Source organism: Rhinatrema bivittatum, chromosome 2 (assembly GCF_901001135.1).
Source record: "Rhinatrema bivittatum chromosome 2, aRhiBiv1.1, whole genome shotgun sequence".
In the NCBI taxonomy this organism is placed as follows: domain Eukaryota; kingdom Metazoa; phylum Chordata; class Amphibia; order Gymnophiona; family Rhinatrematidae; genus Rhinatrema; species Rhinatrema bivittatum.
In genome coordinates this window covers 18,555,433-18,610,905 of record NC_042616.1, presented here as the reverse complement: position 1 = coordinate 18,610,905, position 55,473 = coordinate 18,555,433, and the positions used below count along the sequence as shown (strand labels likewise).

General features: G+C 45.9%; 1 protein-coding gene across 1 annotated transcript; it reads left to right on the top strand.

Moving 5' to 3' along the window:
* Nucleotides 1-11,921: 11,921 nt before the first annotated feature.
* On the top strand, nucleotides 11,922-54,258 carry LOC115083621 (zinc finger protein 420-like). The gene is made up of 4 exons (XM_029587542.1): nucleotides 11,922-12,245; nucleotides 21,229-21,355; nucleotides 28,570-28,689; nucleotides 49,863-54,258. Exons 1-4 carry the CDS (start codon nucleotides 12,000-12,002, stop codon nucleotides 52,409-52,411), a joined length of 3,042 nt encoding a protein of 1,013 aa, XP_029443402.1. The 5' UTR covers nucleotides 11,922-11,999; the 3' UTR covers nucleotides 52,412-54,258.
* Nucleotides 54,259-55,473: the final 1,215 nt, after the last annotated feature.

Genomic DNA, 55,473 nt, shown 5'->3' with positions numbered 1-55,473 from the left:
CAATTTTATTGAAATATCAGTATTTAGATAACTATCACGCCCATTTTGTGAACGTTAATATATGAAAGGCAACGTTTGTATATTAACAGCCTCTGATTAGTTTAATATGCTTATTTCATTGAAGAAGTTTTTCATGTACCGCAGTGCACAGTCCGAAAAAAGTGTAAGAATCGGGACACCAACCACGCCCCCTTTGTGATTGACATGTTTCGAATAGATACTAACCACGCCCCCTTTGTGATATTTTTTCGGCGCCAAAAGTGACACTTTAAAAATGGCTACCGAAAGACAGCTCACATTAGCTGCATAGCAGAGACTGCGGTTTACACACAAATCTGTGTTTGGACCCATCGTTGTGAAGGTAATTTTAAAATAGTTTATGCTACATGTTGCAATATTTGATGTTTTATATATTATTGATAGTCAATTACTAACAGCTATTGACTCTAGCAGTAGTTTTTAATTATATATTTTGTTGTTTAGACACTATCTGATTCTTCGAATTTGGTGCTTTAAATTATTTATTGAGACAAGGCTTGCAATTGTTGCACAGCAGAGATCATACTTTGGAATATAATTCTGGATCTAAAGATAACATGAACATGGTTTCTGCAACCGCAACGCCGACAAACACAGCCATCACTAGTTCGCACTAGAGAGGATTCCGATAACACTAATTCCTTAGACCGCAGTGCATAATTTTAGTGAAGTGTAAAAATCGATATATTAACTATTCCTTTGCTATTTTAAATTCAAATTCATACTATCTATAGAGTTTTTTCCATATAATTGAGAACTTACTTAGCTTTGGTTTGTCAAGATTGTTAAGAATTTTTGGCGCCAAAATTAGCATTTGAAAATGGCTACCAAAGCGCGGTTTATACTAGTTAAATAGCGAAGATTGTGGTTCATATGCAAAATTGAGCTTAGACACATTTTTAAACATCAATATTTCTAAGTTTTTTGTATCATTGATAGTTAGCCTCTATTATAATTAATAGCTTATTACGTTTTTTATTTTTAGCGGTAGCTTATCATTAAGTGAGTATCTTATACATCATTAGCAGTTCGCTGTTATATATTCTGTTTTTAGTCAGAACATCCTCTGATGTTAGAAACACTCTCTAGCTGAATTTTTATTGTATTTTTATATAATAATTTTTATATAATAGATTTTTGTATGACAGATTTTTATATAATTAATTAATTTTTTACAATAGTTTTACTATTTGGTGTGCTGGTTTATTTTAATATCATATTTTCAGATATGCATATGTGGTAATTTGTTGTTTGAAATATATTAAGTTTTTTGTGAAACTGACACATATTGCAATGGTGGTTATTTCTCTTCTAGTTGTTTTATCATCGTTGGCACATTATCTGATTTGAGTGGATCAAACATTATTAATGATTTGAATTTTGGAGGTAAAGTATTGTCTAAAGGTTATTGTCTAACGTCACTGTTATTTATTTATGTATTTATTTCTATGTGTATTTATGTATTTTAACTTTTTTATTGAAATTCATTAGTCTGATTTTAAATTTAGATCTTTATAATGTTTAAAAAAGATGTTTATTGATTTATATAAATTTCTTTTTAATATTTATAAGATCTTAATAATATATCTATTGTGAGATATTTATTTGCTCAATATCTATTGTGAGATATTCATTTGCTCAAAACTGATTGTTTATTTGTAGCCCCTGAGGCAGCGGCTAGAAGGCCGCGAAACTCGGCCAGAGTCGGGCTATTTATCTGGAACGTCTCTGCATCAATAAAGTATTTGGAAAAGATAACGGCATAAAATCCTTATTCACCAGGTCCCCCAGCTGTCCTCCTAGATCTTTCTCCACGCCTAGACCCCTAACCTCCTCCACTCGAGGCAACTCACCACCTCCAACGGGGTCCAGTGGATTCAACGCTGTTGCTCCTGGTGCTTCCGGATTCTCAGATGGCTTCGCTTTTACTGGGCCTTGCCTCACCGTTTCGGCTCCCTCCAAAATGCCTGCAGTACTCTTTGGTTCCTCTTCCAGCGTTGTCGTTGCGGTGAGGTTTAAGGGTCCTGGTGCCACTGGGTTCCGTAGATCTGGGAGGGCTAAGAGAGGTTTCCCCAGATGCAAAAGACGCTCCCAACGTCGCTCCATCAGCGGGGATATTAGCGTCCCCTCCTTTCTGGTAAGCCACGGCTGGCTCCGGGATGGTTTGCTGTCTTGCCAGAGCTGATGGTATAGAGGGAAATACCCTCACTCGGCCCTTACGTTTAGGAGGCATTCTTTTCTTTTAATTCGAAAAGCAGGTTAAAGGCAATAAGAACAGCACCGTGCTGCCGCTGCATGCTTGCCACCATCTTAGCTCCTCCCCCACTTAAATTTACTTTTAATAATCTTTCCCTCCCCAAGACCCCAGCATACCTGTCCCCCTCTGGGTAAACCAGGAGTTCAACTGCGACTTCTTCAATCTCCTGTTTCCTTTCTTCCTCCCAACCCCCCAATCTGTCCCACTCCATCCCCATTCCCCAGGGACTCCCTGCCAGTTGTCTCCCCCTCCAGATGCTCAGATACTTCCTCTGGTCCTTACTTGTTTGGGTGCCTCATTCTTCTTCTTGTTCTTCTTCCTGGCTTGTTTTCCTCTGGCCTTTGGTAAATCTAAAATCTTTCATGGATTGACTATGGAGAAAGGTTCTTACCTGCTAATTTTGTTTCCATTAGTCCTGCTACACCAGTCCAGCCATTAGAAGTGGGAGGGATGAGATAGCGGTGAATCATGTTACCATCATGAGCAGCGCATTCACTGTGGCCCCTGAAAAAAAAAAGTTTTTTTCTCTTTTTTCTTTACTGCCCAGCCAGTGGAAGGGTCTACAGTATCTGCAGGAACTGTACTCCCATCAGGGCTGCTTCAGGGGACTCGCCCTCTGCCATAGACAACTCCTCCACCACAGGCTGCAGGGGGAAGGCAGAAGTGCACTACGGTTTCCCCCTACTAATGGAGTCCTATTCCGGACTTCTCTTGAGGCTATGACAGTTCCAGTCAGAAGCAAGAGAGCACCTGCTCTTTGAGGCAGGCCATCTCGTCTCAGTGAAAGAAAAGGATCATTGAGTGATCCTCCAGGCCCGTGGATCTCCCCTTCCTCCAAGAAGGTGTTTCCATGGTCATCTGCCCTCCAGGGGATACCCCCAAGAAAAGCCACAGAGCATCAATAGCTTCCCATGATTTCTTAGGAGGACCCTGGGGGGGGAAGGGAGGGAGAAGAACCTTTGGTGCCCTACCCTATGCTGCATGGCGAGCCTCTCCAGAAAGCAAGAAAGGCAAACAATGCCTGGTGCAGGACCCAAAATAATTCAAGCTAGAATTTCCCCATGGGTCTCTGGAAGCGGCTGTGTGTGGGGACCTGCTGAAACAATAGGCGGCATTAGGGGATTAAGCGTGACAGAGATCCTGCAGGCCCCTGCTAGTTTCTGAAAATACAAGGGCTGCCCGAGTGGGAGTAGTCTCCAAAGTGGCCGCCAATGCTGAAGACGACGTGGCTGATTGCATGTCCGGGCCCTCCAAATGCTGCAGAGTCAGCCGACTGCTATGTGTGGGAGAGGAGGGAGCAGATCCAGTGACTGAGGACTCATCAGAGTATCCCGCAGGCTTTCTATCACTTCGTGCTGCGGGCAGACCGCTCCAACATGGCTGCCACATGCTTTTCTCCGAGCGCGACAGAGGCCCCTCCTCCAGACAGTCCCCACACATACAACCCCCTTCTGAGCTGTGATTTCTTCCCCACCTCAGAGAGCCAGTTTAGACTCACTGCTCTGTAGAAATCTTGCCTTCTTTTCTCCTTGCCTTTATTTTTTAAACGATCCTCATACAAAAAAGCAGCAGAGGCAGATAAAGGCTAGCAGGGGGTGAGGGGGAGAAACCAGAGGGGGAGGAAAGTCTCAGCAAACTTCCCCTCAGAACTTTCTTTTTCTACATCGCTCCCACTTCTTAAAGGCTGGACTGGTGTGGCAAGACGAGGTGGAAAAGAAAGTTTTTGATCGCATCCCACACTCCTGGATAATAAACTGCCTTGCAATATACAAAGTGAATCCTGCATTGATCGAGTACATTAAGTTCACCTTGAAAATGTGGCAGACCTCGCTCTACTTGAAATATGAAGGTGGACAATCTATCATTCCTAGCGCTAAGGTCCGGTGAGGAATATTTGAGGGAGATTCCCTGTCACCACTCTTGTTTTGTCTGGCATTAAAGCAGCTGAGCATGCTTGGGTTATGGAATTAGCCTGAATCCTAGAGCGATCAATACCCAACAAATGACATTTCACCGACCATTTGTTGATGACTTGAAAATCTACAGATCCTGTGATGGTAATTTAGAAGAACACCTCCTGGTTGTGAAGAGTTTCTCAGATGACCTCAGGATAACATTTGGTTTGAACAAATGTGCTAAGGTGACTTTCCTTAAAGGAAAATTGAGCAAAACTGAAAACATCTCCCAGACTGAAGATTGCAATGAACAGGAACTGGAGCAGGAAGGCACATATAAATATTTAGGAGTAGAGGAAGGTGAATGAAATTTGGTATAAAGTACTGAGAGAAAAATCAGCAAAGAATACTAAAGGAGACTGAAATTAATATTGAAAAGTGCTTTCACAGTACGGAATAAGATACAAACTATCAGCTAGCTTCCAATTCTCGCACTCTCCTATAGTTTTGTAGTAGTGGACTAGACTGGTAAGACCTGAAAGAGTTGGATATAAGAACAATAAAACTTCCTCATGTGCATCGTGTAATCTATAAGAACGAGTGTGTGCTGAGATTGTATATCCCAAGAGCTGAAATACAGACCTGCTCTTATAGGCTCTCAAGCTTACTTAACAGCATCAACAGATCCTAATACTCAGAAATTACTGAAGTACAAAAGTAAACGGCCACAATCGGTCTTCATCTTTAAGCTTGAACGATTGTTTCAGGAACTGGTGGGGTTAGGATGGGGGAGAAAACAATCCATGTAGTTGTGGTTGGAAAAGGAACCCACAGGAAAAGTATTTGCAAATCTCTGCTGGATTTTTCCTGTTAATTTTTAAAATGAGAGCTTGTGTGTACTTTCCCTTTGAAAATTGGTACAAACAGCACAGGTAGAAAGTCCCCAGGGGCTGAGCAGCAAGATTGCCCATTACAGGATGGTGAGATCCCAGCTGGGAGAGTTTTTAGCATTTACAGATGTTACTAGAGAGAATGTAGTTATTCTCTCCCAGGGAGAGTTGTTAGTTATTCCTTCTTATATTTTGTGCATGAGCAGCAGCCCTGAAGGGACTTGTGTTGGAAGGAGAAGATGTAAACCACGGGGAGGGGAGAGAGGTAAATCCGTTGAGATGCACCTGGGCAGCAGAGATAGGGAACACAAGGGGGGGGGGGAGGGGGAGTGAGGTGAATGGATGAGATGTGCCTGGGCAGCATAGATGGGAACCATGGAGAGGAGGAGAGAGGTGAATGGGATGAGATGTGCTGGGCAGCAGAGATGTGAACCATGGGAAGGGGGAGAGAGGTAAATCCGATGAGATGCACCTGGGCAGCAGAGATAGGGAACACGAGGGGGGGAGGGGGAGAGAGGTGAATGGGATGAGATGTGCCTGGGCAGCAGAGATGTGAACCATGGGAAGGGGGAGAGAGGTGAATGGGGTGAGATGTGCCTGGGCAGCAGAGATGTGAACCATGGGAAGGGGGAGAGAGGTGAATCGGATGACATGTTCCTGGGAAGTTTTGATGTGAAATGAGATGTAATTTAAGAGCTAGGTTAAGTTGAATTGGCTGCAGTCACTTGGTAATTTGGGAGGAATGTGGCCAGATAGTGTGCGGTAAATGTTTGGTTTGTGACAATGTTTTGCCTATCGAACATTTTTCTCATAGGGGTCTATATCAACTATATTATTTATTGGGTCATTTTTCCTGCAGAACATCGTTTCATATACACTATTGGATGTCCATTCTCGTATGTATATATTGGCCAGACAAAGTGGGAGGTCAGGTTGAAAATTATTGAACATAAAAGCAGCATTCGGACATTGAAAGAGAATGTTCCATTAGTGTCTCATTGGATATCATTAACCCATAAGTTAGAGGATGTGGCGTTTTTTGTTATCAAGCAATTAACTAACACTGGAGGAGGAGATATTTCAGGTAGATTAAGAGAACATGAGCAGAGATTCATTTACAAGTGGAGCGCATTAACAACTGAAGGTTTGAATAACGAGATGGAATGGGCAGCGTTTATGTGAATTGAGTCTTTTTTTTATTGCAAGTGAATGCGTAATTAAGTGCGCCATGACGTATTTGCGTAGATCTGTTGACATGAGCTTGTTTGAAGAGGAAGTAGTAAGATGTAAGAAGCGGTTAACCTTGTACTTCGTCTGTATATATATTTCATAGCTCTTGTATTTTGGTAATGAGATACGATTAAGACTTGATATAATATATTAAAAATGTATAAGGAGTGCTTCCTTTTCAGGTGTTATTGGTTGAGGAATGTATTAGAGATGGATTTGAATACATTTTGCTTAAACATTGATATCCATATTGTTGGTGTATGGTGAGGGTATTTAGGGGCATATGAAGATTAGTATCTTGAGAATTTTGTTGAGTGGTAGAAAGCATGGTGGTTTTATTTTACATTTTTTTCACATGCCATAGGAATTTTACCCCCTGAAGAAGCCTGATAAGGTGACACGAGGGTCACTTGTCAGGGATTTTTTTTGTTTCTTTGAAACTGGTTTTGAAAGGAAAGCTGTGGAGAATGTTCGTATGAGCAGTATTGACTTTAGAGAATCACCGATGGAAAAAGAAGAAATTTATAACATCGTTCAAGGACCTCTGACATATTGAAGTTTATTGGTGACATTGACTTTGAGAGACATATGTTGAGTGAGGAATGATTTTAGGTGGATGCATGTGTATGAATGGTGAGTATGGATATTGGATGAATGAGTTTTTTTATAATTGGTATATGGTGGGTACACTATGTATTCATTTTTATGTTATTAGAGAAGATGTATGTATATGAGATATCGTGTATGTAATGATTATAAAAAGTGTTGTGACTGCATTATTGTATTCATTGTTATATCTTGTATTGTATTTATACAAAAATCTTGTGACTGAGGAAACTTAAAGATTAAAGTTTGTACATCTGTTATTGGAAAGTGTGAAGCTTATGATACGCACTAATCTCATTTGTTTGATAATTAAGTATTGAGGGTATTTATGTATATCCAAGCATTGATGTGAACCATGGGGTGGGGGGACAGGTGAATCGGATGAGATGTGAACCATGGGGAGGGGGAGAGAGATGAATCGGATGAGACGTCAGGCACAACAGAGATGTGAGCCATGTGGGGAAGGGGGAGAGAGGTGAATTGGAGGAGATGTGAGTCACGGAGAGGGAGGAGAGAGGTGAATTGGATGAGATGTGCCTGGGCAGCAGAGATGGGTTCCCAGGGAGACACTGCTGTGGGGAAAGAAAGGGAGGAAGCATCAAAAGGGCTGAAAATGAAGCAAACCAGAATTCCCTGTACGTACCCAGATCAGTCCCGACTCCTGGGCTTTTTGATCCCTGCCAGCAAATGGAGAAAGACAAAGTTTCACTGACATTGTGCATAACCCAGCGTGCCACCTGCAGGCTCTCAGTATTTCTCTGTCTCCAGCAAACCTGTAGTCTGGAGTGAAGAAAAGAGAGCGCTTGATGAAAGAAATCTGGAGCCTCCCGTGGGTTATTAGGTCCTGGTGGGGCCACCCTCCCTGGTCTGAGGCAGACGAGCAGGGGGTTGGTGACCCTTTTGTTGCTTGATTCTAACTCCGTGGGGTGAGTAACTGGTGGTCCAGATCCCTCATCCCCCTCCATGTGCTCTGCACTGGCAGCTCGCAGGAACAGGAAAGTAATGCCTTTCTTATTTATGGCCAGGGTTGGCTGGTGGCTTGGGGCATAAAGTTATTAAAAAAAAAAAGGAATAAGTGAAAGGCAGAGCAGGTGCTTTCTGTTGCTTACTGTGGCCGGGATTGGAGTCAGGTTGGCGGCCGCGGTCGGCGCTTTGTAGGACAGTGGATTGCTGGTCCCCTTTTGGTCTCCCCTGGCTAGTGCAACGTTAGCAGTGTATAGCCTAGCTGCATGATGCTGGCGTGTGGCACTGTCTGCCATGCTTGCAGAGGATCGTGTTTTGGCTTAATCGAGCAGGCCTGTGTTCCAGATGTGCCACGGGAGGTTGAAGGCACCTCAGGAGGGTCTGCTTTTTCCGCAGCTATGTCGGCGAAAATTCCCCCGAAAGGCCAGGCTTCCTGCAGGTGGTTCTGATCTCAACGCGGGAATGGCGGACATGTTTGAGGCTGGGGGAGGGATGAGGAATCCCTTGTGGCTGTCTCCCGCTATTGCTGGCACAGGGGAGGGCGGATGAGATTCTGAAGGTGGTAATTCTCCCCTGGGTAGGGGAAATTCTGATCCAACCAATTTCCCTTTAGATTTGGACTTAGATAAGCCTTGGACTTTTTCTAGTGAATTTATTTCACTAATACTCAGGGCATATTTAACAGAACATGCATCAGGGTGAAATTATAGGTCTTGTTTGCGATCTGGGAGTGCCAGGTCTGGTAAAAGAAAGTGCTACGAGTGCGTTCCAAGTCCTTGTCTGAGTCCTTCCAAGTTCCAAGTCCTCGTCTGAGTCTCCACATTCCACTTGGAGATTGCACACAAAAGAGCATTTTCCTCAGGTAGATACCTGAGGAAAATAGAAACGTTCTCTCACCACAGGATCCAGAGGGTATCGGCCTTCCAATAGCCGACCCCCCTTTGAAATTAGCCTCTGGGGCACCCTATTCAGGATCAACCAATGCCTGAATGGCTTCCAGTATGGAGAAAAACAAAAGGTTTGACACAAGGAAATGATAATAGAATTTCTCTGTGACTCACAAACTGAATCCTCCCCAGGAACTCCAAGCATAAGGTCTGGGAATTAGAGCTGGCAGTTCATCTCTGTGAAAGAACTGCAACATAGTTCCATACTGCTCCAAGCTGGGGAATCCAGACGACCCGCTGCCGCTCGAGGGGCTCTCCAGTGCTGATAAAATAGAAGCATCCAGCCCGAGAGACACCTGAGGAGTACTTACTGAGCCACCTTCTCCTGCTGACAAACAGTTAAGGGAAGTCCAAGGACAGGTGCCCCACCTGAGACATCTTCAACCAGTCCACATCCAACTGGGGGAAAAAAACAGGCTTAGCCAATAAAAAAACACCTGGAACCTCCAAGTAGCGCTGGCACAAATCAGTGGGCACTTCTGGCTGAGACACCCGAAATGGCAGGCAGTGCAAAGATAAGGCACTGAGGCTTCTTAGGCAAAGGCGCTATTATGGCCAACAGTGCGCTGAGTGGCGGCTGGGGGCAGGCGGCTAGCTGATGATGTTGGCCGTTTTGTGTTTTTAATATATGTGCTTAACTAGGCACCCAAAAATTATGCGTCCGAGACTTAAGCACGCTCCCCTGGGCGCTCCCTTAGCTGACCAAAATGAAAGCTCACAAAAAATGTAAGCGCACAGTGCCACTTGCGTGCGGATGTAAGTGTGTGGTCACTAGGCGCGCTGAACATTGGCGTGCAGAATTCAATGCTTCAGTGTGCCCAAAAAACGGGGCGCACAATTGGACGCACAGCACGACGCACACACCGAACTGACAAGCCTGTAGAGGGCAGCCTCAGAAAGTGCGCAAAAAGCCATTGCAGCATACCACACTGCATGCAGTGAAAAGCCTCTTAGCAGGACCTAGCTAACAGAGGCTGCTCCGCCCTCCAGGCTGCCCATGTCCCTCGACTTTCCACAGAGTGGGACAAACGTCGGAACGGCACGCTGAGCTCGGAGACAGGACAGGAGGAAGCCCTGCACAGTAAAACCTCCCGCTAAGTCTTTTTTTTTTTTTTTAACTTACTGGTGCTCAGCCCTACCTGGCTGAGCACAGTCTCTCACTCGGCTGCATCCGCTGCCTTTCAGCTGCACAAGCAGCTAAGTCCAGGCCAGCTGAAAAACCAGCTTCTGGACCAAAGCACACCTCTGCGGGACCACGGAAATCACCACAGGATGTCTCAGCTGGGGGAGGGACAATTTGGTATCACCGCAGGAGAGCGGGGCACTAAGTTTCTTTCCGTAATTCTCCTTCCTAAAATTGAAGCAATCCTCAGTAGGGAGAGGCAGGTCCACCATCTGCTGGAGATCGAGAACACTGGCAGGCTGAGGTCACTGCAGGGTTATATATACTGTGACGTCAGTTTGCTCCGTCTCCTCCTGCTGGCAGGGGAGCATAACCCACTGGTTCTGAGTTCATCTGAATGGACGCTAAGAAAGCAGAATTTTAAGTTTTTGTGCGTAGAATTTTAAATTGTTTTGCTCAGTATTCCCCCGGCAATATCAGTTTGATGATGTCTGTCAGGCCTATCCTGTAAAGTGCGGCCGCGTTTACCCTGCTCCTAAGCCGTTTTTAACTTCGTTTTCGGCCGCGTTAGCCCTTCCTGCGATCCCGAATCCCCTTTAACCTACTCCTACCGCGGCCTAAATTCCCTGGGCAACCCCTTCCGCCCGCGGCATGCATATTGCATGCAAACGAGCGAATTAGCGCGATATTGCATGCAAACGAGCGAATTAGCTATTCACCTAGCATCCCGTAACCCGCGCCCCGACTAACGCTACCTTTCCCTGCCGTTTTGTCGCGCGTTTAACCTGCAAACTTACCGCCTACCCTGACCCAGGCGGTAGAGGCATGGGTAAGGGTAGGTGGAAAGCTTTCCCCCAGCCCCCACTCACCTGCCCCCGCCGCGATCATGGGTGCCGGTCTCCGTGGCAGCCCCAGGCCTCTCCCCTGCTCCCGAAGCCAAAAAAAAAAAAAAACGAAAAAAACGTTGCAGCCCCCCTCCGATGTCCGGACTGGGGCTGCCATGGAGACTGCAACGGTGAAGCGACTTTTCAGTGTCCCCCCTCCTCTCGGAGCAGGGCGCGAAAAGCCGCCTTGCTCTGGGAGGAGGGGGGACACTGACAGCGACGAAGCTTTCCCCCAGCCCGGACACCGGCGAAGCCAGAAGACAGCGGCGGAGAAACGGCGAAAACGACTTTTCAGTGTCCCCCCTCCTCTCGGAGCAGGGCGGAAAAGCCGCCTTGTTCCGGGAGGAGGGGGGACACTGACAACGGCGAAGACAGCGGCGAAGCGACTTTTCAGTGTCCCCCCTCCTCCCGGAGCAAGGCGGCTTATCGCGCCCTGCTCCGAGAGGAGGGGGGACACTGACAAGTCGTTTCGCCGTTGCTTCTGCGCTGTCGCCGCCGTTGCTTCCTGGTATCTGTCATTTCAAATGACATTTGAAATGACAGATACCAGCGTGGCGTGAAGCCTTAGGCCCGCGCACCCAGGATCCTGTATAGGCGCTCTATCCAGTATCCTGGTTGCGCGGGCCTAAGGCTTTTCGGACGCGGCTTACATTTACATATAATTAGGCTTCAGGATCGAGCGGTAGGTGAGCTGCACTGTGCGGGCGGTAACCGCGGGTGCCGTAGGCACTAACGCAGCTCTTCCTACCGCTCGGTACTGGATCACCCTGTGTGTAAGCTGGGTTAAGGGGGAGGGGGAGGCCTGGTGTTTCTGCTCTTCTCCAGCCCTCTGCCCCCCAAGGTAAAGAAGGGATTTCTCTTTTAGGAAAGTTAGGGGAGAGAGGAGGAAGCTATGAGGGGAAAATCCCCTGGTGGGACCCAGCTTAGCCATTCTTATATTGTTAAACTCTTATTCTCCTTGGGAATATCAGATTCTGATCTGAGAAACTGTGACTTAGAAACCCCTCTGCATTTTCTTCAGCAGCGCTGCCAATCGAGATGTCATCAGTCTGCGCCCTCAGTGTGAAGCGCCCCTGAGTGATGTCATCAGCCTGCGACCTCAGTGCGAAGTGCCCCGTGTGTGACGTCATCAGTCTGCGCCCTCAGTGTGAAGCTCCCCTGAGTGATGTCATCAGTCTGCGCCCAGCAGGAGGCGGAGCAGCTGCTCTGCCCAGTTCGATGGAAGTCACATCCCGGAGGAAGGAGCTCGTGTCCTCTCCCCGAGCTCTGCTTCCCAGCTTTCCTCTTCCCCTGTAACAGCAGGAGGCGATCACTCAGCACTTCCCCAGCCCGAGAAAGAGCCTCCGATTCATTTCTAATCCTGAAAGCAGCAACAGAAGAGAGGAAAATGCCTGCAGGAGCTGCTGCTCAGGTAGGAGATTGCCCCCCACCTTCCTGTCCTTTCTATATCAACACTAACAGGCTGATCCAGTAATCTGGGCTCTGGTTTTTAGGGCACATTTTTAATGCCAAGATTCATTTTTTTAAACCTAAAAACTCTGAAATGCACATTTGGCATACTGACCTACGTGGCTATCTGGAGGCTGCCTTCCGGCGCTTACCCAGAGAGGTTTTAATTAATTTTAAACTTTTAAAAACGTGTTTACTCTCTTTTCACTTAGCACAGGAAACTTAACAACAGCTCTAACCAGAGGTTACGTTTCCAGTGCTAAAAGAGGCGCACTGGCCAGATGCAGTCTCTCTGCGGGGGGAGGGGAATGCCTAATGTCTACATTTGTGTGAGATTTCCATATGAGGGCTCTAAGCAGTAGTCCTGTTTGGAAATACCTGTTTTCTGCGTGCAAAACTTCTTGCGACATCAGCATTAAGTTTTGCACGCAGAAAATGCACATCGAAGTGGGAAGCAGCTGTGAGCCAGAAAAGTCAGTACTTATCCAGGTAAGTGGCAGCAGCTTATAACTGTCATGGATAAGTGCAAACTTATCCATGACAGTTATAAACTTAAAAAAAACCTTTTCCCCCCCCCTTTTTTAGGGGTTTTAAGTACCAGTGTGGTAGCACTGGAAACTTAACTCCAACTCTGACAAGCAAGGGTGCTAAGCAGTACCTCGATTAGGATAAGTGCAGGCAAAAAGGTGTGTGCGACTGAACATGCCTTTCCACATTGGCCTGTAAGAACATAAGACATATCACACAATAGATCATTCCTCATATGTACAAAACTGAAGTATCTGCCATTATAAGAGGCTCTGTCGCTGCTACATCCTTCATTGCTTTCTTATTCTCATATGGCTTGTATAAAATTAGTTAGGCAGTTATTTAGTTTAATGTAAATAAATTTGTACCACTATAGAAAATAATGGAACAAAGACAATTACTAGTGTAATTGCTTGATATGAGGCTATAAGGTCTGAGAATAAATATGCCATTTTTCTTAGCTTGCTTGTAGCAAGGAACAAGTCATGAGATCAGATATATTAAGGAGCAGTTACTCATAGGGCTAATTGTGTGGGAACAAGAGAACGTCCATACCCTTAACCACACTTAACTGCCGCTGATGTTTTAGCACCGATAGTGAGGTCTCAACAGATGGCAAGAACATATGGGAGTAACCCAGAGAAGGAACTAGGACAAATTCAGGAACATTAACTTAAAAAGACCAACTTTAGGCAAACTGTTTATCATCGGAGAAAGAACAGATCAGAAGAAAAGCTTATTGGAAATTAAAGTGACTGATGAACTGTTTCCGATTTTCCAAAGACATATAAGAATCATAATGAAAACTATGAGGGGAATTGTTAGATATTATGTCACAGAATACACAACAGTCTTGTTTATAAGTATAGAAGTTTTACTTAGAACTCTGAGAATAAGCAAGAAAAGCAAAGAATATATACAAAGTTCCCTGTACATACCCAGATCAGTCCAGACTCCCGGGTTTTTCCTCCCTGCCAGCAGATGGCGAAAGTTTCACTGACACTGTGCATAACCCAGTGTGCCACCTGCAGTCCCGCAGTATTTCTATGTCTCCAGCAGAAGGTAGATGGTGCTAAAACCTGCAGTCTGGAATATATTTAAAAAAAAAGAGAGAGAGAAGATAGATCTACAGTTCCTCTCAGCTGGTTGTGAGGTCCTGGTGGAGCCATCCTCCCTGGTTTGAGGAGTACAAGCAGGGGTTGGTGACCCTTCTAATAGCTCGGTCCGGAGGTCCGTGGGATGGACATCTAGTGGTCCATATCCCTTATCCGCCCACGAGACAGTGTTGGGACCTGCTGGCAATTCTGCACTGCAAGTCAGTGGAACAGGGAAGTTTCCCTTTTATGTGGTTAGTCCTAGGCTGGGTCGCTAAAGCTTGGCGGAAGGAGACTGATATAGCCAGTAGTCTGACTCTCTTCTGATCTGCCAAGCGCCCTGTGCTCCTGGAACCGGAGCCTCTGCATCAAAGGAAAGTGTTGGTTTCTATGTATTTTATTCTCAGAGAGTAAAAAAAGAGAACAAAGAACGAGTTGGAGGAATCTGTGCACATCAGGGTTCTGCAGGGTGGGGGAGCTACTTTAGCAGCTCAGGGAGCTCAGCGACGGGGGTTTTTCATCAACTTCTCTGCCTGCAGAGGAGATCGGCTGTTGGCTCCGTGGTGCTGAAGGACTGTTCCCCTGCTTGCCATTGAGGTGCTCGTGGTGCCACAGGTGCAGCAAAAGCGGCATGGCATTTGGGGGGGGGTCTGCTTTGAGCATGGCCACACCGGTAGAATGAGTCTCGGGAGTGACGGGGTCTAGCACTGAGGCTTTCCCTGTCAGTGCAGAAATGGCCATTTTCGGTTCCCTGGCAGAAGAGGCAGGGAAATCCCCCTCCTCACCTATTGCCGGAGGTTCCCTGTCCTGTGCAGGTGCAGAGAGGCACTTGCACAGAAAAGGAATTTCTGGTTCTGCCAGTTTTAATTTTCTTAGGCGCAAAACTTGTTTAGCAGAACAAGCAGTGGGGGTTGCTGGCTCTCGGCCCCAATCTTCATGGATTCTTGGCTTTTCAGGCCTTCAATGATTTTCTGTGCAGGATCTTGAATGGATCCAGGTCTGAACATGCTGAAGGTGCAGGCAGGCTTTGCTTAACTGCATGGCAGGCCGCGGCAGCGGTTCTTTGCCCACGTGTATGCATTTTTGCCGCGTGGCAGTTGCATGCGTGGGGGACCTGTGCGCCTAAGGCCACTGCCTAGATTTGAGTGTGTACGTCTGTGACTTTGACTTGAGCGAGTATTTGCGTAGGTAGTTGTGTGTGTAGGGCCGCGACCTAGACTGGAGTGTGAATTTGCCTAGGGACTTGTGTGCATAAGTCTGCAACCTATATATGAGCGCGTATTTGCACAGGTACTTGTGTACGTACAACTGCGACCTAGTCTTGAGCGTCTTAATTGCGCGCGTCCTGGAGAGGGGTGTGCACGAACGCCCAGGTGGCATTGGTGTGCGCACAGGAGGCCGCCTAGAGCTGAAGTTCAGGAGAGCTAGGCACCAGGGACGAACAAGCGCCTTGCTGTCTGTGAGGCCTGCTGTCTGATAGCAGTTCAGTCCTCACTCTCTCTCCGTTTGTATCGACGCTGTTTATATGCTCACAGCGATTTGACTACTTTAGCTTTCTGCCCATGGTGGGACATCCCTTCAGCCTATGGTGTCTCTGGAGGGGAGTGGAGTGTGAGGCAAGGCAACCGTCACTTCTCCTCCTTCCTTATTCCTGAGGGAAGAAGCTTCCCCTAGAGAGTGAGGTTGGAGAGAGCAAGGTTGGGCCTATCGGCTCCGGTATAGATCCATCCTCCTCCTCCTCCTGGGTGGAAAGTTTCCAGGGCCTGCAGACCTTTCTGCAGGGGCGCCCAGCGAAGGCAAAGCAACCTACTATGTAGGGCCTCCCATTTGTCAGTCACGGCGGGCAAACGCCGCAGGGAGGCTGTCCCTGGTAACGTTCAAGGGGAGGTGAATCATGAGACATCGGAGGGTTCTGACGGGGAATTGGCTTTCTCACCTCTAGAAGAGGGAGAAATTGCATATATCTGAGAGCCGCTTCATACTGTGCTCAGACCTTTTCATTTTTCACAGAGAAGCCTTGCTGGGATGGCCCAAGTCTGTTGGCTCAGACCCTGAACGTGCTTAGTGTGGCCGGAGGTCAATTTTAAGTTAAGCGTCCTGTTTCTTTCCCCCCCCTGTATCCAATTCAAGAGATACTGGATTTAAAGAAGGTAAATGCGGCTCTCAAGGTTCCCAGTTTCCTCATGGAAACTGAGATCCGTCTAGCGGTGGTGCGCAAGGGAGGTTTCTTGGTATCTCTCACCTTGACAGAGGCGTATCTGCAAGTAGCCATCAGGCTGGAGCACCAGAGATTCTTGAGGTTCATGGTCCTAAGGGAACATTTTTGGTTTCAAGCCGTTCCCTTCGGCTAGCAACGGCTCCAGGTACCTTCACCAAGGTGACGGTGGTGGGGGGCAGTCACATTTCAAAATGATGGTGTGTTGGTTTATCCTTGTCTGGACGACTAGCTCATTCATGTAGAATCCGAGGACCTCTGTTGATAAATCAGTTCCAAAGATACCAATGCACTTGCAGTCTTTAGAATGGGTTGTGAGCCTAGTCCTCTTTCAAACTTTGGAGTATCTGGGAGCTCAGTTTGACGTGCTGGCGGAGTGTTTCTCACATAGAGAGATTGCTGAAATCCAGAGTCAGATTAGGCTTCTGCTAGAGCTTTTGGTGCCCACGTTTGGGACTATTTACAGAACCTGGGTTCAGTGGCATTGGTATTGGAATTGATGCATTGGACATTTCTGCACATGTGGCCTCTGCAGGGGGCTCTTCTCTCTCGCTGGAATCCGTTATTGGAAGAGTTTCATCTTCCTCTTCCGTTAGAGGGGGAGGCCAGGGATAGTCTTTCATGGTGGCTTATTCGCACTAGTCTCGAGCGTGGAGCGGAATTGGAGGTTCTGAATTGGGTAATAGTCACCACCAATGCAAGCCTCTCTGGATGGAGGGCAGTGTGGCAAGATCAGTCTACGCAGGGCCAGTTAAATCACAAGTGGATTGTGATACACTGCAGGAGGACCTTGCGAGGCTGGAAGATTGGGCATCCAAATGGCAGATGAAATTTAATGTGGACAAGTGCAAGGTGTTGCACATAGGGAAAAATAACCCTTGCTGTAGCTACATGATGTTAGGTTCCATATTAGGAGCTACCACCCAGGAAATCATTGGCTCAATGTGCTGCAGCAGTCAAAAAAGCATCAGAATGTTAGGAATTATTAAGAAGGGAATGGATAACAAAACAGAAAATGTCATAATGCTTCTGTATCGCTCCATGGTGGGATCGTTCCTTGAATACTGTGTACAATTCTGGTCACCGCATCTCAAAAAAGATATAGTTGCGATGGAGAAGGTTCAGAGAAGGGCGACCAAAACGATAAAGGGGATGGAACAGCTCCCCTATGAGGAAAGGCTGAAGAGGTTAGGGCTGTTCAGCTTGGAGAAGAGACAGCTGAGGTAGAGGTCTTTAAAATAATGAGAGGTCTTGAACGGGTAGATGTGAATCGGTTATTTACACTTTTGGATAATAGAAGGATTAGGGGGCACTCCATGAAGTTAGCAAGTAGCACATTTAAAACTAATCGGAGAAAATTCTTTTTCACTCAATGCACAATTAAGCTCTGGAATTTGTTGCCAGAGGATGTAGTTAGTGTAGCTGGGTTTAAAAAAGGTTTGGATAAGTTCTTGGAGAAGTCCATTAACTGCTATTAATCAAATTGGCTTAGGGAATGGCCTCTGCTATTACTGGCATCAGTAGCATGGGATCTTCTTAATGTTTGGGTACTTGCCAGGTTCTTATAGCCTGGTTTGGCCTCTGTTGGAAACAGGATGCTGGGCTTGATGGACCCTTGGTCTGACCCAGCATGGCAATTTATTATGTTCTTATGTCTATCAGTCAGTTAGAGACAAGAGCGGTGCATTTCACATTGCTTGCCTGTCTGCCAAGGTTGCACGGCCACCCAGTACGGATCCTATCAGGCAAAGCAACGACGGTGGCCTACATCAACCATCAAGGTGGAACCAAGAATCAAGCAGTGTTTCAAAAGGCCCAGGAGTTGATTCTCTGGGCAGAGAAGCACTTAGCGCAGCTGGCATCATCTCACATCACTGGAATGAACAAAGTTCAGGCGGATTTTATCAGTCTGAGAAAGTTAGACCCCAGTGAATGGGAGCTGTCAGAGGCAGCGATGTCTCGTTCATGGAAGATGGGGGTATCCCGACCAAAGAGAACACCAAGACGTCGAGGTTTGCTGCTGAACAGAACATGGTATGGAAGGAATCGATGCTCTCATGCTGCCGTGGACTTGAGGGATTCTTCTTTGTTTTCCCTCCATGGCCTCTGGTGGACAAGGGATTGTGGTGGATAGAGAAATATCCAGGCAATGTGTACCTGGTAGCTCCAGAGTGACCACATCGACGATGCTTTCCGGATCTGATCAACATGGCCATAGACAGGCCCCTGAAGTTTGGGCATCGGTCAACTCTTTTCTACTAGGGTCCAATATTTTCATGTCAAATACTTCTGTCTCACGGCTTCACTTCTGAGAGGAGACGATTGAGATGGAGGGGATGTTCCAAAGCAGTTATTTCCACCTTATTGCAGGCTAGGTGACCTTATACATCCTTGACATATACATCTTTCTCCAAGCCTTCCCTGAACCACCAGACAATCACTAGCTGGCCTTCTTTCTTACCCAGTCTGTCACTCCGTTTCTCAAAGAAAAAAAAAAAAAAATGGACTCTTAGACTTCAGATTAAAGCACCGTTCTTAAGTCTGTAACTTGTACACTCTACGGTAAAATTACTTTACTGGCCTTTTCTTCTTTCCAGCTTCCAAGTTCTCGCCCCCTGTTGATTGTAACTTTGACTTATTCCTGCTTTGGTTATCTTTCGTTTACGTGAATTTGTTACTCTAGTTTTTTCCCTTTGTTAAACTGTAAACCGATCCGATATGGTAATCTACTATGAAGGTCGGTATATAAAATTGTTAAATAAATAAATAAATAAATAAATAAAATATATGCGAATTTAGAAGATCTTCGAGTCCTGATCTGCTGTTCACCAAGTTCAACCTCAACTTGTTCAGGTTATGGTATTGCATATTTTGGCTTTTCTACAAAAAGTTTCTGGTCAAGGGACTGGCTTTTAATTCTCTGAGAGTCCAGGTAGCGACATTGGGTTGTCTCTGGAGTAAGGTCAAGGGTATCCTCTGTCTACACATCCGGATGTTATACGGTTCCTTCGGGGAGCTAAGAACTTGTGTCCTCAGGTGCGGAACATTTGTCCATCTTAGAATCTGAATCTAATCCTTAGAGGATTGGGTGAAGCTCAGTTTGAACCATTAAAGAGAGTTATGGTTAAGGATTTGACTATTTGTTCAGCCAGGCAAATTTCAGAGTTCCAGGCGCTGTTGTGTTGAGATTCCTACCTACAGATATCTGATTCGGGGGTTTCTTTATGCATGGTGCCTTCTTTTCTGTCTTCTTTTTGGCATTCCATCTTGGTTAGACAGTGGAGCTTCCAACTTTTCTGGATTTGGATTTCTTTATGGCTCACGTGGGGGAGCTTAGGTTCTTAGATGGGAGGCCTACATTACTGAGTTATCTATAGGTCATTTATGATTTTTGTAGATCGGATCACCTCTTTATAGATTGGATCACCTCGTACTGTGGAGTGATCCAAAGAAGTGAAGTAAGGCATCTAAGGCTACAGTTGTGTGGTGGCTGAAGGAAGTGATTCGAGTTGACTTCCATTTTTAAAGGGTGCTCAGTGCCAGGCGGTTTAGGGGTGCACTCAACATGTTCTCAGGCAACTTCTTGGGCTAAATCACAACAGGTGTCTTCACATGAAATTTGCTGGGCGGCTACTGGGAAGTCGGTGCCCACTTTTGCTAGGCATTATCAGCTGGATGTCGGGGTTCTGGCTTCTATGTGCTTTGGTGAGAATGTTCTACAAGTGGAACTCTCCAGGTCCCACCCGAGCTAAGGGGCGCTTGAGTACATCCCAGGAGTCTGGACTGATCTGGGTACGTACAGGGAAAGGAAAATCGGTTCTTACCTGCTAATTTTCATTCCTGTAGTACAACAGATCAGTCCAGAGACCTGTCCATTTCCTGGGGGGGGGGGAGTCCACCATCTCATACTGGTGGAATTGTTGGACGTTTTCAATGCAGATCGCTTATGTTAAATGTGGGAAACAAGTTTTCCGTTGTCTTTTTGGGCAACTTCAACTTCTTCCGGCTCGTTGGAGGGGAGCGAGTTTGCTTAGACGTTTGCTTAGAAATTTATAGTTGCTGTCATCTTGGCTTGGGTACAGGTCAATATTGAGGGACTGTAGGTGGCACACTGAGTTACGTACAGTGTCAGTGAAACTTTCTCTGTCTCCATCTGCTGGCAGGGAGGCAAAACTCTGGAGTCTAGATTGATCTGTGGCGATTTATCTATATATGTGCGCTTTTCACTCCGCCCCTCTCTTGTGCTGATCTGTGGTACTACAGGTACAAATATTAGCAGGTAAGAACCAATTTTCCTATACTTAGCCTACCCAGTATAAACCTTTATCGGGCAAATGACCATGAACATTTAAAAAAATTTATTTTTTTTTTTGTACAATTAAAAGCACTTATCCTAAGCGGTTAGTTGGTTGGGTCACCCCGATTCTGTCTGCATTTTGAAACACTTTTGTGCATCAAGGAGCTATCAAAAAAGTGTAGTTAACTTGATCATTACACATTGACTTGCGTGTGAACAGAAGGGCAGCAGGATCAAAGAGTATGGAAGCTGATAATTTAAGGAAAGAGATATAAAGCTCAGTTTTTAAAAAAATAATCACTCCTCTTCCAGTCTTAAGGTGGAACCTTTCGCTGTACCTAATAAAGGATAAAGAAACTACTGCTGGGGATTCTGACGAGTAAACCTGCTCACACATTATCATAATATGCTTTGTACATCCCTTAATTACTTCATTAGTGGTTAAAAAATAAAAAGGGAGACCTTCATAATGACAGGTATTAAACACTGCAGTCCTGCCCTCTCTATACAAACACTGCTGCAGCTTTCTATCCTGGGACAGTGCAGAGGCCGCCCTGATGTTAATGGGACCCTGAGCAGACCCGGGGCACTGAGTTTAAGGAGAGAGATCAGGAGTGACTCGGAGTAAAGCCTGGTGTCCCAGGGTCTGTGGGTAACTGGTTTCCAGTTACTATAGTCCTGCTCAGGGTCTGTGAGCTTTGTGACTGTGATTTATTTACACCCAGAAACCTCTCCCCCTGCCCCGCTGAGTCCCAGCACTGGGAGGTCTCCTGATGCAGAAGGTGCTGAGTGTCTCTGGTTTGTGTTTCAGGTCTCATTAACCTTTGAGGACATCGCTGTCTCTTTCTCCCAGGAGGAGTGGGAGTATTTAGAAGAATGGCAGAAGGAGCTTTTCAAGGAGGTGATGAAGGAGAATTATCAGACCCTCAGCTCACTGGGTAAGGAGGGACATTTTTTAAGAAATTCACATTTAAGAACATAAGAAAATGCCGTACTGGGTCAGACCAAGGGTCCATCAAGCCCAGCATCCTGTTTCCAACAGTGACCAATCCAGGCCATAAGAACCTGCCAAGTACCCAAAAACTAAGTCTATTCCATGTTACCATTGCTAATGGCAGTGGCTATTCTCTAAGTGAACTCAATAGCAGGTAATGGACTTCTCCTCCAAGAACTTATCCAATCCTTTTTTAAACACAGCTATACTAACTGCACTAATATCCCCCTGCTAGAGCAGTCCTCACAATGGGGATTTCCTCCTCCGCAGCTGGTGTAGACAGGGAACACGCCTCCACGCTGTTTGCTGAGACGTCACTTCCCTATAAGGGAGGCGTGCTGGAGGCAGTCCCCAGTAGTTCCTGTCTCACAGCAAGTATGGATGAGTGCTGTTCAATGTCTCAACTTTTGCATTCGGGCTGCCCATAAGATAAGAACATAAGAACTTGCCATGCTGGGTCAGACCAAGGGTCCATCAAGCCCAGCATCCTGTTTCCAACAGAGGCCAAACCAGGCCAGAAGAACCTGGCTCGGGTCAGTGCTATGCCGTCTTCCCCTGATAGCTGCAGTTCCCTGTACGTACCCGGATCACTCCAGACTCCTGGGTTTCTGCATCCCTGCCAGCAGATGGAGACAGAGAAAGTTTAACTGACACTGCCTCATAAACCCCAGTGCCTGCAGCAGATGGCAGAGGCTGTAGAACCTGCAGTTCTGTGCTTTTCTTTTAGGATTGCATACGTTTGAACCTTCCTCCCGGGGTTTTCTTTTGGTTACTTCAGATTTTCCTGTGATTCCTACCCCGTCCGGTTGAGGCGGACGGGCCGGAGGTTGCCACCCTTTTGTGTGCTCGGTCTGTGCGCCCATGGGGTGGGAGAGGGGAGTATTTCTTAGTAATTGCAGTGACGGAGAGGAGGGGATGGGGATAAATGAGGGAGGGGAGTATTTCTTAGTAATTGCAGTGAGGGAGAGGAGGGGATGGGGATAAATGAGGGAGGGGAGTATTTCTTAGTAATTGCAGTGAGGGAGAGGAGGGGATGGGGATAAATGAGGGAGGGGAGTATTTCTTAGTGATTCTAGTGAGGAGGAGGGAATGAAGAGATGAGTTTGTGATGCGGATAGTGAAGGACAGACAGACCCTCTCCTGACAGATGAATTTGGTGCGTGAGCTTTTCAGACCCCAGAGGTCCTTTCTTCAGGGGGTGCACGGAGTCTCTGGAGACCCTGACCCCTGTAGGATTGCTGTGGGGCTGAAAGGCCGAAATCTGCATTCAGGAGCTGCTTAGTTCCTGTGTGAGCCCTGCTGTGTAATTGTACATTTTCACGTAGATAAGCAGGATGAATTAGCCATGCTGTCTGGGACGTCCCTCCCGTCCTGTAGGTGGCAGAGCTCTCAAAGTAAAGTCTTAAGTCTTGCTGTAGTGTGTGCCTGCTTGGAACCCCCTCCTCCCCTGTGAAGAGTCTCCTCAGTCCTTTTTTTTCCGCAAGCCTAACAGCCGCGGAGCTCTCTGTCTCCTCGAGTGATTTCCTCACAGGAAAATTTATTTCAATTAAAATCAAAGAAAACCTGAGAAAGTAGCTTGGCTTAGCTATGTTTTACAGTATTTCATCGAATACTCATCGAAATGCCTCGTCCAGGTTTAAATTTTGCAGTTGTGGGGCCCCAGCATAATCAATCGATCTGTGCTGCCTGCGGACGGATGTCCCCCAGGGCACAGTGTCAAAGAGCCGCTAAAATTGAGGATTTGAGGAGGGCTGCGTCTGGGTCCTATGCCCCTTCAGATGAGTCCACAAGGTCCTGTCCGGAATCCCATTGAGCATCGAGGGAATCAGGCCGACCCCCAGCGGCTTCTGACAGCTCTTCGGCGTTGAAAGCGCTGACATAAGTCATCCTCTGCTCATGGAGCAGGTGATGCACCATCAACTCCGAAGAAACCCACTGAGTCGACCTGCATCGATCGGCACAGACGCCCCAAAGCACACTGGCTCATCCGGCGCTTGGAAGAAAGTCCATGTTTCAGGATCGAAGCATTCCCATTCCACGCCGACACATCGACGCACTTCTGGCTCATCTTATCAACTACCGACATCAAAAACCAAAAAATGCACATATCAGGACATAAAAAATGCAGGGAACCTTCTCCACTCATCATTATAGATGAGGATCCACTTTCTTCACCTTCTGCTGCATCATTTTCGTTGGAACAGGAAGAGCCCTTGCTTAAGAAACCACGTAGGGATCCTTTACCCAGGGATGACTCTGTGAGACACCGCCATCCCTCAACCATCAATAGTCCCGCCGACTGCACCATATCAAGGGGCTTTAGCATCACAGGCGATGTCGCAGATATCTCTGATTTTGGCAAAATTCTTGTCCACAGTTGCTGATCAAGATCCACCTGCAACAGAACCTATTCCTCAAGCACCACTGTCCCCTGCTCACAGTTCCATTCATGGTCCTGCTCCTACATCACCGGCTCTGTCTTAACAAGTCGTCTCTCCAATATCATCATCTCCTGGGTCTTCCACTGGTTATCCATCCAACTCTCCTGAGGACCAGCCAGAACCTGTATCGCCTCCTGAGGACTTGACCTACTCGAAGTTTTTAGAAAGTGTAGGTCAAATGCTTAATCTAGAGCGGATGTTCTAGGCCTGCTGAAAGTTTTTGACACTCCGGCGAACCGGTGGCTCTTCCTTCGCATGAAGTACTGGACACCTTGATGAAAAGGGCATGGGAGACTTCACTGGCTGGACCCTCGATGTCCAGGAAGTCAGAATTTAAGTACAGAATGAGAGAATCTCCATTCTATTCGCACATTCAACTACCTCACGCATCCGTCGTGGTAGAGTCTGCAATGCAGAAAAGCACGCAAGTCCAGGCTACATTCTAACACCCCGCCGGGATGCGATTCCAAATACCTTGATGACTTTGCAAAACGGGCCTATCAATCAGGCATGATGAATGCAAAGATTCAGCAACATCAATTTGTGATCACACAATATTTGTTTCAATGTCTACAGGACTTAAAACCCAAGATCCAAGACAGTTCACCTGACCAACCTCTCCCTAACGAATTTCATTATATAGAAGAGGGATTGCGGCATTTGACTCGCACGATATACGAAGGTTTCTAGACCTCAGCCAAGTCAATAGCTAATGCCATCGCAGCCAGGCGAATAGCATAGCTCTGGGCCAGCACATTAAAAGAGGATGTGCATGAGAAATTGACTAATCTTCCTTGCCATCCTGACAACCTGTTTGGGGATCATTTCAAGGACACGGTTGCTCGGTTAAAAGAGCAGAAACTAGCCGTTCAGGCTCTCGCAACTCCATCACCTTTCTCTTACAGCAGAGGCTACTATTCTGGTTACAGGAAACCACAATTTCAATGCCGCCCTTTCCGGCCTTATCCTCCCTCTAGACCGTCTTATTACTCATCGTCTCGCCCCCAGATGTCTCAAGCTCCAGCTTCTAAGCAACGTCAGAGAACACCAAGGTCTAAACCTCTGCAGGAGCAGAATCCACCTAAACCTGCACAAGATTTTTAGGCCATCATACACCACCGCTACCAGCAACAGTCTGTGGCAGGCTCCTACATTTCTTGCCTAAATGGAAAAACATCACCACAGACTTCTGGGTTCTGAAGATCATAAAGGAAGGTTATTCTTTTAAACTTCACCACCCTTCCTGTTGTTCCACATTTAGTGCCCAACAGGGAACATCACATCCATGCCCAACAAATGCACTTGGAAGTCAACAACCTCCTGAAGCAACAGTGCATGCTCTGACTACCCGTGTCTCACCATCACACTGGTTATTATTCCCCATACTTCCTCATTCCAAATAAATCAGGAGAGTTCCATCCTATCTTAGATCTCCGGAATCTCAACAAACACTTTACAATGGAGAAATTCAAGATGATATCACTCAAAACCATACTACCCTTCATACAACCCAGAGATTGGATGTGCTGCAAAAATCTCAAGGATGCCTATTCACACATACCAATGCACAAGGCTTCCTGGCAGTACCTTTGCTTCACAGTAATGAATCGCCACTTTCAAAACAAGGTACTTCCATTTGGCTCTCCTCGGCTCCCAGAGTATTCGCGAAATGTCTAGTGGTAGCGGTGGCTCACCTACGTCACCAGAGTATTCAGATTTTTCCCTATCTAGACGATTGGCTTCTAGTAGCACCCAGCTCTTCTATTCTCCAGACCAATCTCATCACAACTATTCAATGTTTGGACTCATTGGGTCTACTAATCAATTACGAAAAGTCGAATCTCCACCCCATGCAGGCATTGCAGTTCATTGGAGCCCACATCAACACCTTAAAGGACAGAGCATTCCTTCCTGAGCCAAGAGCTATAGCACCCAGAACTCTAGCTCCAGCTCGTCAAGTGTTGCAACTTCTTGAGCACATAGCTGCAACGATCTATATGGTCCCCCACACAGAACTACACATGAGGCGCCTTCAGTGGGGACTGAAAACTCAATGGAAACAGTTCTCCGACTGTCTCTCTGCCCCTGTCTCCATTACGAACAGCATGAAGCAAGATATAGACTGGTGACTATCGGAAAAGCCCCTTACAATAGGGGCTCCCCTACGTCCCCTGATGCATCAAATCATACCACGGATGCCTCCACGAAGGAATGGGGATCCCACTTGTCTCACCTTCAAACTCAAGGCCTCTGGTCTACCTGGGAGAGTATGCAACAGATAAAACTCTTGGAACTCAGCAAGTCGGACTGCTGTCCGTGCTTTTCAACTCAAACTCAGGAGAAAGATAGTCATGATCCACACAGACAACCAAGTGGCAATGTTCTATATAAACAAGGAAGGAGGGTCTGGTTCTTGAATTCTATGTAAGGAAGCAGTATCCATCCTAGAATGGGCAACCAGCAATCCCATTACACTTCAAGCCACTTACCTCCCAGGCATAGACAACAACAGAGCGGACAAACTAAGCAGAATTTTTCATCCCCATGAATGGGAACTACAACAGTCTGTAGCTCTACAGCTCTTCCGAACTTGGGGATGGCCTCGTATCGATCTTTTCGCCACGGAACAGAACCGCAAACTCCAGACATTCTGCTCTCTGTTCCCATCTCCTCATCGAGTAACACAAGACGTGTTTCTCATCAGTTGGTCGGAGGGCCTACTTTACGCCTTTCCACCAATACCTCTAATCTCATTCACAGTGCAGAAATGCATGAGAGATTCGGCAGATCTCATCCTCATAGCTCCAGCGTGGCCAAGACAACCATTGTACGCAAACCACCTCCGTCTCTCAGTGGAGGCTCCAATTCCACTAGGAAACAACCCTCGCCTCCTAACTCAGGACAAGGGCACTCTTCTGCACCCACTCCACTCCTCTCTAAACCTCTCAGCGTGGAGATTGAAAGGACGCTATTTCAAAACCTAAACCTCTCTCCTTATCTGGAAGACATCCTGATTTCTTCTAGAAAGCCTTCCACCAGATTGAACTACAAAAGAAAATGGCTGTCATATGCAGCATGGTGCTCAACCATTAGCATAGATCCATTCACGTGCCCAGCAACTAACTTGCTAACATATCTCCTCCGTCTTTACCAAAGAGGACTGGCAACAGCTTCACTCAGAGTTCACCTCAGCACTATCTCAGCTTATCATTCTTTACACAACGATGCGCCGATCTCTACTCATCCACTCATCTCCAGATTTCTGAAGGGTGTATTGCGACTATGTCTGCCAGTACGTAAACCACTTTTTACCGTGGGATTTGAACCTAGTTCTCAAACAACTCATGCTCCCACCCTTTGAACCACTTGACACCTGTCACCCCAGATACCTGGCATGGAAGGTATTTTTTTCTAGTAGTACTCACCTTGGCTAGAAGGATCAGCGAACTACAAGTTCTAGTACACTATTCCCCCTACCTGGTTTTCTACCATGATAAATTGGTTCTACCTTCACATCCTACTTTCCTACCAAAAGTGGTTTCGGCTTTCCATCTCAATCAATGCATAACTCTACCAGCCTTTCATCCTCGTCCTCATACTGATGAGGCCCAACGCAGATTACATACGTTAGACTGCAAACGAGCACTGGCACACTATAAACATTGTTCTGCCTCTGATTCCAGACCTTCTCAACTCTTCCTCTCCTTCAATCCGAACGAACCAGGCTTACCGGTAGCAAAAAGAACTTTGTCATCCTGGATCACAAATTGCATCCAATTCTGCTACCAGCGACGTTCAGAGCAACTTACAACTTCGCCTAAAGCTCACCAAGTCAGAGCGGTAGCGGCCTCCATTGCCCACGTACCTGATGTACCCATAATAGACATTTGCAAAGCTGCAACCTGGTCATCACTTCATACTTTCACTACTCATTACTGTTTAGACAAACTCGCTGCAACAGATGCATCCATGGGCAAACAAATTCCAACAGCAGGCACCTCCTAAATATATTTCCTGTTAACAAGGACTGTCCGCTATATACCTTGGCAACTTGAGCGATTAAAGTATACACTTAATAAACAACAAAGCTCAAGTTGCTAGCTGGGGACTCCCAGATAGCATGGCTAATTCATCCTGCTTATCTACGTGAAAAGAGCAAGTTTGCTTATCGTAAACGGTGTTTTCCATAGATAGCAGATGAATTAGTCATGCTGACCCTCCTGCCTCCCTCCCCCCCCTCTACTTGCTTTATCACAGATTGAGGAGACTCTTCATAGGGGAGGGGAAGGTGCCAAGCAGGCACACACTACAGCAAGACGTAAGACTTTACTTTGAGAGCTCTGCCACCTGCAGGATGGGAGGGAAGTCCCAGACAGCATGGCTAATTCATCAGCTATCTACAGAAAACACCGTTTATAGCAAGCAAACTTGCTCGTTTCTGAGGAGGATACGGAGAATCTGCTGTATTCCCTGTTTTATGTTCCTCTCCCAGGCCTTCACTGCCCTCTCAGTAAAGAAATGTTTCCTCTGAGCCTCTCTCCTTTTTCCTCTGTGCCAGGAGCCTTTTTCTATAGAAACTGCCCCATTCTGGTGCACCGGTGCAGCCCTCCAGGTATTTGAATGTCTCTATCAATGCATCTTTCCCTTCCGATCAATCCTTCTCCAGAAGTTATCACTGAGTGACTGTGAGAAACCTAATGCAGTGCTCTTACCCCAGGAACAGGCTTCCCGACCATCACCCCTGAGATTATCTCCCGCATTGAACGAGGGGAAGAGCCGTACATCATGGAGGAGCTGGGGTCAGAGGAAGGAGGAGCTGGGAAAAGCAGCTGCTCAGGTGAGTGCAGGAATAAGAGGGAGCGGGGTAAAACTGCTGAGCTGAGGAGTGGGAAGTGCAGAGACCCCTCACAAGCTCCTCTGCAGATCTCTTTACTCTCTCACAGGGTTTCTGTGGCAGGCACTGCTTGTGTCTGTGTTATTTTCTCACAGTCACATCCTGTGATGCTGTACCAGCGGTCCTTGATTTACTAAGGGGGCTCGAGGTCAGAGCAGTCTGGACTCCTGACCTTTTCTGTACAGGATAATTGTATTTTTCCTAGCGTGTAGCAGATGGACTCAGGACCAATGGGTATAGTGTACTCCTGATAGCAGTTGGAGACTGATCAGATTTCAATCTGACATCAGCCCTAGTACATATACTCCTGCAGGAAGCTTATAATACCTGGATAGCCTGAAAAAAAGAAAAACCCCTGAGAATCCGACTTCAGCCAGAACAAATTTAAAAAATGACCATGAAACCCTGTCAAAGGCTTTTTCGGCATCAAAGCCCACCAAGACAGGATCAACAAATTTATGCCTCTAACCCAAGGCCTAACAAAATTGAGATATGTCTGATGTTTATGCTGGAACGTCTCCCTTTGACGAAACCTGCTTGCCCTGGAGAAATCAAAGAAGGGAGAATATCAACCAACCGATTGGCCAAGAGTTTGGCATAGGTTTTAATATCTACATTGAGTAGAGAAGTTGGTTGATATGCGGATGGTTCGGTAGGAGCCCTGCCAGTTATAGGCAGCACAATTATATTCGCCATTCTAAGAGAATTTGGCATAGCGCCTCTAGCCACCATTGTATCAAACAGGGACTGCAAGCTGTGTAACAACCACTGGGCGCAACTCCTTATAGAAAAAAGGGGGTAAACCGTCAGGGCCCAGTGACTTGGAATTGTGAAGGCTCTGAATCACCGCCACAATTTCCTCCACTCTAAATGGCTCATTCAGTTTCTCCTTTTGGTCAGAAGTCAAAACCGGACCTTCTCATCCTGGGGAATAATAGATCCATTGATCCAAGTTAGGAATCTCTGCCGTATTCGTTAAGCCTGTTTCTATTATAGATTCCTGTATGTACTCCCTTAATTTGGCCCTCGGTTTTCCTATTTCTTTTTTGGAAAAATGATGTATCTAAGATTGGTGATTCCTGAATTATATATTTATATTGTATTTCTGAGATATCTTTTTTTTTTTTCTGTAGTAAGAAGGTATCTTGCTTATATTTGTTGAAACTGGATAAAAATAAAAAAATAAAAAGTCAAAACCAGCAATGAGATCAGTTTCATAAATTTATCTCTGGCCAAGGTATCTTCCTTCTCTGCTGTATATAACTGTTGTAGCTATTTTTCAGTCTTAGTATCAATACTCTCAGAAGAGGTGCTTACATTGCTATCCCGATCTCGAAGATTAGATGTTGTGCTTGTTAGATGTTGGTTTCCATTGCCATGAAGAAAAAGCCTGTGTTTTATTGCAAATAAGGAAGAAGTTGCTCTCTTATGCAGGATCCCATTCAATGATTTCCACAATAATAGAAACCGTCGCTGGAGTGCAGAGGTTGAGTCGGAATTGAAATCCCTTTTGCGATCATTAAGCCGAGCTGTCGGCTCCAAAATTTCCTTATCCATTTCCCGCTTACGCCTAATAGAATACTCAATGATATCCCCTCGAAGCTCAGCTTTGGCAGATTCCCAGAAAAGAACTGGATTAGCATGATGTTGCATATTATTAGAGTCATAATCCTGCTATTTAGACCACAAAAATTCTTTAAAGGCTTTGTTTTGCATCGGTCAGAACGGCATTTGCCAATTAGAAAAATCTCGACTAAAGCCCGGTTTCCGTAAAACACATGACACTGGACAATGGTCAGACACTACCATGGAGCTGCAAAAAGAGAGACTCTGAAATTAATAGTCAAGATGAGCTCTAGAGTCTGTTGCGTGAGCACAATGTGTAATATCAATGTGTAATAAAGCTCTACTAACTGTCCCCTCTGTCAAATCAGCCCGCCTCACACAAGTAAGGGAGAGAGCCCTGTCACTGGCTGGTCCTGTACTCTGGAACCCCATGCCACTCGAAATAAGACTACAGACAAATCTGAAATTATTCAAAACCAATCTGAAAACCTGGCTTTTTAATTAAGCATTTTATAAAGATAAAGACAAGGAGAAAAATAGTTGAGCGATAAGGATGCACCAAGCTAGAAGTTATTAGTAACCTACCTAAGCATATTAATGTTAAAATCATACTGCCTAATTTGTTCCTAACAATCAGGTTTAACTTACACACTTAGTTTATTATTTTACATTGTTACCATACTATGATGGCATATGAGTAATTTGTAATCTATACCACCCATAGTTCTCTTTATCGTGCCCTTCTGTAAACCGTTGTGATGGTTATTTAACTTAATGACGGTATAGAAAAAGTTTTAAATAAATAAATTAAATAAATATCCCTAGCCACCGGGGTTCAGTACCTGCCATGCACCAAGGACTTGAAAAGAGTCACACAAAAATGGGGATGCCTTTGGTAGAGCCCTGGGATCTGCGGACTGCCTGGGAGGAGCGATCTAGGACAGGATCAGCAACACAATTAAGAGGTGCTCTATCCATGCAGACCACTTGAGCCACCACTTCAGAGGTCATGTTGATTTGGTCTGTAGACCGATAGCAGAATAGTGCGCTTGCCAAAAAGAAGCCCGTCCCACGATGATGTATCTACCCCTGGGGTCTATTAGGGATTGCTGCCATTGAAAAGACGTTGACTATGGGAGGAACCCGGAATTACAAATATTTGGTTAAAACCCTTCTTTTTTAGCTTTGGAGGGCATTAGCAGTCTTGTGAGTCTCTTGCAGAAAAACAATAGAACCTTTGAGTCGGTTTAAATTGGAAAGAACGTTGTCCCTTTTAATAGGGGTGCCCAGACCTGCTACATTCCATGTGAGAAATTTCAATATGCTACTCATTGTACAAAAAAATAAGAAGAAACAGAGTCCCCACTCTGAAAGGATACCCAAAACTTATTTTCGCAAACTGCAATGCGTGCTGTTTTGGACGCACGTTCATCGCCGCTGATGGCGCAGGTGAACAAGAAGCCTATGTGCCTTTCTCAGCCTGACCTGTTCTCGAACGTGGGTCAGCGCTGTTTGGACACTCTGGGAGAACCATCTTCCTCTGATTTCGCTAAACCTAGATCCTCTCATCCTGATGATGGTTTGATTTTGGATTTGTCTGGAGGCACGCCAGACCTTGGAGCTCCCTTGACTGGCTCCTCCACAGGGGATGGCGGTTCACTGGGCCCCGCTTCAGTTCCTTCTGTATTTGGTCTGGATCCGGCTGCTTTTTCTTGGATGGAACTTGCCAGGTTCTTATGGCCTGGATTGGCCACTGCTGGAAACAGGATGCTGGGCTTGATGGACCCTTGGTCTGACCCAGTATGGCATGTTCTTATGTTCTTATGGAGTTTTTTCAGGGTTTACAAGCCTTTCTTCCGGCACAGTCTTCTGCTTTGCCCAATCTTGTCAGGTTGGACCCTCAGCCGTGGGCCCTCCCTCTTCCAGTCCTATGTTTCAGCGCTGGAGCCCGCCTCAGTTCGCTGTGGGTGTTCCTGACAGGAACCCAGATGGCACTGATGATGAGGCAGATCCTGAGTCCCTGGAAGATAGGGAAATCCCCCCCTGGGTTGGAACCGAATCGGACCATGTTACAATTCTTTCATAGAGATGAACATAAGAAAATGCCATACTGGGTCAGACCAAGGGTCCATCAAGCTCAGCATCCTGTTTCCAACAGTGGCCAATCCAGGCCATAAGAACCTGGCAAGTACCCAAAACTGAGTCTATTCCATGTAACCATTGCTAATGGCAGTGGCTATTCTCTAAGTGAACTTAATAGCAGGTAATGGACTTCTCCTCCAAGAACTTATCCAATCCTTTTTTAAACCCAGCTACACTAACTGCACTAACCACATCCTCTGGCAACAAATTCCAGAGTTTAATTGTGCGTTGAGTAAAAAAGAACTTTCTCCGATTAGTTTTAAATGTGCCCCATGCTAACTTCATGGAGTGCCCCCTAGTCTTTCTACTATCCGAAAGAGTAAATAACCGATTCACATCTACCCGTTCTAGACCTCTCATGATTTTAAACACCTCTATCATATCCCCCCTCAGCCGTCTCTTCTCCAAGCTGAAAAGTCCTAACCTCTTTAGTCTTTCCTCATAGGGGAGTTGTTCCATTCCCCTTATCATTTTGGTAGCCCTTCTCCATCGCAATTATATCTTTTTTGAGATGCGGCGACCAGAATTGTACACAGTATTCAAGGTGCGGTCTCACCAAGGAGCGATACAGAGGCATTAATTATGACATTTTCTGTTTTATTCACCATTCCCTTTCTGATAATTCCCAACATTCTGTTTGCCTTTTTGACTGCCGCAGCACACTGTACCGACGATTTCAATGTGTTATCCACTATGACACCTAGATCTCTTTCTTGGGTTGTAGCACCTAATATGGAACCCAACATCGTGTAACTATAGCATGGGTTATTTTTCCCTTTATGCATCACCTTGCACTTATCCACATTAAATTTCATCTGCCATTTGGATGCCCAATTTTCCAGTCTCACAAGGTCTTCCTGCAATTTATCACACAATCTGCTTGTGATTTAACTACTCTGAACAATTTTGTGTCATCTGCAAATTTGATTATCTCACTCGTCGTATTTCTTTCCAGATCATTTATAAATATATTGAACAGTAAGGGTCCCAATACAGATCCCTGAGGCACTCCACTGTCCACTCCCTTCCACTGAGAAAATTGCCCATTTAATCCTACTCTCTGTTTCCTGTCTTTTAGCCAGTTTGCAATCCACGAAAGGACATCGCCACCTATCCCATGACTTTTTACTTTTCCTAGAAGCCTCTCATGAGGAACTTTGTCAAACGCCTTCTGAAAATTCAAGTACACTACATCTACCGGTTCACCTTTATCCACATGTTTATTAACTCCTTGAAAAAAGTGAAGCAGTTTTGTGAGGCAAGACTTGCCCTGGGTAAAGCCATGCTGACTTTGTTCCATTAAACCATGTCTTTCTATATGTTCTGTGATTTTGATGTTTAGAACACTTTCCACTATTTTTCCTGGCACTGAAGTCAGGCTAACCGGTCTGTAGTTTCCCGGATCGCCCCTGGAGCCCTTTTTAAATATTGGGGTTACATTTGCTATCCTCCAGTCTTCAGGTACAATGGATGATTTTAATGATAAGTTACAAATTTTTACTAATAGGTCTGAAATTTCATTTTTTAGTTCCTTCAGAACTCTGGGGTGTATACCATCCGGTCCAGGTGATTTACTACTCTTCAGTTTGTCAATCAGGCCTACCACATCTTCTAGGTTCACCGTGATTTGATTCAGTCCATCTGAATCATTACCCATGAAAACCTTCTCCATTACGGGTACCTCCCCAACATCCTCTTCAGTAAACACCGAAGCAAAGAAATCATTTAATCTTTCCGCAATGGCCTTATCTTCTCTAAGTGCCCCTTTAACCCCTCGATCATCTAACGGTCCAACTGACTCCCTCACAGGCTTTCTGCTTCGGATATATTTTAAAAAGTTTTTACTGTGAGTTTTTGCCTCTACAGCCAACTTCTTTTCAAATTCTCTCTTAGCCTGTCTTATCAATGTCTTACATTTAACTTGCCAATGTTTATGCTTTATCCTATTTTCTTCTGTTGGATCCTTCTTCCAGTTTTTGAATGAAGATCTTTTGGCTAAAATAGCTTCTTTCACCTCCCCTTTTAACCATGCCGGTAATTGTTTTGCCTTCTTTCCACCTTTCTTAATGTGTGGAATACATCTGGACTGTGCTTCTAGAATGGTATTTTTTAACAATGACCACGCCTCTTGGACATTTTTTACTTTTGTAGCTGCTCCTTTCAGTTTTTTTCTAACAATTTTTCTCATTTTATCAAAGTTTCCCTTTTGATACCGGCCCTGATTTCCTAGATCTTGAAGAAGTCCGAACCAAAGAAGAATACCATTTTGGTTTCCTTGCAATAAAGCCTCTTGGTTTTTTGTTTTTTTCCCCTGTTATGGAGGCCATTCAGGAGTGGGATGCCCCAGAGGCAAATTTAAAAGGGGATCAACCATTGGAAGGCTTGTACCCCCTGGATCCAGCTGTGAGAGCATTTGCGTCTTCCCAAGGTGGATGCCATTTCTAAGCAGATGACGGTAGCCTACATCAATTGCCAGGGAGGAACCAAGAAACCAGCAAGTTCGCAGGAAATAGGCCAACTTATGGAATGGGTGGAAGGACATGTACAGATGATCTCGGCTTCTCACTTTACAGGAAAAGACAATGTAAGAGCGTTTCAGCTGATAGTGGCTTGCTGGGGCCTTCCGTTCCTAGACCTGCTGGCGACTTCTCGCAATGCGAAGGTTCCTTGCTGCTTCTGTCGCAGGAGAGATCCGATGTCCCTGGGCAGAGATGCTCACGTACAGGACTGGTTGGAAGACGAGTTGCTTTATGCCTTTCCTCCTTGTCGGGCAGGATCATTCGCAAGATCGAAGGCCACAGGGGGCTGATACTCCTGGTGGCACTGGACTGGCCCAGGCATCTGTGGTATGCAGATCTGCAAAGACTCCTGGTGGAGACCCGCTTTCGTCTTCCGCCGCTCATGGATCTGGGGCAGCAGGCACCGGTTCTTCACGAGGATCCGACTCTGTTCTATCTTACAGTTTGGCCTTTGAGAGGGCGCGCCTGTTTGAAGGGTGGATGATATTCTCCACACTCGTAAGTTCACTACCTCCTTAGCCTATGTGAGGGTTTGGAGAGGGTTTGGGTCGTGTGAGGATTGCAAGGTTCTTCCTTGATCAGTTAAGATCCCGCTCATTCTGGATTTTTTTGCAGGATGGGTTGAATAAAGACTTGGCCCTTAATTCCTTGAAGTTACAGGTTGCGGCTCTTGCCGGTTTCAGAGGCCCAGTGAATGGTGTTTCCTTATTGTTTCATCCTGATGTGGCCCATTTTTGGACGGGAGTGAAGCATCTTCGGCCTCCCTTGAGGTTACCGGTTCCCTTGTGAAGCCTTAATTTGGTGCTGGATTTTTTGGCAAGCCCTACGTTCCAACCACTACATAGCTTTTCTTTGCAGTGGTTCACCATAAAGACAGTGTTCCTGGTGGCTATATGTTCTGCGTGTCAGATTTTTGAGGAGCAGGCTTTGTCTTGCTGGGGGCTGTTCCTTCAGGTGCCACCAGGGGTTACAGCTGCGAACTTTTCCATCCTTCTTGCCTAAGGTGGTCTTGGAGTTTCATTGGAATCAGTCCTTTTCCTTGCCATCCCTAGGGAAGCAGAGGAGTATCGCCTCCTGCGTCCCTTGGATGTCAGGAGACTTCTGAACCTTTCTGAAAGATGGATCGCCTGTTTCTCCTTCATGGTGGAAGGAAACAAGGCGAACCGGCTTCGTGGGCTACGATAGCTCACTGGATTAAGGAAGTGGTCATGGCCACGTATGTGGATGCTGAAAAGCCGTTGCCTACTCGGGTTAGGGCTCTTTCCACTAGGGCTCTGGCAGTGACATGGGCGGAGGTTAGATTGTTGTCTACTGTCAATATCTGCCGAGCTGTGACGTAGTCCTTCTCCAGGTTTTATCATCTGGATGTGCATTGAATTCACACCTGATGAAAGGTTGGCAGTGTCGGTGGAGTCATCCGTTTGCAGGGCAGAGTAAGGATTTTACATCTTCTGGACATCGGGTGCTGCTTCCCCTGCTCAGCCATTTCTCCTGCCCTGTGCTGTCTGACAGTGAGAGGAAATTTGTTAGCTTGCAGGCCTTCTCTCCTAGCCTGGTGCGGACCATCTCCTTTCCAGCTGAAAATATTAACTCTTCCCCGGCCCTGTGAGGCTCCCCTTTCTTTCCAATCAGCAAAGACTCCCGAGAAGACGCTTCCACCGCTTGTGGCTTACGCAACAGTTTTTTCTTGCTTTCATTGAGTTCCTTCAGTTTGGCCAGAAGCTCGCTGGGTTTTGTTTCTTTTTTTTTTTTTGTTTGACAATTTTATTGATGCTAACAATTGCACAATACAACAACAGGAATAAAGTGTATATACCAAAAATGGTTACATCACGATTTTTCTTCCCTTTAAACCCCCCCTCCCACCCTTCCCCTATAACGTCCCTTGTAACTGACCACAAAACAACATTTATTGCTTAATACAAAATACAAAATTCGTGTGGTCATTACCAGCACGCTCAGTATTTACTTGTCCAGACCCCGGTTCATGCAGAGCTGCATAAATGTATACATGTCAGAAAGAAGTCAGCGCAACAAGAGTGAGTAGGAACAAGCACCCGAGCCCAGGTAACAGAAGCCCCAGACCTTGCATCATCAAGTAGGGGGATGTAAACAGGTCCCATATACAATGTCCCTTATACACAGAAATCCCGTTATGTTTGGGAGAGTGTTGTCCAGGATGCTCTCCACTGCAGGTAAGGCGTCCAAATACAATAGAAAGCTTTTAACCGTTTATGCTTTTCTGCGGTAAGCTTATTCAGGGTGCAAACCTGATCCGTTCTATGTTGCACTGCAGCCAAAGTCGCTCCAGATGAATGTTTCCAAAGCCTCGCAATTTCTAGTCTGGCTGCTATGCATACTTGAGTGCACAAGCCCACTGCCACCGTAGGCTCTCCCTGGTCAAAGTCATTCAACAAAGCTCCTGCTATTGTAAGGCTTATAGGTTGATCCAACATCTCAAACAACCAGCCTTCCACTTTCCGCCATAAAGGCTGTATACAATCCCCATCCCACCACATGTGTAAGAACGTTCCCTTAGTGTCACATCCCCTCCAACATCGCCCATCACAGGTAGGTACCATTTTCCCCAATCTATCTGGTGTAACATACCATCTGTACAACAGTTTATAGCTATTTTCAACAAGAAGCGATGACACAGATGACCTGCCAACACATAGAAATATGCGATCCCAATCTTGCGCAGAGACAGCTGTATTGAGATCAGCACTCCACGCCAAAGCATATCGGGGACTAACCAGTAATCTGGTATTCAACAATTTGTATATTTTTGATAGTAAGCCCCTCATGCCATGTGTAATAGAGCAAAACCCTTCAAATAAAGTTTTCCCTCTGGAGAGATCCTCCATTACTCCATTAGTATAACAAAAGTGGGCAATCTGTTTATATGCCAAGAATTCCGTAGCAGGCAAGCTTACTGCTTTCTGCAAGGAATCAAAGGAGAGCAGCTTATCACCCCCCCAGATGTGTTCTAGTCGAGTGATGGATCGAGACTTCCAGGCGTGGAATGCTAATACTGGGATTCCCGGCTTAAAGTCGGTATTGTGGTATAAACTGGTAAGATAAAAATAATTCCTGGAACCCACTAATTTCGTCTTCCATTGAGTCCACATGGATAAAGTATGCCGAGTCGTGGGTAGTAACCCCTGAGTGGCCTTCCACGTAGGTCGGGGTTGCCAGGGCATAGCTGCTAATAGCATCCCTGGCGCCCTATCCTGCTCAATGAGAACCCAATGCTTGCCAGCCCGCGCCTCGTGCCACTCAATGATGGGTCTAACCTGGCCCGCAACCAGATACCATTGCAAGTTAGGCACACTAAGTCCGTCCTCTGACTTGCTTTGATACAACACTTGCCTACTGATTCGTGGCGGGCGCCTTTTCCAAATGAAGCTAAAGATGCGCCTCTGCCATAGCTTGATGGCAGCATTGGGAATAGGAATGGGCAAAGACTGAAATAGGTATAGCAATTTAGGTAAAATGTTCATTTTCACTGTGGCTATACGGCCCAACCAGGAAATGGGCAGTCTATGCCATTTATCTAAATCAAAGAAGATTTTTTTAAGAAGTGGCGGGTAATTGCTACCATAAAGGTCTTTCGGATGACTAGTGAGATAGATGCCCAGATATTTAAGTTTTTGTGACGCCCATCGGAAGGGATGCAAGGATCTTAAGAAGGTCACAGTAGCTGCCGAACATGTGACGTTAAGGATCTCTGACTTCTCCCAGTTTACTTTGTAACCAGAAGCTGCACTAAAATTTTTTATCTCCGTTTCAATTTCTAAGAGAGAGACATGTGGATTCCCAACTGTGAATATAATGTCGTCAGCAAAGAGACACAATTTAAACATAGTGCCCCCCGCTTTCAAACCTTGTATTCCCGGATTATTCCTAATATTAATGGCTAAAGGTTCTAAAAAGATGGCAAACAGGATGGGCGAGAGAGGGCAACCTTGCCGTGTACCTCTCCCCACTTCAAAGCAATCAGAGTACCCCCCATTGATCTTAAGACAGGCTTTTGGTCGCTCATATAATTTGAGCAGCCATTCACAAAAATATGGACCAAATCCCATTTTCCGCAATACCCCAAATAAAAATGGCCAGTGTACCATATCGAACGCTTTCTCTGCGTCCATAGAAAGAAAAAGCGCTTCATCTTTGCATTCATGAGCGATCCACAACAGATCAACTAGCTTACGAATGTTATCACCAGCCATTCTCCCCTGTATAAAACCTGCTTGATCGTGGTGAATGAGGAGAGTGATATAATTACTCAAGCGGCCTGCTAGAATTTTCGCCAATATCTTAAGGTCCAAATTTATCAGGGAGATGGGGCGGTATGACCCACACACCGTTGGATCACGGCCCGGTTTGGGGAGCACTGTGATGCCCGCCAGGTTCGCCTGGGGCCCCAGGGAGGTACCTTGTCGAAGAGAATTATAGACCTTTTGTAAATGAGCCACAATAAGAGGTCCGTATTGCTTATAGAATTTAGCCGTCAGGCCATCTGGCCCCGGTGACTTTCCCACCTTTAAGTCATGTATGCCATCTAAGATCTCCGCTACTGTGATTTCAGCATCCAGGGCAGCTTGTGCATCAGGGGCAAGACTGGGCAACGACACGCCCGCCAAATAGTCATCTACGTTTTCCTGCGAGATGTTAGCATTAGGTGAATATAATTGAGAGTAGAATTCCAGAAACCGTATACGAATATCTGTATTGTTAGTAAGCATGCGGTCCTTGACTGACTTAATCTTCGCGATTGTATTCTGGAATTGTACATGTTTTAGTTTATTAGCTAACTGCTTTCCCGCCTTGTTGCCTCCTTCAAAGAAGGCCTGCTTCGCCAACAACATCTGATGTGTGATGTATTTGGATTCTAACCTGGTTAAGTCCTCTCTGGCTTTTGTGAGTTGTAGCCACACCCTCCCTGACCCTGTAGCCTGATGCCGTCGAGACAGTAGCTGTATAGCGTCTCGCAACTCCTGGGCAGCTTGCGAGTCTCGCTTTTTAACAAACGTGCCTCTTGCAATTAATAGACCCCTAAGATATGCCTTGAAAGCATCCCACACCATTGGGGCCGGTACTTCCCCCCCCGCATTCTGCTGAAAATAATTTTTAATATTGTCACTGAGGGTTTTATGGAAATCCTCCTCCTGCAATAGAGATTCATTAAGCCGCCAGAATCTCACACCAGCATCGTATCCCTTTAGAGTCACCTCCATTACTACAGCTGCATGATCTGTCCACACTACCGGATGAATATCTGGCTTATGAACAGAATTAAACAACCCCTTATCCGTGAGAATGTAATCTATCCTGGTGTATGCAAGATGCGCAGCGGAATAGAAAGTGTACACCCTAGATGTAGGATAGTGTACTCTCCAAACATCCATAAGCTGCCAGGTGTCCATCAAATCTTGCAATTTGGCCCGGTGTATGCGGGGAGTGGAGACACAACCCCTTGAGGCATCAACTTGAGGAGAGCGTACAACATTAAAATCTCCACCTATGATCAGATATCCCCTAGCGTGAGACTGGAGCAGAGTTCCCAGCTGTTCGAAGAACAACCCCTGTGCCTTATTAGGTGCATATATGTTTACAATAGTATAATCCACCCCATCAATTGAAATAATTAGTATAAGATATCGACCCAATGGATCTCTGATACACCCCTGACATTCAAATACCACTTGTGGGCCTAGCAAAAGTCCCACTCCTGCATACTTAGCATTCTTAGAGCTTGCTGCATAAAATTGGTGCGGATAAGCAGAGGATTTCATCAGCTTTTCATATCGAGCCCGAAGGTGGGTCTCCTGTATAAAAGCTATATCTGTTTTCAGGTAGCCTAGTTCCCTAAACAGTAAACGCCTCTTATAAGAAGTGTTCAGCCCCTTCACATTTATAGAGGCTATGCGGATATTGGTCATTGTGACCTACCATCACCTTCTTTCCCATACCCCCTGGGAAAGCAGGTCCCTGCCCCACTCACAATCACCCACATTGTTAACAAACTACTACACTGACATTCAACCTGATTCAGGTAATGAACCACTAGGATCAAGTGCGAAGCCCTGCTGAATCTGAACCATACTCCCCCTCCCCCTCCCTTGAAACGATCTACTCATATCTCCTAGTAGATCAGATTTACACTATACCAGTAGAGGAAGAAATTAACAAACTGTGCTCCCCCTTCCCTTATAGAAATCCATAAAAGCAGTAGTAAACATTGATAATAGAACTATAGCTTTACACTAATAATATAAACCTTGCGAAACGTCTGTGGCTTACGAGCTCTCAAAAGTCGTAGCTCCAGGCCGAACTGAATTATAACATTTTAGGAACCAACAGCCTTAGGCTCAGTCTCACTCCTCAGGTATTGCCTGCAACCTGCTTGGCGGTATCTGAGTGCCTCTTCAGCCTGCTATTCCGGGAGGTAGCTCTCTGCCATTTTGGAGGCTGCCCTTGATAGGATATTTTCCTGGAGGAGACGTTAGCGCTGACTGTAGGAGAAAATCCTTTCTCTTTCAAAAATCCAGTTGCTTCAGCCACCGTGTATGCCTGTGATGTCTTCCCCTCCCAAGTGTACGTGAGACCGAAGGGATGCATCCATCGATATTTAATATTCTCTTGGCGAAGAAATTGGGTGACCTCCTTGAATTCAAATCTACTCTGCAACGTAGCTTGTGATAAATCGGCATACACCGAGATTTCCTGGCCCTCCCAGGACCATTTGAGCTGTTTGCGCGCTGCAGCAGCTATCTTCTCTTTTTGAGAGTAATTGTGGAAACAGACTATTATGTCCCTTGGGGTGTTCGCCCTGGGCGGGCGTAATGCTCTATGGGCCCTATCCAGCTTTATGTCTTCAGCCTCTTGAGAAGGAGTTTGGCCCTCCGATGATAAAAGGTGAGAGCAAAAACGAACAATCTGCTGCTCACAATTATTATTGGCAGTGTTTTCAGTGAACCCGCGAAAACGTAGGTTCCCACGCCGAGCTCTATTTTCCAGGTCAGCCATTTTGGCCCTCATGGCCACGTTTTCTCCTTGTAACTCCGTACAAATTTCATGAAGTTGTTTTGTCGCCTCTGTGTGCGCGTCCAGCCTGCCTTCCTGGTCATCGACCCGCCGGCCCACAGCACTCAGTTCTTCCCTAAAATCGTCCATCATTTCCTTGATTTCTTTTTTATAGCTTTTCAAGTCCTGACGTATGCTGCAGAACCAAACCCTAAAGTCGGATCTGGTAGGCGCCGCATCCGAGGTAATGTTAAATTCATCGCCATCGTCTTCTGCGCGCTCCGACAGCGCTGCCATAGGTGCGGTCTGCGTCGGGGCCTCCGCTCCCCCCGCCTTCTGATACGAATAGCACTGGAAATCTACCGATTTCCTCTTCGTTGCCATCCCAATCGCTAGCCACCAGCAAACGCTCTCTTGTGCAAAGCTTTATTCCGCTGCTTGTCCCGCTTATGATAGTGGTTTTTAGCTTTTTTCCGGGAAGGGAACTGGAGCTCGAAAGTTAAGCAGCCATTGCCTCGGCTGACGTCACTTCCTCCCTCTGGGTTTTGTTTCTGAGTGGCGATGAAGATCAATGGCTTTAAGCTTTCGTGTGACAGAGCTTCATAGCTCAAGACACGTAGAGGTCCCAGTTCTAAGTATGCGTCACTGTTTTTATTTTGCATTTTCTATCTGCTTGGCCTCAGTTGCAAGGTGTTCCTCGACATTTCACTGTCACCTGGTTCATTTTCACCAGCTTTCCACTTACAGCCCTTTGGTTTTGTGGTATTCCAGGAACAGGACAAAAAGATCATCTGATTTTCGAAAGACATTCGTCACTTTGCAACAGAGGCAAAGCAAATCCACCGATCCATATCTGTTCCTTTCCTGATTACACTTCTATGTGTGTAGCTTTCTGTAACTGTGCTTAAAGCTGTGCAGCTGCTGCTGAAGCAACCGGAAATGTTTTCAAATCCTTCTCTAGCTGACTTTTGATTGATTTTCTCTTTATTTTGTGGTCCATTTTCAAAATTACCCAGAGTAGGTGAGAGAACCTGACTTTCCTTACCTGAATTCGTTAGCTTCACCCAACGAGCTGGAGTTTAAGCTCAGTTCTAGCCGGCCACGTTTTACCCGGCTGGATTTAGAACAGCTCCTTCTGCAGCCAGACCTGTCTGGCTAACTTTCACCAGGAGGGCTGACTAGCAGCACTGAGTGACAATGCTGACTTGTAAGAGAGAGAGACTGCAGGGGACGAACTGGCTGGGGAGAGAGAAAGAGACTGGCAGGGATGAACTGGTGGAGAGAGCGAGAAAGAGGCTGGCGGAATAAGCTGGTGGGGAGAGAGAAGAAGAGACTGGCAGGGATGAACTGGTGGAGAGAGCGCGGAATAAGCTGGTGGGGAGAGAGAAGAAGAGACTGGCAGGGATGAACTGGTGGAGAGAGAGAGAGACTGTGGAAAGAGAGTTACTACCGTTAACAGAAGCCATGGGGGTAACCTGCATGGAGCGGCAGTTACTACCCTTAACAGAAGGCTTGGGGTAACCTGCATGGAGCGGCAGTTACTACCCTTAACAGAAGCCATGGGGGTAACCTGCATGGAGCGGCAGTTACTACCCTTAACAGAAGGCTTGGGGTAACCTGCATGGAGCGGCAGTTACTACCCTTAACAGAAGCCATGGGGGTAACCTGCATGGAGCGGCAGTTACTACCCTTAACAGAAGGCTTGGGGTAACCTGCATGGAGCGGCAGTTACTACCCTTAACAGAAGCCATGGGGGTAACCTGCACGGAGTGGCAGTTACTACCCTTAACAGAAGGCTTGGGGTAACCTGCATGGAGCGGCAGTTACCACCCTTAACAGAAGGCTTGGGGTAACCTGCATGGAGCGGCAGTTACCACCCTTAACAGAAGGCTTGGGTGTAACCTGCATGGAGCGGCAGTTACTACCCTTAACAGAAGGCTTGGGGGTAACCTGCATGGAGCGGCAGTTACTACCCTTAACAGAAGGCTTGGGGTAACCTGCACGGAGCGGCAGTTACTACCCTTAACAGAAGGCATGGGGGTAACCTGCACGGAGCGGCAGTTACTACCCTTAACAGAAAGCATGGGGGTAACCTGCATGGAGTGGCAGTTACTACCCTTAACAGAAGGCTTGGGGGTAACCTGCATGGAGCGGCAGTTACTACCCTTAACAGAAGGCTTGGGGTAACCTGCATGGAGCGGCAGTTACTACCTGTAGCAGAAGGCTTGGGGTAACCTCATGGAGCGGCAGTTACTACCCTTAACAACTTGCTGGGCAGTCTGGACGGAGCACTTGGGTTCTTTTCTGCCATCATGTGCTCCGTTACTAAAAGGGAGAGGGTGGGAGAGATTCAGTGCACAGCTCTCACCCAATGGCATGCGGTGACATTCAGAGTAGGGGATTCAGTAACCGCACAACATCACCTTCCCTTCTCCTCCTCCCCCCCCCCTCATTCCTCTCCTGGCATAATCGCATTCCTTTCCCTAGCCCTCCCATCCCTCTCTAGCATAATCCCCTACCTTTCCCTGCCCCCCTGTACTGCCCATCCCAAAAAGAGATTTTCCACCCCAGTGCTTGAGACTGAAGGCCAAAGAGTGAGAATTTTTTCTGGTGCTGTCTGAGGTTTAAAACATACATAATATAAACATAGAAACATAGAAACATAGAAGTGACGGCAGAAAGGACCTCATGGCAGTGCTATACAAACATCCAAAAAGACAGTCCCTGCTCAGTAGAGCTTACAATCTAATAAGACACACATAGAGGACAAGACACTTGGTTAAAAGAAAAGAAAGTTAGTCAAGACTAAAAGCAGACAATCAGGCATAAGAATTAAAAGCGGTTTAAAAAATGTGGGTCTTTAGATGGGATTTAAACATGGCGGACAGGGAGCCAATGCAGTGACGTCAGAAGAGGGGTTATGTGAGTGTAGCGACTTTGGGGAAAGATAAGTCACGCAGCTGAATATAGGGCAGATTGCAGTGGAGAGAAATGGCTCGCTGGGAGACCTGTGGGGAGCAGGTTGCAACAGGGAGGAGATAAGAGAATGGATAAGAGTTTAGAAAGGAAGGGATGGATTTTGGCAAGGTTATAAAGAAAGAAACATGTTTTAGCAGAGTTTTGGATCGGTGTAGAAAAGGAGAGAGAGGAGTCAGAGGACTCCAAGGTTACGAACTGATGGGACAGGGATGATGACCGTGTTATCCACAGAAACAGAGAAAGGAGCAAGAGGGGAGATGGGCTTGGGGGGAAAGATAAGGAGCTCCGTCTTGGCCTTGTTGAGTTTAAGGTGGCAGCAGGACATCCAGGCAGCAATGTCAGACAGGCAGGCTGAGATCCGGGATTGGATTTCTGGTGTCATAGGTAGACCTGGGAGTCGTCAGCATAAAAATGGAATTGAAAGCCATGAGAGGAAATCAAAGCACCAAGGGAATAAGTATATAGGGAGAAGAGAAGAGGGCCCAGGACAGAGTCCTGAGCCCCACCAAGTGATAGTGGAAAGGCAGTATAGGAGGAAGAGGAAATGCTAAAAGTGTGATGGGTGATGTTGCTCTCTGCTTCAATGGCAGGGGGAAAGAAGAAAAGAGGATTTATATTCAGACATCAACCAACAAGGACTAAATTGCACAGGCTGGGTAAACAAATAAGCTTGGGAGTAGCTTGCTTATTGCGGCGGTTATTACCCCTAAACAATTAGGCTAGATACTTCACTTTGATGCGGCTCCAGCACTGCTCTCTACATCAATGGTGGGGATGGAAGGAAATTAGAACCAAAAAGTTACAATAAGGGCCCTGACCTCAGCGGTCAGAGTAACAGGTAAGTATGAAAACAATTAGGTCTGAAAGCTTGCTGGGCAGACTGGATGGGCCGTTTGGTCTTCTTCTGCCGTCATTTCTATGTTTCATTTCTATGGGAGAGGTAAGAAGAGAACCAAGACAGGACAGAGTCCCGAAATACAAGCGAGAACAGAGTTTCAAGGAGTAGGTGGTGATCAGCAGTGTCAAAAGCAGCAGACGGATATGGAGGATAAGGACAGAATAAAGACCTTTGCCGTTAGCCATTAATAAGTCATTGGAAACTTTGGTAAGGGCTGTTTCAGTTAAATGTAGAGGGTGAAAACCAGACTGGAATGGATCAACAGCGGCTTGAGATGTAAGAAAGTCAAGACAGCGGCGGTGAACAGCTCGTTCAATGAGTTTGGAGGCAGAAGGGAGAAGGGAGGATAGTTGGCAGGACAGGAGGGATCCAGTGAGGGTTTTAAGGAGTGGTAGGATCACAGAATGTTTGAAGGCAGCAGGAACTGTGGCAGGGGAGGATGTGACAGATGGAAGGGACGATTGCAGCGGAGACGGAGCTGAGGAATCCGGTGGGGACAGTGTCAGAGGAACAAGTAGTGAGTTTGGAGGAAGAGAGGAGACGAGCAGTTTCCTCCAGCAAAGGAGGAGAGAGTGGTGGAGGCTAGGGAAAGGTAGAGTAAAGAAATGGGGGAGAGGTGGGTAAAGGTGAAATAGTTGAGAACTGAAGACTAATTTTGAGAAATGACACTGGTTCCTCTTGCCGCTGCCATGCCACTACTACCAGTCCTCCCGAATGACTCGAGACAACAGACAATGGTTCCTCCCACTGCTGCTGTATCACCACCATCGATCCTCCCTATCAGTCCAAGAGGACAGACACTGGCTCCTCCCACTGCTGCTATATCACCATGTCCTATCCTCCCTAACAGTCCAAGAGGACATAAGAACATAAGAAAATGCCATACTTGGTCAGACCAAGGGTCCATCAAGCCCAGCATCCTGTTTCCAACAGTGGCCAATCCAGGCCATAAGAACCTGGCAAGTACCCAAAAACTAATTTATTCCATGTTACCATTGCTAATGGCAGTGGCTATTCTCTAAGTGAACTTAATAGCAGGTAATGGACTTCTCCTCCAAGAACTTATCCAATCCTTTTTTAAACACAGCTATACTAACTGCACTAACCACATCCTCTGGCAACAAATTCCAGAGTTTAATTGTGCGTTGAGTGAAAAAGAACTTTCTTTGATTAGTTTTAAATGTGCCCCATGCTAACTTCATGGAGTGCCCCCTAGTCAGATGCTGGCTCCTCCCACTGCTATATCACCACCATCGATCCTCCCTAACAGTCCAAGAGGACAGACGCTGGCTTCTCCCACTGCTGCTATAACTCCACCATTGATCCTCCCTAACAGTCTCAAGAAGACAGATGCTGGCTACTCCCACTGCTGCTATACCATATCCATCGATCCTCCCTAACAGTCCAAGAGGAAAGATGCTGGCTCCTCCCACTGCTGCTATACCACCACAATAGATCCTCCCTAACAGTCCAAGAGGACAGATGCTGGCTCCTCCTACTGCTGCTATATCACCACCTCCAATCCTCCCTAACAGTCCAAGAGGACAGACGCTGACTCCTCCCACTGCTGCTATATCACCACCTCTGATCCTCCCTAACAGTCCAAGAGGACAGATGCTGACTCCTCCCACTGCTGCTATATCACCACCATCGATCCTCCCTAACACTCCTAGAGGACAGACGCTGGCTCCTCCCACTGCTTCTGTATCACCACCATCGATCCTCCCTAACAGTCCTAGAGGACAGATGCTGGCTTCTCCCACTGCTGCTATATCACCACCATCGATCCTCCCTAACAGTCCAAGAGGACAGATGCTGGCTCCTCCCACTGCTGGTATATCACCACCTCTGATCCTCCCTAACAGTCCAAGAGGACAGATGCTGGCTCCTCTCACTGCTGCTGTATCACCACCTCTGATCCTCCCTAACAGTCCAAGAGGACAGATGCTGGCTCCTCTCACTGCTGCTGTATCACCACCTCTGATCCTCCCTAACAGTCCAAGAGGACAGACACTGGCTCCTCCCGCTGCTGCTATATCACCACCATCGAACCTCCCTAACAGTCCAAGAGGACAGACGCTGGCTCCTCCCACTGCTGCTATATCACCACCATCGAACCTCCCTAACAGTCCAAGAGGACAGACGCTGACTCCTCCCACTGCTGCTATATCACCATCATCGATCCTCCCTAACAGTCCAAGAGGACAGACGCTGGCTCCTCCCACTGCTGCTATATCACCATCATCGATCCTCCCTAACAGTCCAAGAGGACAGACGCTGGCTCCTCCCACTGCTGCTATATCACCACCATCGAACCTCCCTAACAGTCCAAGAGGACAGATGCTGACTCCTCCCACTGCTGCTATATCACCATCATCGATCCTCCCTAACAGTCCAAGAGGACAGACGCTGGCTCCTCCCACTGCTGCTATATCACCATCATCGATCCTCCCTAACAGTCCAAGAGGACAGACGCTGGCTCCTCCCACTGCTGCTATAGCACCACCTCTGATCCTCCCTTACAGTCCAAGAGGACAGATGCTGACTTTTGAGCCTGCTGCTCTCTGCTGTTTTGTAGTTTCTCTCTTTTAGGGGGTTCTGGGGAATATCAGTCAAATCCTTCTCCTCTCCTGCTCTCGTTGGGTTCAGAGCTCACCGCATGTCTGTGGTGGTGCGTGAGCGCTTGCTCTGTTTACACTCTCTGAAGGGTTTGGCCCAGCTCTGTCTGATCTTTTCCTTCCTTGGGGAATCCTTGACGCCTTCATTTCCCTGCTCTTCACCAGGGTGAGGGCAGACAGATCTGTTGGTATTGCCCGATCCTGAGGATGTTTACAGTCTAAGGGACCTGTTTACTAAAGATTTTCTCTCCTGTTGTCTATGGGAAAAATGCTAAGTAAATAGGGCCCTCAGATTGTAGCGATTAATGTCACAGCCTTGCATAAAATTGAAATAAAAAAAAAAAAGCTTAAATGTTATCCTCCATTGGCTTCTGAAGCTGCAGCTGATCCAGCCTTCTGGCATCTCTTTCATAGAAAGAGCATCTCTCCTGTTCTTAGGGGTCTCTGTGATCTATTTTATTAGTTTGTTTTTTTTTCTACTTATTTTAAAGCAATCGTTTGATATGTTCTATGTAAATCGTTTGATATGTTCCATGTAAACCGCCACACGGCGGTAGTTATTTCAGTTACCTGTGAACCGGAGTGATATGTATTTTATACAGGAACTTCCGGTATATAAAAACCAAAAATAAATAAATAAATAAATATTACTTCTTTTGGAATTATTTCTATTTGCAATTAAAATTACTGTTCATAGCTATGATTCTTGCTGTCCCCTTCAGTGAAGCATTCCTCAAGTGATATTCACCTTTCCGCTATCAGAACCTGATGCGGATCCGTGTTTGGAAAATGCTCTGCTTCAGTGGTGCGCAGTGGGTTATGCTAGTGGATTACTGAATAGCACTTGGGGAATGTTTCATTGAAGGAGACGGCAAGAGTCCCAGCTATGATAAGTCCTTTTAATTGCAAATATGAGACACATTCCAAAAGAAATTAATTTAAAATTAAGAAGTGCTCACTGTTGTCCATTATTGGAAGCACATTCAGGTCAGGTCAATGATCATAGTGAAGCACCGATTGTATTTTCAAGGTTAACAGTTGGCTGTGCATGAAGACCTCCATTAATAATTTGAACTGAGTGCTGGACATCTCAGGGCTATTTAAATATAATTTGTTAGTTTACAAAGTGGTTTTTGTATGTGTGAGTTACATAAATCAACATGCTGAGAGATTTTATACACCTGACTGTGTTGAGATGTTCAGTCCTCAGCTTTATCCTCCTCTCAGACCCAGTGGTGTGCTCTGATTCATCCCAGAATGCTGCAGGAAGGGGATGAGCTATGTTAATGTTGAGAAATACCTGACTGCTGTCACTGTGAGTCTCCCTCACATCAAGTAATGTCAATCTTTTATTTTCTTATCTAGAGGTCGATGCATCCAAGAGAAGACATGAGGAGACGCATCCTGAAGAAGCCACCAAACATCTGGCAGTGACTAAAGCTGTATTGGAGAAAGATGGAGCGGATACCTGCCCCTGTTGTGACTGGGAGGAAAACTGCTGGAGTCAATGCAGGCCAGAGAAAAGGCTGAGAAACCCGGCAGGAGACTCCACTGAGAATGTGGCTCCCTGTGAGCAAAGTACACAACACCTGAGAGAACAGGCTGGATTGAGACTCTATTCAGGCAGTGAATGTGCAAGTAAAGTAATAAAAGTTCAGCAGAAGATTCATACCAGAGAGAAGTCATTTCAATGTAGAGAATGTAATAAAAGCTTCATTTATTCATCACAACTGAAGATGCACCAGAAAAAACACTCAGGAGAAAAGCAATTTCCATGTGCCAATTATGATAAAAGCTTCACTTGGAAATCAAAAATGAAAAAGCACCAAAGGATGCACACAGGAGAGAAACAATTTACATGCACTGAGTGTGATAAATGCTTCATTAGCAAATCATACTTGAAAATACATGAAAGGATCCACACAGGAGAAAAACCATTTCCATGTACTGAGTGTGATAAATGCTTCATTAGCAAATCATACTTGAAAATACACGAAAGGATCCACACAGGAGAGAAACCATTTGCATGTACTGAGTGCGATAAAAGCTTCCGTTTGAAACCTGAAATGAAAATGCATGAAAGGATCCATTCAGGTGAGAAACAATTTACATGCTCTGAGTGTGATAAATGCTTCATGAGCAAATCATACTTGAAAATACATGAAAGGATCCACACAGGGGAGAAACCATTTAGATGCACTGAATGTGAAAAAAGCTTCCGTTCAAAACCTGAAATGAAAATGCATGAAATCATGCACACAGGAGAGAAACAATTTCCATGCTCTGAGTGTGATAAACGCTTCATTAGTCAATCATACTTGAAAATACATGAAAGGATCCACACAGGAGAGAAACCATTTTCATGCAGTGAATGTGATAAATGCTTCCGTTCAAAACGTGAACTAAAAATACATGAAATTATCCATACAGGGGAGAAACCATTTAGTTGTACTGAGTGTGATAAAAGCTTCAGTAGAAAATCAAAACTAAAAATGCATCAAAGGATCCATACAGGAGAGAGACCATTTACATGCACTCAGTGTGATAAAAGCTTCAGTTGGAAAACTGAACTGAAAAAGCATGAAAAGATCCATACCTTAGAAAAACCATTTAAATGCACTGAGTGTGTTAAAAGTTTCAGTTGGAAATTTAAACTAAAAATGCATAAAAGGATACACAGCAGAGAAAATCCATTTATATGCAATGAGCATGATCCAAGCTTCAGATGTAAATCAGAGCTGAACATCCATGAAAGGAGTCACACCGAAGAGAAACAATTTACATGCAATGATTGTGAAAAAAGCTTCAGGTATAAATCAGAGCTGCAAAGCCATGAAAGAATCCACACAGGAGAGAAACCATTTGCATGCAGTAGGTGTGATAAAAGCTTCAGGTGTAAATTACAATTGAAAAGGCATGAAGTGATCCACACAGGAGAAAAACCATTTACATGCAATGAATGTAAAAAAAGCTTTAGGTGTAAAATAAAACTAAAAAGGCATGAAAGGATCCACACAGGAAAGAATACATTTATCTGCAGTGAGTGTGATAAAAACTTTATTTGGAAATCTGAACTGAAAAGGCATGAAATGAGTCACACAGGAACAAAACCATTTTCATGCACTGAGTGTGATAAAAGCTTCAGGAGTAAATCAGAGCTGAAAAGCCACGAAAGGATCCACACAGGAGAGAAACCATTTATTTGCATTGTGTGTGTTAAAAGCTTCAGGTGTAAATCACAGCTGAAAATCCATGAAAGGATCCACACAGGAGAGAAATTGTTTACATGTAGTGAGTGTGATAAAAGCTTCAGATTGAAATCACAACTGAAAAGCCATGAAATGATCCACACAGGTGAGAAACCATTTTCATGCACTGAGTGTGATAAAAGCTTCAGTAGGAAATCAGACCTGAAAAAACATGAAAGGATCCACACTGGAGAAAAACCATTTGCGTGCACTGAGTGTAATCAACGCTTCATTAGGATATCACAGCTGAAAAGCCATGAAAGGATTCACAAAGTAGAAAAATCATTTTCATGCAGTGAATGTGATAAAAGCTTCAGTAGGAATTCAGAACTGAAAATGCATGAAATGATCCATAGAGGAGGAAAACTATTTAAATGCACAGACTGTGATAAAAGCTTCAGTAGGAAATCAGACCTGAAAAGTCATGAAAGGATCCACACAGGAGAGAAACCATTTTCATGCAGTCAGTGTATTAAAAGCTTCAGTTGGAAATCAAACCTGAAAAAGCATGAAACGATCCACAAAGGAAAGAAACAATTTATTTGCAATGAGTGTGATAAAAGCTTCAGTAGGAAATCAGACCAGAAAAGTCATGAAAGAATGCATACAGGAGAGAAACTATTTACATGCACTGTGATAAAAGTTTCCGTTGGAAATCAATTCTAAAAGGGCATGAAAGAATCCACACTGGAGAGAAACCAGAAATAATACCATCCAGCGAGGAATATTCCAAGGTGATTCCCTGTAACTCCTTTTTTGTCTGGCATTAAACCTACTGAGTGCTCTCATTAACTCCCTGGGTTTTGAAACTTGCTTTAATCCTAGAGCAACCAATCCTCTTCCAGAGGTATCTCATGTACATTTTGTCCTTGATATGAAACTCTACAGTTCTCGTGATGCTCAATTAGCAAAACTGACATCTCCCTGACTGAAGATTGCAATATAAAGGAAATGGAGCAGGAAGGTAGAAAAATTCAGCATAAAGCACTGAAGGCCTGTTCTGTAGCTCTATAGGTGTAATTAATTTCAGTAAGAACCACCTTCAGATCTAGGGATGTGCAATCTCAGCACGCACTGGTTCTTATAGTAAGAATCACCTTCAGCTCTAAGGATGTGCAATCTCAGCACACACTGGTTCTTATAGTAAGAATCACCTTCAGCTCTAGGGATGAGCAATCTCAGCACGCACTGGTTCTTATAAATAGTAAGAACAGCCTTCAGCTCTAGGGACGTGCAATCTCAGCACGCACTGGTTCTTATAAATAGTAAGAACCGCCCTCAGCTCTAGGGATGTGCAATCTCAGCACGCACTGGTTCTTATAAATAGTAAGAACCGCCTTCAGCTCTAGGGATGTGCAATCTCAGCACGCACTGGTTCTTATAAATAGTAAGAACCGCCTTCAGCTCTAGGGATGTGCAATCTCAGCACGCACTGGTTCTTATAAATAGTAAGAACCGCCTTCAGCTCTAGGGATGTGCAATCTCAGCACGCACTGGTTCTTATAAATAGTAAGAACTGCCTTCAGCTCTAGGGACGTGCAATCTCAGCACGCACTGGTTCTTATAAATAGTAAGAACCGCCCTCAGCTCTAGGGATGTGCAATCTCAGCACGCACTGGTTCTTATAAATAGTAAGAACCGCCTTCAGCTCTAGGGATGTGCAATCTCAGCATGCACTGGTTCTTATAAATAGTAAGAACCGCCTTCAGCTCTAGGGATGTGCAATCTCAGCACGCACTGGTTCTTATAAATAGTATAAACCACCTTCAGCTCTAGGGATGTGCAATCTCAGCACGCACTGGTTCTTATAAATAGTAAGAACCACCTTCAGCTCTAGGGATGTGCAATCTCAGCACTCACTGGTTCTTATAAATAGTAAGAACCGCCTTCAGCTCTAGGGATGTGCAATCTCAGCATGCACTGGTTCTTATAAATAGTAAGAACCGCCTTCAGCTCTAGGGATGTGCAATCTCAGCACGCACTGGTTCTTATAAATAGTAAGAACCACCTTCAGCTCTAGGGATGTGCAATCTCAGCACGCACTGGTTCTTATAAATAGTAAGAACCGCCTTCAGCTCTAGGGATGAGCAATCTCAGCACGCACTGGTTCTTATAAATTATCTGATAGGCATGGAGTAGCTTTCTTGTTTTTTCATCCAATTCTTTAAGATATTCATGAGGCCAGTCTTCTTTTCTGGAACTGTATGATAATGCAGGGATTGGAAGCTGTAGTCCTGGGGGAATTCTGCACTACTGCAGAGCGCAGAATGTGCGCAGAATTCCCCCTTGCGCAGACAATAGAGAGGAGACCCCCGCGTGTGCCCCAAGACGCGCTCCATTCACGGCGAAGATGAAGGCCCCGGTGCGCCGTTCATGGCAAAAAGGGAAGGCCCCCGTGTGCCGTGAACGGAGAGTGCTCTGCTCGCAGTGAAGGTGGAAGGCCCCCATGTGCCGAGAACGGCACGCCCGGGCCTTCATGTTCGCTGTTCGCGGCATGCTGGTGAGAGAATGTGTGTGAGAAAGGGGAGGAGGTGGGGGGAGGGGAGGGTGAGAGAGAGCAGGAGGGTGTGAGAGAGAGCATGGGAAGTAAGGGGGGGTAGGGGGATGCCGGTGAGAGAGAATGTGTATGTGATAGAGGGCAGGGGGTGTGGGGGAGGGGAGGGTGAGAGCAGGAGGGTGTGAGAGAGAGCATGGTTGGTAAGGGGGTGGGGGGATGCTTGAGTGTGGGTTTCAGAGAGGGAGCGGGGTGTGGGGGAGGGGAGGGTGAGAGAAAGCATGGGAGGTAAGGGAGTGCTTGAGTGTGGGTTTCAGAGAGAGGGAGCCTATATGAGGGGAGGAGGGGTGGGGAGGGTGAGAGAGCATGGGAATTAAGAGAGTGGGGGGGATGATTGAGTGTGGGTTTCAGAGAGAGGGAGCCTATATGAGGAGATTGTGAAGGAGTGTGTATGTGTGTGAGAGATTGGGAGCTTATGTGTATGAAAAGGGGATTGTGTGTATGTGAGGGTGCTAGTCTGTGTGAAGGGATTGTGTATGTGTGAGACAGAGCCTGTGTGAAGGGCTGCATGAGAGAGAGAGACATAGGTAGCCTGTGTGAAGAGATTGTGTATGTGTGAGACAGAGCCTGTATGAAGGGCTGCGTGAGAGAGAGAGAGACATAGGTAGCCTGTGTGAGGATGTATGTGTGAAAGAGAAAGGGAGCTTGTGTGGGTGTGTATGCAAGAGAGAGGGACCCTGTATGAGGGGATGTGTGTGTGTGAGAGGGAGAGTGAGGGAGCATGTATGAGGGTGTGTGTATGCGCGTGAGAGAGGGAGAGACAGAGGGAGCCTGTGTGAGAGGCAGTACTGAGAATGGGGTCAAACTCTGGGACTGGCACTAGAGTGGACGGGGTTGAGCCTAGAGGTGGAGGGGAGAGATACTGGCAGGTGGAGGAGTTGGGGCCTGAGAAGGCAAAGTGGCCAGGAGAGTAGGGAGAGCAAGTGGAAGGGACACTTACAGTGAATTTCTAGGGAAATTCTTCTCAAAATATTTAAAATTCTGCATCTTTAAGTAATAACTCTTTTCTGTATTAATTTAAAATGTAATTACTTAAAGACTGCAACAAACTCTAGCTCAGTTCCTCAAATTAATCACAATACACAATACAATACTAGAGGAAAACCTGCAAATTAGCAGAGGTAAAAAACTTTTTTTGTTATATTAAACTCAAAATACCAACACCTACGGGTAG

Coding starts and splice junctions, on each gene's coding strand:
- LOC115083621 (XM_029587542.1), top strand. CDS start 12,000: ATGTCATCAGTCTGCGCCCAGCAGGAGGCGGAGCAGCTGCTCTGCCCA. Junction 12,246..21,228: donor CTGCAGGAGCTGCTGCTCAG/GTAGGAGATTGC, acceptor TTTGTGTTTCAG/GTCTCATTAACCTTTGAGGA. Junction 21,356..28,569: donor TCAGACCCTCAGCTCACTGG/GTAAGGAGGGAC, acceptor CTCTTACCCCAG/GAACAGGCTTCCCGACCATC.